Source organism: Physeter macrocephalus, chromosome 9, assembly GCF_002837175.3.
Source record: "Physeter macrocephalus isolate SW-GA chromosome 9, ASM283717v5, whole genome shotgun sequence".
NCBI lineage: Eukaryota > Metazoa > Chordata > Mammalia > Artiodactyla > Physeteridae > Physeter > Physeter macrocephalus.
The window spans coordinates 42,579,495-42,651,583 of NC_041222.1; the positions used below are offsets into that span (position 1 = coordinate 42,579,495).

Sequence of the window (72,089 nt, forward strand, 5' to 3'; positions counted from 1 at the left end):
TGTGTGCTTAAAAATGGTTTGAATGGTCAATTTTATGTTGTGTATTTTACTACCAAAAAAAAATCCTGGGAAGATCATACCCTCATTCATTCAAGACAGCTTTGCTTACGATTGCCAAGCCCCCCTTCCGTCTTCCCTTACACAAACGTTTGCCAGAAGTAATGGAGTAAGTAAAACTAAAGTTCATTTAGTTTAGACTTTGGGGGGGGTACATATCAACAAGTTATTCCAAGAAGTGAGTAGATTGAGCCTAGAGGACAGTACAGTTTTTAAAAAGATGAACAGTAGTTTGTCAGAAACATAGTGCTGGCGAGACAAAGGTGTAAATAGTGTCTTACTGTTTATCTAAGAAAGCAGGAACACATACATACATTTGCTTATGTATTTTTTAAATGGAAAGATAAATTATTAAATAAAGTGGTTACTTATTTGGGAGAGATGGAACAAGATGGAAGGTACAAGGATAGAGGCTAGACTTCTCTGACTATATCTTATTTTGTAGATTTGACTTTGGAATAATGTAAATGTTACATAATTATGAAAAATTAAATCAAAAATTTAAAAAGCAAAATGCATTTAATGAATGCAGGTATCAAGTTGGTGGCTTAGCCACATAAAGGGAAATTATGTGAGGTGACTTTAAAACACAATTATTTGACTCTGCATCCCTTAGGAATATACCCTAAGGATGAAGAGAATGCTAAAAAACAAAACAGAAACTGCTTTTCAGTAATCACAATGTTATTAGTAATTTATGTTGGTGTTCTTAAGAACCAATGTTTTTCAGAATGAAAGAGATAAATACAAAATCAAAGTTAAGCAATATTAAATTTGAATTGGAATTATCATTTAGAACTCATGATATACTTTACTTTAAAAATGTTTTTCCAAGGTCTTTTGGAAAGACCAAAATGTCCACCAAACAGTGACCAACCTAGTAGGAATAAGCTCTCTTAGATCCCGGATTGTAGTCTCTAAATAGCATTTTTCCCTAAAAGGAACTAGACCTACTTGGAGAAGTGATTTATTTTAGGTTAAAGGTAAGAAGTACCCAAAATAAGACTGGAGCATCTTGTCAATTCAGAAAGCAAGGAAGCTATCAAAAACTAATAGGTTCACATGAAATGGAAGTGGAAGCCAACCTGTAGAAGCACCCACTGGCTAAAGTGGGATAAATTTGAGCATCAGTAAGGAAAATAACTGCAATGAATTGAGACATAGCAAATATGTATGTCTCCATGATTCACAAGGATACTTAAAAATGGGGTAAAAAAACCTGATTGGTTACCTTTGCAGATGCAGTAGAACTAATTCATTATTTTGAAAGCTGGTAAATTGCAAGAGAGAATTACACATTTTACCTGCCTCTTCTGGACTGTATCTAACACTTCATACGTACCACTACAAATCTTTGCCTCACCTGTCTCTTATTGCAGCCACTGCTGCAGCAGTAAGTTCTATGTGGGCTCTTTCCACCTTCATACAGGAACAACCCAAATAACCTCATCTCCTACCTTCCACCCCAGCACTTCCCTGTTAATGCCAGTGTGGGGATCCATGGAAACTATCTAGGTGCCTATGCATACACCACCCTGAAGGGTGGGTGAGTTAATGTTTTTGGTCTAACCTAAGACCAGTGGGGGATAGAAGCCGATAAATAAATATTCCTTACTTTTCTCCCAGGACGAACTGTCCTGAAACTCAGTCTATATCACTTCTCAGAAATCAAGTCACAAAGAATCTACCAATCAGGTGCTTGAAGCCGCAGCCTACTGGGCTTGAATTGGCTCTCTCAGCTTCCCCCACCCCTCACTTCTTTCCCTAGGACCATGCTTCCAATAAAGCCCATGTCTCAAGAACTCTGCTTCCTGGGAAACCCAAGATAAGACCTGTACAAACTGTATCTCAGGGTAACTAAATAGTTGATGAGGAAATTATTCTAGCAAATAAATAAGAATATCAGCATTTTCCAAAACCCTATAAAATGATGGATCAAGGCAATGGTCATCAATGGCCACTAATCTCACAGAAAAGATCACCAGACATTATGTGCAATATGATAGAAATACGCAACACTGCAAATGACACATTGTTGCCAAAAAAGAGCAAACCTGAATCTGATCAAGCTTCTAGATCCAACTACCAGTTTAGAGGAACTACTGGAATAGAGGAAAGTGTTAACACTACTAGGGGGCATGATCAACAAAATCCAGAATGTGAGAACCTCAAAAAGACAAATGACCCAGTTTCCTCAAAAAGTAGCAAGGCATTAAAAATGATGGGGGAAGAAACATATAGATTAAAAGACTTAAGTCATACCAATAAAATACAACATGTATTTCTTGTTTGGGTCCTGATTCAAAATGGTGAGATATTTGGGGAAACTTGATAGTCCCTAAGTTAGTAAAATTTTAGGGAAAATTTTTAAATATTTTAATCACATGCCACTGATTTAATCTACTGTATGGAGTTGGTGTTGCTACTACATGTGTTTGGGTGCCATACACACACACACACACACACACACACACACACAAAATAAAACACCTGTTTAATTTCTTTCTGTATCTGAAATGAAATGAACATTTCAGAGAAGACTTGGATTCTGGATTTTCTTTGAATGTGTTCAGGTAGGAAGAAAGGGACTCTGGCTGGCACAGCTGGTAACTGACATTCTCTTTGTCTTTCCTACCCACTCTTTTCGTTCTGGTTATGGGCTGTATGTATGCCTTTGTCTGTGCTTTCCTGTAATCAGCAAAACAGCATTTTCAGCATATTCAGTAATAAATCTTTCTACTCTGAAGACTAAACATTGCAAAATCTGCTCTTAGAAATAAAAAGAGACACTTCCATGGACCACAGGGACAGTACTCTGAAAAATGGGACAAGAACTCTGGGTTCTGACTCAGAGCTCAGCAGAGGTTCCCTTCCCACCACTGACACCAAGTCAGTCCCATAGAAACCGTCTTGCCTTCCCGGGAGACAAAGCCCTATTCTGCTGCCTCTCGTGACAGGGAGCTCTTGTATTCTGTGTCCTGAGGTTCTGAAATCAATACTGTGCTTCACCTGCAGACTGGACAGACAGGATGGGGAAAGGGTCAAATCACAGTCTAAAGTGGGGCACTTGCCTTGGTGAGATAGGTGTTTTGTTTATGGGCAATAGGTGCATTATCGAGCCCCAGAAAGAGCCTTGTTTCTAGTTTTGACTTTGCTACTTGCTGCCTGTATGATACCGAGTTTTGCATTTTTTTCCAGTTTTATTGAGGAATAATCATCATACATGACTGTATAAGTTTAAGGCATACAGCATGACGGTTTCATTTACACATATTGGGAAATGATTACCATAATAGGTTCAGCTAAAATCCATCATCATGGATATTGATATCCATCATCATGGATATTGATATCCATCGTGAATATTGATACAATAAAAGGAAAAGGGGAAACAAGTGTTCTCCTTGTGATGAGAACTCTTAGGATTTACCCTTTTAACAACTTTTCTGTATATCATACAGCAGTGTTAGCTATAGTTAGCATGTTGTACATTACATCCCTAGTATTTATTTATGCTATAATATTTATCTTATAATATCTTATAATAATGTAACTGGAAGTTTACCTTTTGGCAATCTTCCTCCAATTCCCTCTGCAATGCCCCACCAACCAGGCCACAAATTTATATTTAATTTCCTTGCGTCTCAACTTCAGTCTTTCACTCTTTGACCTGGCAGCTCCATTTCTAGTTATGTAGGTATCTACCCGTCCCCCACAAATATTTACACACATATTGAAAGAAATATATTTAAGAATGCTTATTCCTCTGTGTTAGAATAGCAAAAAATTAAAATTAAATGCCACTAAAAGAATGGCTAGATAAACAATGGTACATCTGGATGATGTGCTAAATGTATTTTGGTGCCTTTCAGGGTAGTTTTTTGTATGAACTATTCAGAGGTTTGCTTTGGTTCCAAAATGAGTATTCAGTTAGTTAAAGTAAAAGATCCCAAACCCTAGTTCTTCTTTAGGCTTTAATTTTACACATTTTTATTATTCTATCTGTAAATCTAGCTTTTATTTTCACCTACAAAATTTTATTATGTTATATTTGATACATACAAAATAATATAAGTACCATCTATGTAAGCTTGGGAGCATATAATAAAATGAATACAGGAATCCACCACACTATTAATCAATAGAACATTACCTGGACTTACCTGGTGGCACAGTGGTTAAGAATCTGCCTGCCAATGCAGGGGACACGGGTTCAAGCCCTGGTCCGGGGAGATCCCACATGCCACGGAGCAACTAAGCCCATGAGCCACAACTACTGAGCCTGCGCTCTAGGGCCCATGAGCCACAACTACTGAACCCATGTGCCACAACTACTGAAACCCGTGCACCTAGAGCCCGTGCTCTTCCGTAAGAGAAGCCACCACAATGAGAAGCCCGCACACTGCAACAAAGAGTAGCTCCTGCTCTACACAACTAGAGAAAGCCCGTGCGCAGCAACAAAGACCCAACGCAGCCAAAAAATTTTTTTAAAAAAGATAGAACATTACCAGTGCTTTTGATTATGCCACATGCTTGCAAATCCTACTCACCCCCCCATCCATTTCAAGGTAATCAGTATCCTAATTTATGCATTCATGAAAAAATTTTTTTTTACCAAGACAGGTACATCTTCCTAAACAATACATTGTTTGGATTTGCTAGTTTTTGAGCTTTATAAGAATAGAATCACACTGTATGTAGTCTTCTGCAACCAGCTGTTTTTCACTGTAAATTATATTTCTAAGATTTATTCAGCTAATTGAGTATAGCTATATTTCATCCAATTTTATTCCTGTATAATATTCCATTTCTATATTTGATTTTAAGTTTTCCTTTGCATAAAAGGATGCCCACCCTCTAGGCAGATGATTACTTTCTTAGTGAACTTTAAGGAAAAGATTTCAGACCATTTCAGACCATCAGAATTTGCAGGCAAGAAGAGTGATTCTTCTTTTCACTCATCAAGGAAATACATATATCACCCCCTGTCTTTGGGGATAAATACATATATAATTGCCATACTTTGCCTAAGTATGTCAGAGATGCATAGCTACCAGAAAAATGCATCTGGGTGGAACTCACTAAACATCATTTATACTTATATGCCAGTCACTCCAGAATTTCAAGAAGGGGTAGCCTTCTAGCCCACATCCCTAGATTACTAATTCTTCCTTCTACCCATAGAAATGTGCACCTTCCACCCACCTGAGAAGGTTTTACATTTCTTTGGCTCTTACAATTTGTAAATGTCTTTTCTTCTTAATTCTTAAGACCTTGGGACTTAATGAATCCTGCTTCTTTCCATATACCTCTCAACTTAGAACCACACAACTCTAGCAGATATTAAAATGACAGCCAATGAAAGTGGTAACAGTTGTTGAATCTAGTGGAGCGTATGTGTGTGTTTCCTGTACTAGTCTTTCCACCATTTTGTATGTTTGATTTTTTTCCTGTATAAAAATGGAGGGAGGGGGATTGAATTGAATTCTGATGTCTTTCTTGGCTTTGTCTGATTTGGGGGTTACAACTTCTTAAGCTGTTTCTGCTGACCGACCCTGAGGAGTGCTCTCCATCAGTTAAAAGCAGTGAGCTAATCTATATGAACCAATATGCGAAGTTCTTCAAGACACGCTGCTAAAAAAAAAAAAAAAAAAAAGGGCAAGCCACAGAACAATACATATGGTATGAACCTGTTTATGCAATAAATACATGCACATCTATATGCAAATGAGTAGAAAAAGGGCTGGAAGAATGCTCTGCATCTTGGCAATGGTGGTTAACTGGAAAAGTGAGTGGGAGAAGCTGTGATTCAGGGGGAGAGGTGAATGGTGGTGAAGCCAGACCTGCATTTTTGGGGTACTGTTTTGAATTTAATTAAAAGCAAAAGTAAAATGAATGCATGGGGCGGACTAGAAGACCTGCCAGCCATCTTCCGACTGGCACTTGCAGTGATCCTAGGGGGATGGAGCACAGCTGTCTTGAGGGGGACTTGGTGGGAGGTCGTGGTCATGGGGCTCTAGTGCTCTCTGAAGATTGAATGAGGCCAGCTGCAGCTCCGAGAAACAGGCCATGATCGCATGGGTCAAAGGACTGCTAAGCGCTCTTTCGACAGTCCTTACCCTGGCCTTATCCCCAGACACACCTGAGAGCAGGGTTGCTCCTGGGCCAAGGCCCTCCTCCGTGGGGCCACAGCAGGCAGCAGCCCCACCTTCTCCCTGGGCAAAGGCAGGAATGGGGCAGGGAAACACCCCATGTGTGGCTGCCGGTCACAGTGTTGAGAAGCAAGTCAAGAGCCATGCTCGGCAATCACTGGGTTGAAGATTTACTTTGATCTCCTTTAACACCCTTTGTAGTCACTCTACTTTGGCATGACATCTTAAGTCATCCAATTTATGATTCTCTGTTTAGAGCCAGGAGGTACCTCTAGATTCATAGTTCCTATGGCCAAAGCTTTGGAAGTTTTTCTAAGAAAATATCAGTTCAAGTAAGTGGCACACTGCCTGCTTTATGACTTCAACAATGTTAATTATTTGGACTTTGACAAACAGCTCATAAAAATATAGTACTTTGTCTCGATTACTTGTTAGTCCAAAGATCACTGTAGTTTTAGTTAAGCTTCTGGTGAATATTAATTTTAAATATGCATGAAAAGCATACTTTCCCTGGTGCTGGAATTTCCAGGGAGATAGAAATATATAGAGATATGGATAAATTCATTGAACAACTAAGTAGAAAAACAAGGATGTGATTATTTATAGTGTCTCGTGTAAAAATCATTTTTCTCATGATGTGCAAAAAGCTCTAAACAATAAACTTATAGTTTTGTAATAATTACAACTGGTATTTACATGTATAGATCAATCATAGAAGTTAGAGGCTGAGATACAGTTGAATTGCACCTGTGCGTATTATGCATCGGGTAATAGCAGGGGTATTAGGGACATGACCAAAATTATGGGCTCACATTTTAATGAGTATTTATTTGGCATAGAATGCCTGTGACACTAAACTGATGTTATATGAGCATGTTAATTGATTGAGGGATTCTTCTGCTCAAGTCAATAGCCACAATTTAAAAACACAACAAAAACCCGGGGCAGGTGAGGGTGTGTTGACCCTGCTGCATTGCTATTACCTTTGTAATCCGCTCCAGCTGTTTTAAAAAGTATTTTCAGAAAATGCATAAAGATTTGTAAAAAAAAAAAAAAAAAAATCATTGACTCTGTGATTTTACACTGGGACCCCTATCTTAAGCCAATAGTACAAATGCAGAGAAAACTATATGCACAAAACTTTTCATCAACATATTATTCATAAGAGCAAAAAATGAAAAAACAGAAATATCCAATAATTATGGGAAAGTAGGGTAAATTAAGGGATATCCAGTAAAAGGAACACTGGGTATATGTATATTAAGTATGAAGAGTATGTAGCAATATTTATTCAACCAACAAATATTTATTGAGCCAGCTTTACTATACTGTGCTAAGCACAAGTGATACAATGATGAACAAAAAAATGGAGAAAGTGTCCTCATGGAGCTTGTGGATAACACTTAGAATAAGATATTCAGTGTAAATGACTGACTACAAAATTCACATACTAGGGGTACCCCAACGCAAAAATGAAATGCATAGGCAAAAGGACAGAAACGAAATAAACCAAAATACAAACTTTGTGGTGTTTTGGGAGATAGTAATGGCACAGATGATTTTCCCCCCTCTTCATCATTTTACAGACTGTATTGAGTATCCTTTTATTTCGAATATTGTGAGATATATAGAAACATCAAGAGCTACTTTTGTTAGCTGAAAAAAAACCCAGAATAATAAGTAGTATGGATAGAGTAGCTGCAGCTCTGCATGCAGATGAACAGGGATTGAAAACAATTGTGCAAAAAGGAAACGTATCAGGAAGAGCAGTGGGAACTGAGCTAACGCATTTTTCTTTTTAACAAGTGCATGTTAATCTGTTGCTTCAAGTCTTGTTACAATGTGTACTTTAAAAAGAGACTTGGGGCTTCCCTGGTGGCGCAGTGGTTGAGAGTCCGCCTGCCGATGCAGGGGACGCGGGTTCGTTCCCCGGTCCGGGAGGGTCCCACATGCCTCAGAGCAGCTGGGCCCGTGAGCCATGGCCGCTGAGCCTGCGCGTCCGGAGCCTGTGCTCCGCAACGGGAGGGGCCACAACAGTGAGAGGCCCGCGTACCGGAAATAAAAAATAAATAAATAAATAAAATGGAAAGAGACTTGGAGGGGTATCTTCCTCTGCCAGTCCAGGAACTCTAGAGAGAGGCACACGGTACAGGAGAAAGAACACTGGGTATTGGAGTCCCCCAGACCCGGGCATACATCCCAGTGTAGTGACTTTCCAGTTGAGTGACTGAGGTAAGCTCACTGGATTCACCTGAACCTGTTTTCCCTTTTAAAAATAAGGCTAATATTACCTGCTTCATAGATTGTTGTTAGTGTTAGAATTTATGTATCTACATACACAGAGGAAAAACTCTAGAAGAACATTGTATCAGGATTATAATTGGCTATAGATAACAGCATCTCAACCACAGTGGCCAAACAAGATAGGCCTTTATTTTGTTTCACATCATGAAATATCTGGAGGTAAACAGTTTGGGGTATTTTTGTTTGCTTGTTTTTGTATAGCAATTCTAAGATTAAAGCAGGGGACAAGAAAAACCCAACAACAACACAGGGGACAAGGTTTTTCCATTCTTTCTGCTCTGCCATCTTTGCCTGTGTTTTTTTTTTTTAAATAAATTTATTTATTTACTTATTTATTTTTGGCTGCATTGGGTCTTCGTTGCTGTGTGCGGTCTTTCTCTAGCTGCAGGGAGCGGGGGCTACTCTTCGTTGGGGTGCACAGGCTTCTCATTGCGGTGGCTTCTCTTGTTGTGGAGCACGGGCTCTAGGTGCGTGGGCTTCAGTAGTTGTGGCGCACGGGCTTAGTTGCTCCGCGGCATGTGGGATCTTCCTGGACCAGGGCTCGAACCCATGTCCGCTGCATTGGCAGGCGGATTCTCAACCACTGTGCCAGCAGGGAAGCCCTCTGCCTGTGGTTTTGATCTTCATGGGTCCAAGACGGTTCCTCCCCCTTCAGACATCTAGTGTATAGGGTAGGCAAAAGCCTGCAACAGCTGAGTCTGCCTATGAGCTTTCCTGTAAGCTTTTGTGCTTACATAAGCCAAACGTAGCTCCTAAGGCTATTCCTAGTTCCACAGTCACACATACCCATACACACTCTAGCCTCTCAACTCTTTGCAGATACCGCTTACACCTGGCACAGTGACACATAATATGTGCTCAATAATGTGTTGAGGGACTTTCCTGGTGGCGCAGTGGTTAAGAATCTGCCTGCCAATGCAGCAGACATGGGTTTGAGCCCTGGTCCAGGAAGATCCCACATGACGCGGATCCACTAAGCCTGTGTGCCATAACTACTGAGCTTGTGCTCTAGAGCCCACGCGCCACAACTACTGAGCCTGTGCTCTAGAGCCCGCGAGTCACAACTACTGAAGCCCGCGCACCTAGAGCCCGTGCTCCACAGCAAGAGAAGCCACTGCAATGAGAAGCCCACGCACCACAATGAAGAGGAGCCCCTGCTCGCCGCAACTAGGGAAAGCCCGCATGCAGCAACGAAGACCCAATGCAGCCAAAAATAAAAAATAATGTGTTGAGTTGAAAAATTAAAGTCTCCTCATCAAGGTATGATTTCCTTATTGAATAATAAGTCAAAAGTAAAATATTAATTTCTTGACTTGATATGAGTAAAGGCTCCTGTCAAGAAAGTTCTATATGTTCCTTCACTAGGAAATACCCACAGTGAGGAAAAAATGAAAAGCTACTCACCTGGCTCCCAAGCCATCCTACGACCCACATTGTCCAGGTTGCTTTGCGTTGGGCTAGCTAATCGGAAACCCAGGAGACAGAAACCAGAGGCTGTCCAGCGTGTGGCCTGTTTGGAGAGCATGGTCCACGAGCACGCCCAGGGATGGAGCAGCCACAGGCGCCACGTGAACCTTCCAGGAGAAGAAATATGTCCTGAGTGCAGGTCTGGCAACTGTTAGGCAGCCATGTCTGTGAGAAAGTGTATTGAGAACTGAAGAGTGACTAAAATGAGCTGACTTCATTATCCTTACCTATGGTTCCCAAGGCAACAAGGCAACAACCCCCTTAGGATCTTAGGTAATGAGATCCTTTCAAACACACTTGGGAGATATCAGTTGTCTGTTGCCTGCACCTGCCTAGCGGGATATGATTCATTGGGTTTCTGCCTTCTGGTGAGCCAGAAAAAAGTGCCCTGCAAAAGTCTATTAGTTCTTACTTGTGTGTTTTCAGGTCCCACTGATATATACCAAATACCCCCCAACAAAAGACCTCCTGTTACAGACACATCCGCAGTGTGTAGAAGGATGTGGTGTTGAGTAATTCCTTCCTGCCCAGACCCAGATTGTTGATTCATAGCATCCTAGCTACCCCTAAGATTGGTTCAAGCAATAGCTTGCTTTTCAGGATTACACAGAGAAAGGGTATATAAATCTACAATCCCTTAGCCACAATTCTGAAATTTCAGAGTTTTGTCTCTGAAACCAAAGGTTTGGTGCTCAAACTAATTTGGCAGCAGAATCTGACCTGAACTGTTGATGTAAGTCTGTTTACGATCCTTATTTATTCTACCTAGTACAAATAATCATACATTTCACTGGGAATATATTGATGGGTTTAAATAATTCCAGACTCTGCTGGAAGCATCACATAATGCTATGTAGTATATGCACCACATTTCTGAAAAAAAATTCTGAATTCCAAAACATATGGCCCAAGAGTTTCAGATAAAGGATTATGAACTTGTAAAATTAAACCCCAGGGAGATATGTAGTTAGTGATGGGTTATTCAACACATCACATTGTACTTGCAGCTTCTTTATAAACTGTAGTCTCTGCTTTCCATGCCCAAACACACAATATATGTAACCCTAACTATTGCACGCTGTGTCAGCCCTGTAGAAAATTTTGCAAACTCATTATACACACCCCCAAATTCTATTTTTTTTTTTGATGTGGACCATTTGTAAAGTCTTTATTGAATATGTTACAATGTTGCTTCTGTTTTGGTTTCTTGGCCCCAAGACAGGTGGGAATCTTAGCTCCCTGACCAGGGATCGAAACTGCACCCCTTCATTGGAAGGCGAAGTCTTAACCACTGGACCGCCAGGGAAGTCCCTACATATCCCCAAATTCTTACACTGTGAATTTTCACTGACTCGGCCTCTGTTTACAAGGATTGCTCCTCCTTACAGGCAAAACAACTCAATTTCCTCTTACTGCTTTTCATATCAATAAGAAAACAAGCACCCACCTTGGGCAAACATATTTAAGTTTCTATGCAAGTTTCCAAAGAAAGCAAATTTGAAGGGCAGCTCAAAGGAGGACAACATGTTCAATTTCTTTTGTGTATCCCTTAATTTTCTTTATGTGACTGTGGCACAAGGCTTGGTGTGACTCCTGTATGATATTAGCGCAGCAAGTTAATCTTTCAAATATCCAGCTAAGTCAGAAATCATGATTTGGATCTTTCATTGAACAGGAAGAATTGGATGCAGAATGCAGAACATATGAAGGTTTCAAGGGTGACAAATTATTAGGTTAGCTGAACAGATTAAGGTCTAAAGGTATTTCTGGTGACCAAGTAGAGGAGATATAGGCATGTTCCTGTTTTCCTCTGTACCTAGAAAAATGGAATGTGCTCAATAATGTATGATTAATTGCTCCTGCACAGGGGAAACTTGTACCAACAAGCTAAAGGACATTCCAAAGGAAACTCATGACTCAGTCATATCTGATGGAAGAAAGTTCTATAACTCAAAAAGGAAACTCAGTAAACTTCACAGCCTCATAAATTGTGTTCACGACCACCATATGCTCTTTGATGCAGGATCCCAGGAAAAATATGAAGATCCTCTTCATGATTGAAGAGCTTGTGCTTAGCACTGAATTGTCTGTCTCTTCATGGATCTGGGTTGACATCTCTGCTAAATGCATTACTTCCAGGAGAAAAGTGACTCCCAAGTCCCTTGTTCTTTGTGCTCTGGAGGTGCGGTTTTAGCTACACCAAACCTTATTATATCAACTCTCACCTGGGCTATTGATGTCATCTTAACTGTTTCCAGGGCGTGGAACACACTAACCTAAGCTGTGCACAAAGCTCGTTCTCACTTCGTTGAGGCTGCTACTCAGATGCTAGTGTATTCGAGAAGTCTTCAACTACTCTAGCAAAAAGAGCTCCACCCAAGACAGTTCTGGAGATGGATGGTGGTTATAGTTGTGAAACCTCACAACTCAGATTGGGACGTGAACCCACGGGCTGGGACTTGAACCCACTGTCATTCATTCATTCATTCTTTCTTTCTTTCATCTATGGCTGCATTGGGTCTTCGTTGCTGTGCGCGGGCTTTCTCTAGTTGCTGCGAGCAGGGGCTACTCTTCATTGCGGTGCACGGGCTTCTCGCTGCGGTAGCTTCTCTTGTTGCGGAGCACGGGCTCTAGGTGCACCGGCTTCAGTAGTTGTGGCTCAAAGGCTCTAGAGCGCAGGCTCAGTAGTTGTGGCGCACGGGCTTAGTTGCTCTGCGGCATGTGGGATCTTCCCCGACCAGGGCTCCAACGCGTGTCTCCTGCATTGGCAGGCAAATTGTTAACCACTGCGCCACCAGGGAAGCCCCCCACGGTCTTTTAATTAAAATCTTGCACACCTAGTCTCAGGACTTAATGAAGCTCAGGTTCTTTATGTCTCAATGCAGAAGGAATTCAGTGAGAGACAAAGTGATAGGTAAGAAGTGGATTTATTCACAGAGATACACATTCCATAGACAGAATGTGGTCTGTCTCAAAAGGCAAGAGTGGCCCCGAAATATGGGGTGGTTAGTTTCTATGGGCTGGGTAATTTCATAAGCTAACAAGTGGGAGGATTATTCCAACTATTTTGTGGAAGGGGTGGGGATTTCCCAGCAATTGGGCCACCGCCCACTTTTGGCCCTTTATGGTAAGCCTTGGAACTGTCATGGCGCTGGTGGGTGTGTCATTTAGCATGTTGATGTATTACAATGAGCATATAATGAGGCTCAAGGTCTACTGGAAGTTGAATCTTCTGCCATCTTGGACCTAGTTGGTTGCAACCAGTTTATATTGTATCCCCAACAGCTGTCATTCTTTTAAAGGTTGTGCCCTGCCCCCTTCCCTCCTGTTTCAGTTATACAACAATGTGAGTGTACTTAATGCCACTGAATTGTAACTTTAAAATGGTTAACATGGTAAATTTCATGTTATGGACATTTTTACCACAATGCGAAAACAAAAAAGACAAAAAGGAAGAAAAATAGCTCCACCCTGCACACTTCATCCTTCTCACCTGTTTCTTTTTCCTTCTTAGCACATCAGTACCCAACACTGTAGATTCATATGTGTATTATCTATACTCCCCCAGATGAGAGGAAGATCCAGGAGAGTTGATGCTTCATTTGTTTTCTTCACTCCTTTTTTTTGGCCGCACCATGTGAAGCATGAGGGATCTTAGTTCTCCGACCGCGGATTGAACCCATGCTCTCTGCACTGGGAGCGCGAAGTCTTAAACACTGGCCTGCCAGGGAAGTCCATTCACTCCTTTATTTGTGTTGCCCAGAACAGTGCCTGGCACATTGTAGATACTCCTAAAGATTTTCTGAGTGAGTGAATAAAAGCAAGCTAGTAAGCTAGGTCTGAAACTAGTATTCCCATCTCTAGCTTCTCTCTTTCTAATCCAATCCAGCTTAGACATTGACCCTAGAATTACCTGGGTTTTCTTTTTAAATCATAGATCTGATCTTACTATTCCTGTGCTCTCAAATTCTGCATGTTTAGAAGAAAAACAAATACTATTTCTAAAAGGAGAAGAATAAATAACAAGTGATAACCACAGAATGTTATCTAGATCATCTCTGAGAAATAAGATCCTAGTTTCTCTGCCTGTCAAAGTCTCATATAAGAGTTAACAAAGATACTAGGTCATAAGCAAACCAACACCATGAATAACAGCAACAAAAAATTCCCCAAACCAGCTGTGGCTTTTTACTAACTGTAGTAGAAGGTCCAAATTTAATAGATGGCATGACATTTCAATTTCTTGGAAGGTAACAGTCCCAGTACAATGATTAATACAGCCGTAAAATTTATAAGCATGTATCTCCTTCCCCCAAATCACTTCATGGAGTAGGGATACAGGAGCGTAATCCAACTCCTTATCGATAGATTCATGGCCTCTACAATCTAGACCCTACCTGTCTTTTTCCATCTCCTCTCCACCCCATTGTAGGGGAGCAAAATTTGCTACCCCAAATACCTCTTTGGCACGGGGATTAATTTAGGCTGGAAAACCCAGGAAGTTCTTCTTCTTACCTTCCCCTTAACTGCCTAAATGAATTCTCATAAAAAGCCTGTTCCTGCTAGAAAAATGGTACAGATGAACCGGTTTGCAGGGCAGTAATAGAGACACAGATGTAGAGAACAAACGTATGGACACCAAGGGGGGAAAGTGGTGGGGTCCACTTTGGTGGTATGAATTGGGAGATTGGGATTGACATATATACACAAATATGTATAAAATGGATAGCTAATAAGAACCTGCTGTATAAAAAAATAAAATCAAAAATTAAAAAAAAAAAAGCCTGTTCCTGGAATACAGCTATCACCAGAGACATCTGCAAAGATGATGGGCTAGGTGTGGTGGAGAGGCAGGGCCTAGCAATTAAAGTCCACTCTGTGTCCCATCGTCTCTGCACGGCCGGCAAACATCCATTTACCAAACATTTGCTTTTCCATCTTCATGTGCATTACGTCCCAAACCACTACCCCCAATATCCTCTTTTGTCTTTAGCTGAAGATGATATTTAAGGTGAGGGTTTTGGCTATTTTGGCGAGTTAGTTTTCCTGGCTTTACGCCATGTATAGACGTTATTAGACTTTTGTTTGGTTTTTCTTTTGTTAATCTGCCTCATGTTAATTGAATTCTCAGACCAGCCAGAAAAACTTAGAAGGAATTTGTTCCTCTCCCACACTGTGCTCCCCACACCCCAGCAAGAGAATACTTTTCTACTCACTTTATCACACCCGTGTTCTTCCCCGCTTCCTTCTGTTCAAGCCTCCCCTGCATCCAGAACGCCCCCACTTCCCCCTCCAGCCGACCCTTTTGTACCCCTTTCCCCTCTCCACCTGACACAGTTGTGCTCAGCCTTCAAGACCCTCTCCTCCCAATCAAAAGTGTGGTGCTCCAAGGACAATGATGCTTCAAGGACAAAGGACGACCCTGCCTGAAAAGGTTTCAGCGTTACACCCCCTACCCCCCTACCGGACTCCCTACCAAGTTGCGATGGTTACGAAATTCCTGAGCCCACCTGGGCGACGCCCACCTGGGCCATGGGACCTGTCCCACTCCCACCCTACAGAAGGAAGGTATATGTGCCTCCACCAATCAGAAAACAAAATTTTCAGCTCGGACCATTCTTTTGTTTTCTGGCTATAAAAACTGATCAATAGCACATTATTTGGGCTCAACTCTGCCAGACTACTTGGAAGTCAGCCCGCTGTTCTGGCAGTGACCCTTCCCTCTAATAAGTTCTGTCTTCTTTACATTTTGGCTTGTGTCTGGAAATTCTTTTCCAACCCACGTTCGGACCATGACAAGAAGCAGTTGCCGACTTCCTTGAGTTCATCTGGTATGTTAAGCCTGTCATCAAGCACTATTTTGGGTTTCGATCAATGTCCTGTATGTCTCTGCCTCTCTTCATGACCAGACTGTAAACTTTTGAGAGGAGGGTGGCAGTGTACACAATAGGTGCTCAAAGCGCGCCTGTCAGAATTGGCTTCTAGTCACGTGTGCCTCCAGGACATTACAATTCTCCCCAGCTAGACCCTCTATGAAGCTGTTGTCCGTCAGCTTTAGACATGGATGCTGGTGGCTGTGTCCTGCCAGGGCACGGTGATGCCAGAACACAGAGACTTCACTAGCAGAGAGAAGAGACAGTCCTGTCTGCGTCCACCTGACTGAGCCCTTAGACCTGGTGGAGTTTCCAAGGGAGTCACGGGGCAGATGTTTACTGTATCTCATCAGAGGAACAAAAGGGCTTCTGATAAGCGGATCCTGAAACCTTGGAAAGCAGAGCTTTGTCAGCCTTTACCTTTGAGGTGGCGTGGAGGGAGAAATCCGTGTTGACCTACAGGAAACCCCATGGTCCGGTCATGTCACCACAGACATCTCTCTCATGGGAGAGTCCACCCAGGGGCCAGTGGAAGATTAGATGGAGTTAAGTTGGAGAACCAATGTGCAAGCTGCAAAACTTATGCACAAAACTTGACTGATTTCTGGAGTATGAACTAAGAGAAACATTTTTTAAAATTTTAAGTTACTTGAGAATTATGATAGGTAGCAGAACAAACAAAAACAAACTCAACAACCGTTCCAAACAAATACACTTCTATTTCTCTAGCTACAGCTTGACTCCTCCTTTCCTAAATCCCACAAAGATGTCCTACTTATCTTTCTCTTCTCCAGTATTCCTGACAACTTCACCAACCCTGAGCAGGAAGAAATTCAGGAAACAGCGGGTATGGGGACAAATCCTGGATTTTTGTCCCAGCTCTGCCTCTGACTAGTTGTGTGACCTCGATTCACCACTCTGGGCCTCAATTTTCTAATGTATAAAATGGGAGAGGTGGACTAGAGCAGAGGAAAACGCCAGTTCTAATAGATTTAATAGGTTTTCCCCAGAAGGGTTTTGAATCCAGATGTCTGGGAAATTCTGGGCTGGACAGGTTTCTGCACTGCGGGACTTCTCAGATGTATGCATTGTAACTTTTCAAGAGGGAGAGAAGTGCTGGGTGTCCCAGATTTCCTTGGCCACAGAATTCTTTTATTCCCATAACCCCCTGGGACTCACTTGGGTAGATGCTGGAATGGAGAATATCTAAGTTTCCTTTCCAAGCTTACTTGCCCCTCCCATGCCTGGCCTCACTGACTTCCCTGGTCGTGTTCTACCTTATTTTGCACGAGTCCCATTTTGTTCCATCGGCTCATCTCCCAGCCATTATCCTTTCAGTGCAAACAGAGTAACATGGGTTTCTTCATTTCTCTGAAAATCTAGATGCATCGTTAATTGTCAAAATGTAAAAATGGGGGGCTTCCCTGGTGGCGCAGTGGTTGAGAGTCCGCCTGCCGATGCAGGGGACACGTGTTCGTGCCCCGGTCCGGGAAGATCCCACATGCCGCGGAGCGGCAAGGCCCGTGAGCCATGGCCGCTGAGCCTGCGCGTCCGGAGCCTGTGCTCCGCAAAGGGAGAGGCCAGAGCAGTGAGAGGCCCGCATACCGCAAAAAAAAAAAAAAAAATGTAAAAATGATATGACTATTTGAAAACAATACAATACAGGAAAGTACAAGTAAAGAAAATTAAAATTTACCCCCAATTCTCACCACCCAGAAATAATTCTAACAAAGCATTTTTAAACTGAGCCAGAGGATTCTACAATTGGCAAATTTTTATTTATTTAATGCTTCAATTACAAATGTATATGGTAAAATCTTTAAAACAGATTGAAGTTTTAGAACTCCTATATGTCTGAAACATTGAGTGAAGATTTATTAATTAGGGTTGTTTAGATATTGGGGGAGGGGTTGTGATAGGTTGAAGTGTGTCTCCCCCCACCCCAAATATATTGAAGCCCTAACCCCTAGTACCTCAGAATGTAAACTTATTTGAAAGTAGGGTCATTGCAGAGGTAGTTACATTAAGATGAGACCAGGACTTCCCTGACGGTCCAGTGGTTAAGACTCCACGTTTCCACTGCAGGGGACATGGGTTTGATCCCTGGTGGGGAATTAAGATCCCATATGCCACGTGGAGTGCTGCCCCCCCAAAAAAAAATTACATATGCTTAACATCCTCCTATGGACTTACCTAGATCTTAAGCCTTACAGTAAATTGTATTTACCACAATAATTATTGAACACCAGCACAGCACTTAGCCCACCATATCTGCAGCATAAATAGAATAGCTTTTCAGTTTTACCCTAGCAGTTACACCACTTTCCTCTTCCACTAGAGAAACCGTAAAGTGATGCAAGAGGGTGAGTGAAGTGCCCGTTAGATGGAGCATCAGCCCGGATGCCTTCCACTCCCAACCAGGCATCAAACCATGAAAATGCAACAGCCCCACCGTGGCTAACTCTCCTCCCTGGTTCAGTATCCACTGTCCCATTTCCTCCTACCCACCATTCACCTAGGGCCAGAGGATCTGTTCATAATGCACAGCTACTCGGTAGCATCCTCTTGAAAAAAACACACTACATAAGAGCTGTAAGAATTTTTCAGTGTCTTACTGAGGAATATAGCCTGGGGAAACTGTTCTGAAGCTGGAAGGGAAGACCCAGGATATATACGAACTTTTTTGCTGAGAGAAACATGTAGTCAAGCAGAAAAATATTGTTGAACAGACATCTCAAGTTCTTTCTTTCTTTCTTTCTGTTGAAGTATAGTTGATTTACAATGTTGTGTTAATTTCTGCTACACAGCAAATTGATTCAGTTATACACATATATACATTCTGGTTTTTTTAAAATATCCTTTTCCATTATGGTTTATCACAGGATATTGATTATAGTTCTCTGTGCTATACCGTAGGACCTGTTGTTTATTCATTCTATGTGTAATAGCGTATATGTGCTCACCCCAACCTCTCACTCCATCCCTTCCCAAATCCCCTCCTCCTTGGCAACCACAAGTCTGTTCTCTATGTCCATGAGTCTGTTTCTGTTTTGTAGATAGGTTAATTTGTGTCGTATTTTAGATACCACATATAAGTGATATGGTATTTGTCTTTCTGTTTCTGGCTTACTTCACTTAGTATGATAATCTCTAGTTGCATCCATGTTACTGCAGATAGCATTATTTCATTCTTTTTTAGTGCTTTTCTATGTATGGAAACATGAAAGAATCTGGGGTCATTGAAAAATTTCCTTAGTTATGTATCTTAACTATCTAGGGGCTGGTATATCCAAAGCACAGAATGCTTCCTGTTTTTCTCTATTCTGAATTCCCACAAGGTGCACTGCAGTGGATAATGGCTTGATCCCGATAAAACTGTAATGGCAGGCAACATTTTTTTCTTTACAGTAGAACGATCTCCAGGGAATATTGTACAGTGAAAAACAAAGCGCGCGCGCACACACACACACACACACACACACCCAAAATCAACTACTTGAATTAAAAGAATCAAAGAAAAAAAAACAAGGTGTGGACTGTTGGTACAATGTAGTATCTTTTATAATTTTATTTTTAATATTTTTTCCTTTTATAATTTTAAAAAGCAGTCTTACATATCCTTGGATAAATATAAGGTGGTCTCTCTGTATGCCTATAGTACGCAGTCTTTTCACAATGCATTTTATTCGTTTACTTTTCTATTTCTTCCAGGAGACCATGACTTCCTTGAGAGGAGGGAATGCCTTCATTGACCTTTGTATCCTAGCACGTGGCTTGGATCAAATAAGCAATCAATAAAAGTCAGTTGAATAAAGGAATTATTAAATAAAGGCAGAAAAACTGCCTTTAACAGTTTCCTCTTCTCCGTTAAATTTACTAAGCCAATATTTTAACATAAACACAGATCCATCAAGGGTGTATGTCACTTCCTACCATTTTAAAGTTGTTGTTGTTGTTGTTTTTAATTAATTGATTAATTTATCTTTGGCTGTGTTGGGTCTTCGTTGCTGTGCGAGGGCTTTCTCCAGCTGCGGTGAGCGGGGGCCACTCTTCATCGCGCACACGGGCCTCTCACTGTCGCAGCCTCTCCCGTTGTGAAGCACAGGCTCCAGATGCGCAGCCTCAGTAGTTGTGGCGCACGGGCTTAGTTGCTCCGCGGCATGTGGGATCCTCCCAGACCACTGCGCCACCAGGGAAGACCTGTTTCTTGTTTGTTTTTTTTAATCAGGAAGAGTCAGAGGCAAAAAAAAAAAGTGAAATTAAACACACACACACCACAGACATCTAATTAGACCAAAACAAAACCAACTTACAAGCCTTGGCTCATCATTTATGTGCACTGATAGCTACGTGCACTGATCCTATAATTTATGTCTACTAAACACTGTTATTTTCCTTCTCTGGGCATTAGGCAACTCAGGAAAGGGTTCTAGAAAATTTCAACACTACTGGCACTCATGATTATTAATATTATTAATACTGTTTATCTTTTTAATGGCCAGTCTTCCATAGTCGTGTGTCCGATCTGAGAGAAGAATGTATTTATAGGATTGCAGCCAAACGCAGCTCTGAATGCTTTCTTTTTTAAAATATATACATTTATTTTATTTATTTATTTTTGTCTGCGTTGGGTCTTCGCTGCTGTGCGCGGGCTTTCTCTAGTTGCGGAGAACGGGGGCTACTCTTCGTTGCGGTGCGCAGGCTTCTCACTGCGGTGGCTTCTCACTGCGGTGGCTTCTCTTTTGTTGCAGAGCATGGGCTCTAGGCGTGCGGGCTTCAGTAGTTGTGGCTCGCGGGCTCTAGAGCGCTGGCTCAGTAGTTGTGGCGCACGGGCTTAGTAGCTCCACGGCATGTGGGATCTTCCCGGACCAGGGCTCAAACCCGTGTCCCCTGCGTTGGCAGGCGGATTCTTAACCACTGTGCCACGAGGGAAGCCATGAGGGGTGAGACAGGGGACGTTAATAATCCCTGCTTCCAACTTCCTCCCTCCCTTCCCAGCCCAGGCTACTTCCTTCCACCTGAGTTGGCTACTTCTCCAGGAAATAATTGCCCTTTTCAGGCTTCTCTGAGCAGAAACAAAGGTCTGTCCTCCTTTTCAGAATCCACCCTGTTCTATGGTTTTCCAAATAACCGTTCTTAGCATCTCTAAAGCCCTTAATTTCTCACCTGCTCTCAGATTGCAGTTTACATAAGAATCCCCCTGGGGAGTTGGTCAGAGATGCAGATCTCTGCTCTGCCCCTGGAGTTCGTCCAGGAGTTTGCTTAGTGAACAGAACTCTCCCTGGGAGTCAGATGATTTTACCTTTTGGTATGGCTTGCACTTTTTATCTTGAGCTTGGGGTAGTTTGAGCAAAAGTTTTGTAAACATTGGTGAAAAATCCTGAGGGAGGAAAAGAACAGCCAGACCAGAGCTGGAGTTCTTCTACAGAATCACATAGTGTCGTGAACCACAAAGATGAGACTAGGTCAGTTGTGGTGGGATGGAGGCTGAGCCCCATTTACATTCCAGTGAGTGTCTGGAAAGGTGTCTACTGTGATGTTTTTATGGCATACTGCAGTCTTTCAACTTTCCCCTTACTAAATCGTTCTAAAACTCTGCAAGACGCCACCTACCAGAGTTGCTCTGGCTTTTCCCACCATGAGCCTACAGAGGCAGGAAGTCCGCACTGGAAGCAATGTCAGGGCATGTAGCAGGGTAGAGCCCCCTACCCATCCAGAGAGCTCCAACCCAGAGCAGGAGGCAGGGTTCATGTTTCTGATTCCTGCTTCCTCCCCACAGGGTTGGGCACATCTCAGTTAGGAGAAAGGAGTCAGGTCCCATTATCTTGTGGATAGCACACCCTGACGGCAGATGAATGAAAAGGCTCTTCACTTTCTCCCCTCCTCCATCCCCCTGTGCCCTGTAAATGTGTCCTTTGGGGTTTCAAAGGACTGGCTGTCAGATCTGGAAAAAGCAGGACCCTGCAGGTGACATACCACGAAATTGAAAGAAAGGACAAAAGGCCTTTAAAAGGGGGAAAAAAAAATTAGGAAGCCCAAATGGGGAGAGGGTTCTTGGACAACAGCTGGGAGACGTTGTGAGAGGCCTTTGAGGGTCTAAAATTGGAGTCTCACAGCAATTCCAGAAATTCAGGAAACCTGGGTGGGACTGCGGATCTCTAGTGGGATAGGATGGTGAAGTGATTCCCAAACTTAAAAAATCTCAGGATCTCTTATACTCTTAAAAGTTCTAGAGACAGAGCACAGAGAACTTTTAGGACACTACTCTGTATGGTACAGTTACGGGGTGGGGGGAAGACTTTCCTTCTATCATCCTATGTTCAAGAGCTGGGTCTTTGAAATAAACTGACAACAGGCAGATTAACAGGAGAAAAGGTATACAAATGTATTAATTTTTTTTTTATGGGTTCAATTTCTGGTTCTATATTTTTTGTTTTCTCTGGAAAATTTTCAGACTAAGAGAAAAGTGGCAAAGATAATGAAGAGCAAATGTATTAATTTTTAATATCATATGCACGGGGACATCACAGGAAGAAAAGAGAATACCCCAAAAAGCAGTGCTATTTGAGAGTTTTTATAACATCTTTATTGGGGGAATGTAGGCTGTTTAGAGAAAAGTAAATAATTTTTAGAAAAGATGAATGGGCCCTTAGAAGAATAGATGGGAGATATGAAAATATAGGGGAGCAAAATTTGCCACCCCAAATATGTCTCTTTGGCATGGGAATTATTTCAAGCTGAAAACAAACATGGCCCCCAAACCTCAGGAAGAACCTTTGACATTTCCCCCTAACTGCCTAAAATAATTTATACAGAGAGCCTGTTCCAGGAAAGGAACTATCACCGCAGATAACTATAGTATTATATGAATCAGGCGTGGTAGACAAAGAGGAACTTAGCAGTTGGTGCTGAAAATCCCCTCTGTCTCATTGTCTCTGCTTGGCCCCCAGCAAACACTTGTTTACCAAACAATGGCTTTTCCATCTCTATGTGAATTGTCTTCCTCCCCTTTGAAGTCCCAAAACACTACCACCAACATCCTTTGTGTCTTTAGCTGAAGATGGTATTTTAAGGGGAGGGTTTTGGCCATTTTGGCAAGTTACACAGTTTTCCTGGGTGTCTCCCATGTGCAGACGTTATTAAACTTTTGTTTGATTTTTCCCGTTAGCCTGTCTCCTGTCAATTTAATTCTTAGAGCAGCCAGAAGAAACTAGAAGGAAAAAATTTCCTTCCTAGCAATAGTTTGTGACAAAATTTGTCTGAGTGTGATAAAATCCAATCTTCCTTGGCTGTGAAACTACCTGGGAGGGGATTTATGACAAGTGAATTCCTTTTGCCTCCAAAGGAGGTGACAGATAAGGGGAGTTCAGAAAAAGCCTCTCTCTGCATTTGTTGTTTTTCCAAGTGCCTTCAGCTCAAAATAGTCAGTATGCCAAAGCAGCATATTTTAGGTTGTCATGTCTTCAGTTTCTTCAGTATATAATAATTGATACATGTCGTTATACATTTTGTCCAAAAAACTAGAATGTAAACCACCAAGACAGTGAACTAATGTAAACTATGCACTTTGGGTGATTCTGATGTGTCAATGTAGGTTCATCAATTACAGCAAATGTACCAGGGGATATTGATAATAGGGGAGGCTGTGCATGTGTGAGGTCAGGGGGCCTATGGGAAATCTCTACTTTCTGGTCAATTTGGCTGTAAAACTAAAACTGCTCTAGGGACTTCCCTGGTGGCACAGTGATAAGACTCTGTGCTCCCAATGCAGGGGGCCCGGGTTAGTCTATTAACAAAAAAAGTTATCGAGGATTCCAAAGAGCTTTTGTTTGTGTGTACTGTATCTATTCATTTTTACCATATTTAAATTTTTTTAAAAAAATTTATATATATATTTATTTATTTTTGGCTGCGTTGGGTCTTCGTTGCTGTGCCGCAGGCTTTCTTTAGTTGCCGTGAGTGGGGGCTACTCTTCGTTGCGGTGCGCGGGCTTCTCATTGCGGTGGCCTCTCCCGTTGCGAAGCACGGGCTCCAGGTGCACAGGCTTGAGTAGTTGTGGCTCTCGGGCTCTAGAGCGCAGGCTCAGCAGTTGTAGCATACGGCCTCAGTTGCTCTGCGGCATGTGGGATCTTCCTGGACCAGGGCTCGAACCTGTGTTCCCTGCATTGGCAGGCAGATTCTTAACCACTGTGCCACCAGGGAAGCCCTATATTTAAAATTAAAACTGAGAAATTTTTATGTACTTATTAATTTAATATTCAAAATATTTATTCATTAATTTAGAAATAACAATAATAAGCTCATGACCTATTAATGTTAATGACACAGTTTATGATAAATAACTATATATTCAGCTGTTTGCATCCACGGGTCCAGCATCCATGTGTTCAGCCAACTGTGAATAGAAAATATTCTTCTCTGGGGAATTCCCTGGCGGTCTAGTGGTTAGGATTCTGTGCTTCCACTGCACGGCGCATGGGTTCAATCCCTGGTTGGAGAACTAAGATGCCTCATACTGCATGGCTTGGCAAGAAAAGAAAAAATCCCTCCCCCCGCAAATTCCAGAAATTTCTAAGAAACAAAACTTGAATTTACTGGGAGCTGGCAACTATTTACATAGCATTTACATTGTATTAGGTATTATAAGTAATCTAGAGATGATTTATAGTATATAGGAGAATGTGCTTAGGTTTTATGCAAACACTCCTGCCCACCTTTTTTTTTTTTTTTTTTTTTTTTTTTGGCAGCATGCAGCTTGCAGGATCTTAGTTCCCCCACCAGGGATTGACTGTTTTTTCTCCATTGTATATTCTTGCCTCCATTGTCATAGATTAATTGACCATAGGAGCATGGGCTTATTTCTGGACTCTCTATTCTGTTTCATTGATCTATGAGTCTGTTTTTGTGCCAGTACCGTACTATTTTGATTACTATAGTTTTATAGTATAGTCTGAAGTCAGGGAGTGTGATACCTCCAACCTTTGTTCTTTTTTCTCAAGATTGCTTTAGCTATTTGGGGTCTTTTGTGGTTGCATATAAATTCTAAGATTTTTTGTTCTAGTTCTGTGAAAAATGTCTTGGGTATTTTGATAGGGAGTGCATTAAATCTGTAGATTGCTTTGGGTAGTATGTACATTAAAAAAATATTCTTCCAATTCATGAACATGGAACATCTTGCCATTTCTTTGTATCATCTTCAATTTCCCTCATCAGTGTTTTACAGTTTTCAGAGTATAGATCTTTCACCTCCTTGTTTAAATTTATTCCTAGGTATTTTATTCCTTTCAAAACAATTGTAAATGGGATTGTTTTCTTGAATTCTCCTTCTGACAGTTCATTATCAGTGTATAGAAAAGCTACAGATTTCTGTATGTTAATCTTGTATCCTATGACTTTACTGAAGTTGTTTATTAGTTCTAATAGTTTTTTTGGTGGCAACTTTAGGGTTTTATATATAGTATCATGTCATTTGCATAGTGACAGTTTTACTTCTTCTCTTGCAATTTGGATGCCTTTTACTTTTTCTTATCTGATTACTGTGGCTAGGACTTCCAATACTATGTTAAATAGAAGTGGTGAGAGTGGGCATCCTTGTCTTATTCCTGATTTTAGAGGAAATGCTTTCAGCTTTTCACTGAGTATGATGTTAGCTGTGGGTTTGTCATTAATGGCCTTTATCATGTTGAGATACGTTCCCAATACCAACTTTGATGAGAGTTTTTATCATGAATGGATGTTGAATTTTGTCAGATGCTTTTTCTGCATTTATTGAGATGATAATGTGATTTTTATCCTTCCTTTTGTTAAAGTGGTGTATCACATTGATTGATTTGTGGATATTGAACCACCCTGCATCCCTGGAAATCTCACTTGATCATGGTGTATGATCCTTTTTATGTATTGTTTGCTAATATTGTGTTGAGTATTTTTGCATCTATATTTATCAGAGATATTGGCTTGTACTTTTTTTTTTTTTTTTTTTTTTTGCGGTACACAGGCCTCTCACTGTTGTGGCCTCTCCCATTGAGGAGCACAGGCTCCGGACGCGCAGGCTCAGCGGCCATGGCTCATGGGCCTAGCCACTCCGTGGCATGTGAGATCTTCCTGGACCGGGGCACAAACCCATGTCCCCTGCATCAGCAGGCAGACTCTCAACCACTGCGCTACCAGGGAAACCCTACTTTTTTTTTTTTTTTTAGCGTCTTTTTCTGGTTTTGGTATCAGGGTAATGGTGACCTTGTAGGATGAATTTGGGAGTGTCCCCTCCTCTTCAATTTTTGGAATGGTTTGAGAAGGATAGTCATTAGCTCTTCTTTATATGTTTGGTAAATTCCTTGTGAAGCCATCAAGTCCTGAACTTTTGTATGATGGGATTTTTTTTTTTTTTTTTTTTTTTTTACAAATTCAATTTCACTACTAGTGATCATTTTGTTCAGCTTGTCTATTACTTCATGATTCAGTCTTAAAGGCTGTATTTTTTTTTTTTTTTTTTTTTTTTTTTTGTGGTATGCGGGGCTCCCTCTGCTGCGGCCTCTCCCGTTGCAGAGCACAGGCTCCGGAGCGCAGGCTCAGCGGCCATGGCTCACGGGCCCAGCAGCTCCGTGGCATGTGGGATCCTCCAAGACCGGGGCGCGAACCCGGTTCCCCTGCATCGGCAGGCGGACGCGCAACCACTGCGCCACCAGGGAAGCCCTGTATTTTTTTTTTTTTAAGAAGATGTTGAGGGTAGGAGTTCATTAGTTTATTTATTTATTTTTGCTGTGTTGGGTCTTCGTTTCTGTGCGAGGGCTTTCTCTAGTTGTGGCAAGCGAGGGCCACTCTTCATTGCGGTGCGCAGGCCTCTCACTATCGCGGCCTCTCACTATCGCAGCCTCTCTTGTTGTGGAGCACAGGCTCCAGACTCGCAGGCTCAGTAGTTGTGGCTCACGGGCCCAGTTGCTCTGCGGCATGTGGGATCTTCCGAGACCAGGGCTCGAACCCGTGTCCCCTGCATTAGCAGGCAGATTCTCAACCACTGCGCCACCAGGGAAGCCCAAGGCTGTATTTTTTAAAATTTATTTTTTCTTATCTTTGGCTGCGTCGGGTGTTAGTTGCGGCATGTGGGATCTTTCATTGCAGTGTGTGGGCTCTGTTGTGGTGCATGGGCTTCTCTCTAGCTGTGGCGTGCGGATTTTCTCTCTCTAGTTGTGGCGCGCAGGCTCCAGGGCGCGTGGGCTCTGTAGTTTGCAGCACGTGGGCTCTAGTTGAGGCACGTGAGCTCAGTAGTTGTGGCATGCAGGCTTATTTGCCCCATGACATGTGGGATCTTAGTTCCCTGACCAGGGATGGAACCCACATCCCCTGCATTGTAAGGCATATTCTTTACCACTGGACCACCAGGGAAGTCCCAAAGGCTGTATTTTTCTAAATATTTGTACATTTCTTCTAGATTGTCCAATTTATTGGCATACAACTATTTGTAGTATTCTCTTATGATTTTTTATATATCTGTGATATCTTGTCTTTTTAAAAATTTCTCCTCTTTAATTTCTTATTTTATTTGGGTCTTCTGTCTTTTTCTTGATAAGCATAGCTAAAGGCTTATCAATTTTGTTTATCTTTTCAAAAACCCAGCTCTTGGTTTCATTGACTTTTTTAAAAAATAAATTTATTTATTTATTCATTTATTTTTGGTTGCGTTGGGTCTTCATTGCTGCACACGGGCTTTCTCTAGTTGTGGTGAGCAGGGGCTGCTCTTCGTTGTGGTGCGCGGGCTTCTTATTGTGGTGGCTTCTCATTGCAGAGCATGGGCTCTAGGTGCACGGGCTTTAGTAGGTGTGGCACGCGGGCTCAGTAGTTGTGGCTCGCGGGCTCTAGAGTGCAGGCTTAGTAGTTGTGGGTCATGGGCCATGCTCCACAGCATGTGGGATCTTTCTGGACCAGGGCTTGAACCCGTGTTCCCTGCATTGGCCAGCGGATTCTTAACCACTGCACCACCAGGGAGGCCCCATTGATCTTTTCTAATGTTTTTTGACCTCTATTTTATTGATTTTCTCTCTGATCTTTATTATTTCCTTCTTTCTGCTGACTTTCAGATTTATTCTTCTCTTTCTAATTCCGTTAGATAGTAGGTTAGGCTGCTTTTTGATATTTTTCTTGTTTCTTGATGTAGGCCTATATAGCTATAAATGTCCCTCTTAGAACTGCTTTTGCTGCGTCCCATAGATTTTAGAAAGTTGTGTTTTTATTTTCATTTGTCTCAAGGTATTTTCAGATTTCCTCTTTAATTTCTTCATTGACTCATTGATTTTTTTAGGATCATGTTGTTTAGTCTCCATGTGTTTGTGTTTTTCCCACTTTTCTTCCTGTAATTGGTTTCTAGTTTCATACTATTGTGGTCAGAAAAATTTCTTGATATAATTTCTATCCTCTTAAATTTGTTCAGACTTGTTTTGTGACGTAGCATATGATCTATCCTGGAGAATGTTCCTTGTGCATTTGAAAAGAATGTATTCTGCTGTTTTTTGGAAGATATCTATTAAGTTCAGCTGGTCTAATGAGGCATTTAAGATTACTGTTTCTTTATTGGTTTTCTGTCTGGGTTATTTGTCCATTGATGTAAATGGGGTATTAAAATCCCCTACTATTATTGTATTATTGTCAATCTCTTTTATTATGTTTGTTAATACTTGTTTTATATATTTAGGTGCTCCTATATTAGGTACACATATCTTAACAAGCATTATATCCTCTTCTTGTATGGATCCCTTTATCATTATATAATGCCTTTCTTTGTTACTTGTTATAGACTTTATTTTAAAGTCTATTTTGTCTGATACGAGTATTGCTACCCATGCTTTCTTGTCGTTTTCATTTGCATGAAATATCTTTTTCCATCCTCTTACTTTCGGTCTCTTGGTGTCTTTAGCTCTGAAGTGAATCTCTTGTAAGCAGCAAATAGATAAGTCATGTTTTTTTATCCAATCAGCCACTCTATGTCTTTTGATTGGAGCATTTAGTCCATTAACATTTAAAGAGATTATTGATAGGTATTTACTTATTGCCATTTTGTTACTTGTTTTCTGGTTCTTTTTATAGTTCTTTTCTGTCCTTCATTTAGTTTCTTCCCTTGTGGCTTGATTATTTGCTGCAGTGGTATGCTCTCTAGTTTTTGTATATCTATTGTAGGTTTTTGATTATTGGTTACCATATGCTTTGTATATGTTGACCTATAACTTTGTCTACTTGTTTTAAACTGGTAGTCATTTAAGTTCAAACACATCCCAAAAGATCTACCTTTTTTTACTCCCCTCTGCCACATTTTGTGTTTTTGCTGTCATATTTTATTTTTTCATATTATCCTTTCACTGTTTATTGTAGTTAGAGTTGATTTTACTATTTTTTTTTTGTCTTTTAGTCTTTGTAATAGCTTATTTAAGTGGTTGATCTAAAGACTTTACTGTATATGTGCCTTTACTAGTGAGATTTTTCCTTTCCTATTGACTCTCACTCTTGTTACAGCCTTTTCTTTTCCACTTACAGAAGACCTTTTAACATTTCTTTAGGATAGGTTTAGTATTGATGAAATCTTTTCATTTTTGCTTGTCTGAGAAGTTCTTTATTTCTCCTTTAATTCTAAATAATTATCTTGCTGCCATACAGCACTTTAAATAAATCATGCCACTCCCTTCTGGCCTGCAAAGTTTCTGCAGACAAATCAGTTAATAGCCCTGTGGGAGTTTCCTTGTATATGAGTCTTTAGTTTTTCTCTTGTTGCCTTTAGAATTTTTCTCTTTATCCTCAACTTTTACGATTTTAATTATATGTTTTTGTGTGGGTCTCTTTGGGTTCACCTTGTTTGGGACCCGCTGTGCTTCCTGTACATGGATATCTTCTTCAGGTTCAGGAAGTTTTCAGCCATAATTTCATCAAATACATTTTCGATCCTTTTCTCTGGGTCGTCTTCTTCTGTGATTCCTATAATGTGAATGTTGGTATGCTTCATGTTGTCCCAGAGGTCCCTTAAACTATTCTCATTTTTTAAAATTTGTGTGTTTTGTTTTTGTTCTGATTGGATTATTTCCATTATTCTATATTCCAGATCACTTATACATTCTTCTGTATCACCTAGCTGCCTATCAATTTCTTCTAGTGTGTTTTTCATTTCAGTTATTGTATTCTTCAGTTTTGACTGGTTCTTTTTTTTTTCATTTTCTAGTTCCTTGTTAGCATTCTCACTGTGTTCATCTATTCTTTTCCCTAATACAGTTAGCATTCTTATTACTAATGCTTTGAATTCTTATTTGGTAAATTATTTATTTCTGTTTCATTAGTTGTTCTTTCAGAGATTTTCTCTTGTTCTTTCATTTGAAAAAAATTCCTCTGTCTTCTCATTTTGCCTAATTTCTCTATGAAATCAGGTGAAATAGTTACCTATTTAGGTCTTGAAGGGATGTTCTTGTGTGGTAGTGTCCCTGTACAGTCTGTGAGTGCCCAGTGGCTTTGGTGGTAGATCTTGATCTGATGTGAGAATGAGACATGTCTTCCCCACAGAGTGTGCTGGCAACTCTCATCTTGGTAGGAAGTGAGGCTGGAGATGGAGGGGCTGGAGCCGGAGCCAGGTGTGTGGGGCTTCTACTCTGCTCAGTGGTCAGCACCACCCTATTGGGGGCAGGGGTGTGTCACAAGTTACTGGAGCAAAAGCTCTGAGGGCTGGGTCTGAGCTGGTTCCATTCCCTCTTAATGTGCACTACCCAGTACTGGCACCCTCACTCCAGAAGGGAGCAGTGCTGGAGCAAGTGGGGCTTGAGCGGGCACTTGGCATGGGTAGGGGGGCAGGCTGTGGTGGTCCTAGCCCCAGTCAGTGCCCTGGACCTCTCCTGATTTGCTACCTCTGTAATGCCAGCAATGTCTCCCCTTGGCTGCTGCCCTCAGGCTAGTGTTGAGCTGTGCTATGGAGCAATAGGGGCTGGAGTGGGTGCTCAGCTCAGGCTGGTGCACATGCTGGGGTGGTCATGGGAAAACGGCCAGAGTCCCTGGTAGTTTCAATCTGCTTCCTCTGCCTTGTGTTGGGAGTGAGCAAATGTGTGTGTGCTCTTCACGAGCAGAGTCCAGGTTTCTTACAGCCCTCCTGTTATTCCCATTGGTTTTCAAACCAGCTACGGGGATTTGTCTTCCCTGTGTTGGACCCCAGGCCTGGGGCACTCAATATGTGGCTCGAGCTACTTGTTTCCTAGGGAGGATGTCCAAGACTGTGTAATCACCCTCCTCCTCTGTGTCCCCTCCCAGGGGTGCATGTCCTGACCTTATCACTTCTCTTCCCTTCCTACCCAATTCTGTGTGAATCTTTCTTATAGCCCTGGTTGTACAAGAGTCTTTCTGACCATCTTCAGTTTGTTTTCAGTGAGAATGCTCTGTATGTAGATGTATTTTTGATGTGTAGGAGGTGAGCTCCATGTCCTCCGACTGCCGTCCTCAGAAATTTACATTTATAAAGGAAATTTCCATTTGTAGAGCTATCTCCCTCCTCTTTGCCAGGAAGAGGAGGACTCTTAACAGTTCTTACCAATGGAGAGGACAGCAACTTAAATCTGCATAACAAACATTACTAAACAACCCTTGTTTATCATACTTCTCCTGGTCACTTTCCCATTACTTCCCTGACATGTTCAAAAGCCACCCAAAACCCTTTTGCCTTTGTTTAACCTAAGTTGGTATATTAAGCCCAAATTCCAACCACCCATTTGAGTTACTCAATACTGAGTACTCAATACCTGTGAATCCATGTGCAATGCACATGTTAATAAACTTCTGTTTGTTTTTCTCCGCTTAATTTGTCTCTTGCCAGTCTAATTTATAGCCCCCCAGCTGAGCAATCTAAAATGGGTAGGGACTTCCCTGGTGGCGCAGTGGTTAAGAATCCGCCTGCCAATGCAGGGGACATGGGTTCGAGCCCTGGTCCGGGAGGATCCCACATGCCGCGGAGCAACTAAGCCCGTGCGCCACAACTACTGAGCCCACATGCCACAACTACTGAAGCCCGTGTGCCTAGAGCCCATGCTCCGCGACAAAGAGAGGCCACCACAATGAGAAGCCTGCGCACCGCAACGAAGAGTAGCCCCCGCTCGCTGCAACTAGGGAAAGCCCGCGTGCAGCAATGAAGACCCAATGCAGCCAAAAGAAATAAATTAAATAAATTAAAAAAAAAAATAAAATAAAATGGGTAGAGGAAAAGGATTTTCCCCCTCCTCTACACCCTCAATTGACACCCCCCCCGACCATTTTTCTGTAAAATTTATATTTCTTGTTAACACTTCAGGAGCTGTGTTTTTTTGAACTTTACTTGGGCTGTACTGGTAAACAGATAATTACAACACATTTGTTTGACATTTATGGAGCTCTTATTGTATGCAAGGAACTGTGCTAGATGCTGGAGCTACAGCAGTAAATGGGGGAGATGAAGCTCTGTCCTCTTGGAGTGTATAGTCCAGGAAAAGTGAAAAATTCTAGAGCAGTGAATTCCCATTGCCATCAGTCCTGGGAAGGAGAAACATGAGGTGCTGTGAGATTATGAAACAATCAAGGGTGTCCAGATCAAGAGGCTGAGTGCAGGAGGGGTCAGCAAGGTTGTGCTGAGAACATTTTTCAGGTAAAATGAATGCCCCAGGCAGAAAAGTGGGTAATAAGGACAAAAATGGATTCAATGCTGGCCAAGTCTCAGAACCATGTGAAACAGCGTAGCGTCTTTAGGGAGCTGGGGATTTGGACTTGTAGCCAAATGTTGAGAGCGAAGGGTGAGAAAAGCTTAATTATACTGTGGTGTCAGTGCAGGGTTAGGTCAGAGAAGTTCACTTTTTATGCTATGATACTTGGTCTTGTCTGACCTGGTCCTGCTAAGGTTTTATAGAGGTAAAGATCATATTTATACTTTTGGAAGCTCACTCTGGAGGCAGCATGGGTGATGAGCTAAAAGAAAGGGAGGGAGGTGGAAGCAAGAAAGCTTCTGCAATAATACAGGTAAGAAGTGATGTAGACCTGAATTGGGGGTGGGTAGGAGGGCAGATTTTAGGAATGTTTGGTGAAGCATTTGAGGAGAATTGCTGATAAACTGGCAAAATGAATTCCAGCAGGATCAGTTGGATATGCTGTGAACAGTTTGCACGGCTCTAGGTGGCGCCATTCGCATCACATTGTGGTTGTTGTAATCTTCATAAATAGTAATGCTGAGAGTTGTGCAGTGCACAGCCTGGGCAGCCTTACACAGCAACCCTGACCCTAAATTCACTTACTTCTATTACTTTTGAACCTTGGAGATTTTAAACTTTTATTTCTCTTCTGGTTTTATTTCATTCACTTTCTTTTGGAAAAATCTCAGCATTGAAGGAAGGGATAGGAAGTTAATGTAACTGGGCAGTGGCACTCTTTTATCTTTCTATATAATTTAACTACTTTTCCACTTAACATGGCAGAAATTGGAGCTAAAAACTTCGGGGTCAAGATATGGCATTACCAATGCTCCCACATATCACAGAAACACAGGTGGAAATAGAGGCTTGTCTTGCACTAATATTTCTAACTGGATAGAGCCTCAGTGGGCTTGACTTTTCTTTTTAAAGCAGCAGAAAGTCTTTGTGAGCCAATTTTCCTGTTGGGTACAGGTGTTTTCCTCAACAGTTTAAATAAGTCTTCAGTAGACAGCTCAAAAAATCTGTTCTGGTTTATTGGCTTGAACTCTCTGGTTCTGGATTATTATCTCTCTTATATAGGAATAGAAACATTCTATTTTTTTTTAATTGCTGAAAGTTTGTACCCTTTTACCAATATCACGCCATTTCTCCTACCCCACAGTCCCTGGCAACCACTTTTCTACTGTTTCTATGAGTTTGACTTTTAAAAAAAAACTTATTTATTCATTTATTTATTTTTAGATTTCACATATAAGTGATACCATGCAGTATTTGTCTTTCTCTGTATGGCTTATTTTACTTAGTGTAATGCTCTCCAGGTTTATCCATATTGTTGAAAATGACAAGGTTTTCTTCTTTTCTTAAGGCTGATAAATATTTCATTATATCTATATCTAAGTAAAGATATAGGTTTAGATATGTCTCACATTTTCTTTATCCATTCATCCATCAACAGACCCTGAGGTTGTTTCTGTATCTTGGCTATCGTAAATAATGCTGCAATGAGTATAAAGGGAATATATTTCTTTGAGATAATAGTTTTGTTTCCTTTGGATATATCCCCAAAAGTAGGATTGCTAGATCATGTGGTAATTCTATTTTTAATTTCTTAAGGCACCTCCATACTGTTTTACATGGTGACTGTACCAATTTACAGTCTCACCAGTAGTGTACAAGGAATTCCTTTTCTTGACATACTCAGCATTTGTTATCTCTTGTCTTTCTGATGAGAGCCCTTCTACCAGGTGTGATGTGATATCTCATTGTGGTTTTAATATTCATTTTTATGATGATTAGTATGTTGAGCACCTTTTCATGGATCTTGTTGTCATTTTCATACCTTCTTTGGAAAAATGTCTACTTAAGTCCTTTGCCAATTTTTAATTGCATTATTTACTTTTTGCTATTGAGTTGTATGAGTTCCTTATATATTTTGGATATGAACCTCTTATCAGATAAGTGGTTTGCAAATATTTTCTTCTCCTTTGCTGTGTAGAAGCTTTTTAGTTTGATGTGGTTCCATTTGTTTTTTACTTTTGTTACCTTTTCTTTTAGTGTCAAATCCAAAAATATCATCACCAAGACTAATGTCAAGGAGCTTACTGCCTATGTTTTCTTCTAGGAGTCTTATAGTTTGAGGTCTTAGGTTCAGTTATTTTATCCATTTTGAGTTGTTTTTGTGTGGTGTAAGACTTTCATTCTTTTTTTGGTGTATGGTGTACACTTTCATTCTTCTGCATGTGGCTGTCCAGGTTTTGCAATACCATTTATTTAAGAGACTACCCTTTTCCTATTGTATATTCTTGGCTCCTTTGTTGTAAATTAATTGGCCAAATATGTGGTGGTTTATTTCTGGGCTCTCAATTCTGTTCCATTGATCTATGTGTCTCTGTTACGTCAATACCATACTGTTTTGATTGCTTTGTAGTACAGTTTGAAACTAGGAAGTGTTATGCCTCTTGCTTTGTTCTTCTTTCTCAAGATTGCTTTGGCTCTTCAGGGTCTTTTGTAGTTCCATACAAATTTTGGGATTGTTTATTCTATTTCTGTGAAAAACGCCATTGGACTTTTTATAGGAATTGCATTGAACCTGTAGGTCACTTTGAGTACTGTAGACATTTTAACAATATTAATTCATCCAATCCATGAACATAAAATACCTTTTCATGTATGTGTATTTTCTTCAATTTCTTTCATCAATGTCTAAAAGTTTTCAGTATACAGATCATTCACCTTCTTGATTCAGTTTATTCCTAAGCATTTTATTTCTTTTTGATGCAATTGTAAATGGGATTGCTTTCTTAATTTCTCTGATAGTTCATTGTTGGTGTTTAGAAACACAACTGATTTTTTCATATTGATTTTGTATCCTGCAGCTTTACTGAAATGGTTTATTAGTTCTGACAGTTTTTTGGTGGAGTCTTTAGGGTTTTGTATCTATAATATCATGCCATCTGCAAATAGTGACAGCTTTACTTGTTCCTTTCTGATTCCGATGCCTTTTCTTTTTTTCTTGCCTAATTGCTCTGGCTAGGACTTCTAATATTATGTTGAATAAAAGTGGAGAGAGTGGGCATCCTTGTCTTGCTCCTGATCTTAGAGAAAAAGCTCTTAGCGTTTCACTCTTGAATATGTTAGCTATGGGCTTGTCCTATATGGCCTTTGTTATGTTGAGGTATATTCCCTCTATACCCAGTTTGTTGAGAGCTGAAACATTTTATCATAAATAATACATCCAGAGAAAATGGACCAGGTGAGCTCAGATTGTTTCTGTAGCAAACATCAGGATATAAGTGAGCTCAGTTTTATAAATTCCCAGGGGCCACTAATTGGGATCTTTAAAATGTCATGGTTAATTAAGTCAAGCCAAGGATCTGAAGCCATTTCTTACTCTAATAGTAGTATACACAGAAAGACAGTCATGAAGTCATAGTTTTGAACAACAGGGTAAATTTATATGAAATTTCATACCTGTGCCCCTCCTTCTTTTTCTGGTATGTAGCTGTTTTCATTTGCAAAAGATAAATCCATGCCAAGAATTCAACTGGACATGACCTAAAATTACTTTAATCTTAGTGTGTACCTTGGAGGTATGAAGTCCGCTTTCCTTGGCAACTGTGTATAGCCAATCCACACAGACTTCACATGTATGAACAGGGGTCTTTCTTCAGAAGTAGCAGTGAGGTTTATTAGAATATCGAGTCAGGTATAGCTTGAGAAACCTATTATAAACCTATTATTTAATACAAACTGTCAAACATAAGGTTGGCTTATTAGTTTTAGAAGCTATGCAGAAGATGGAGAAAAATACAAGTACTGTAAGGGGCAAGAAAAATTGTTCCAGGGAATCAGAATCCATCACCAATATAACCAAAATAAGTGTTTTGACTAAGTTTGAGGTTGAGTAGAGGATGTCATAAATCATACTTTGGGGGAAAATCCTAAATCTGAATTCGAAATTATGCTGCATATGTGATAGTATTTGTCATGTGTTTGCTTTGCACATGGCCCAGGTGCCACAGGTTAGGTTCTCCATTTTACAGACAAGAAAACTGAGGCTAGTGTCAACAAACAAGTTAAGCGGCAGAGTTTGGATCAAATTTTTAAAACTCTGATGAAAAAAACCCCAAAAAACTCAGGCTCTCTTTTACATACCCCAGTGCTTTTCTGTATCTTCACAAAGAGGTAAATAAATCATTCTGGATAGTTTTATTTTCTAGTGGCGAAGGGTCTATCCACTCAGGAGGCGAAACATAATAGAAAGCTTTCTAAAATTATGTAATATATTTTCTTGCCCCCTTAACATTATTATGCTAAATAATACTGAACAATTTACAATGTTTTCCTGAGAATTCATCCTTAATACGGGTGATACCAGAGATGAGATGATGCTCCCAGGGTCCGAGGTATGGGGTGCACTGGCCGCACACCGTGGTGCTTTTCCAGTTTGTCAGAGCATGATTTTTATCCCTCCCCCAGCTGCTGTTGTGTTTGCAGTCTTTTTTCTGCCTTAAATGGAATCTCCCAGGGTCTTAGAATCTAAATAATTAAACCAGTTAGAATTGTACATAAATAGAAGTAAACAGGCCTGAAAGGCTGCACAAGGAAAAGATTAAGAGCATAGTCCCTAATTTCCATTTTCATGTTACCACAGCCCAATTAAATACTTCTTTAAATTTTACGTTGTGTCCCAGATAGGAGAGCACACCACTTAACTGAGTTCTAGGTAAATGAGGGACAACGAAACTTTCATTAGAAGCAAGAGATACATATACACACACGATTTATTTTTTCACTGGTACTGACCTACCCCACTTAAAAATTTCCACTGGACTAAAAAGTAATTTATTTTTGAAAAAGGACTATATTTAAAATACTCATTTAGCATTTGTTTCTATTGTTCTATTGTTAAGAGTTTCTTTCCACAGTGGAATGCGTTTTTGGTTTTCCTACTGCAAAAGCTTTTGTTACAGATTTGCATAGACTACTCACTAATAAATCTTGCTTTAGTAAGGAAGTAGCAGAACAGGAGCCTAACTTTGGGTGAGTTTTAATGTTCCTGAGCCCTGGTTTCTTCATGTGTAAAATGCAGGTCAGTAATAATTCAAACGAGGTCCTATGGTATATGCAGGCTGCCTTAGTCCATCAGGGCTGCTCTAACAGAATACCAGAGACTGGATGGCTTATAAACAGAAATTTATTTCTCATAGCTCTGGAGGCTGGGAAGTCCAAGATCAAGGCCCCAGCAGACTGGGCGTCTGGTGAAGGCCTGCTTCCTGGTTCATAGACAGCTGTCTTCTCGCTGTGTCCTCACATGGTGAAAGGGATGAGGGAGCTCTCTGGGGTCTCTCTTATAAGGGCACTAATCTCATTTATGAGGGCTGTGATTGGGGGTTAGGATCAACACCTTAACATTCAGCCTACAGCCCAGGCTTAGCACAGTAATGGCACAATAAAAGATGATTATTTGAACATGAATTCAACTGAAATTCAAGTAGAACAAAACTCAAAACCATATACTTACTCTATAACTTAAAAAAACTGTTCAGTGTCATCTCCTCTACTGGAGGGAATTAAAGCTGGCCTGTTAAGTTGCCTGACAGGACCACTAAACGTTTAAATTGGGAATCGACTATATTCTATCCAGTTTAACCCTTTCTGTTAACACGGGGAAACAGAGGTCCAGGGAGTTCGAGAAACTTGCCCACAGACAGACAGCTACTTTTGGGCTGGGCCAAGTGTAAGACCGGGGTTCCTTTCATTAACACCAACATCTTTTCATTTACGTGGCCTTTCACAATTTACCAAGCACCTCGTCAGCTCCATGGCCTCATTTATTATACTATATCCATGAACGTACAGAGGTGGCTTTTGGGAGATTTTTTGCATCCTCAGACCAGTGTTGCAACAGCTTATTCTATACTGACCCTTAAATTAAAAAAATATGTATGTACACACACATGTAAATGTGTGTGTACATATATATGCACATATGGAGGACACGGCACCACATCTCCCTGTGTTAACCCCATGCGGGCCACACCCTGGCAGTCACAAAGCACAAACAGAAAATGGTCTTCAGTTTCAGAATTCCTGAGTTGCCACTGATGCTTCAATCCTAAAGGGCTTAGAAGTGTTTACACTGTCAAGAGGAGTAGGAATGTTTTAGGCTTCCCTTTAATGAGTCTCATTTTGAGATAGGATGGCAAGGTTGGCCAGCCACTCTTCATGCAGTTTTTGTAGTAAGTCTTTCAGAGAATGAATGGTGAAGCCAATTCATTTCTCCTCCTGGAATCTGTCTTTCTTCTTTTTCTTTGTTGTGAGGTTATATATTAAAGGTATGGGCATACAGACATTACGAAAGATAAGGGCTATCACGTGAGGGAGGAAATCAGACAATAAATCCAAAGAAACCTATGGAAATTAAAAATCTGAACTCAGGGGAAGGGCAGGAGGCGACACGGTCTTTTCACAGAGCCGTTACACATAATGCAACTGTCCTCAAAAGCAGGAATGGAAAAGACTAGCCATTCAGCTGCAGAACGAAGCTGGGGTCTTGGCTTTAGAGCTTTCAATGTCTTTAGCATTAGGCTGGGCAGCAAGTGCCTTTTCCAGAGTAGGCCAGAGAAGATAAGTCCAGTTTGGTTTTTAAGGCTTGAGTCAGCTCTGTGGCCAGTAGCTCGTGGAGGGACACACCGTCGTGGGAGTACACCCAGTTTCTCCCAGTCCAGTCGTAACGCTTGGGGCCACTGCAGGACAAAACACAGTCAGAGTAAGTCCACGGGAACAGCCCTTCAGAAGAAACTCTCACCAAGAAATTGACTGACTGCAGTGCAGATCTAGAAAGTAATACTTAACGAGCCATGTATTTGACTTCTCCTCTTAGAGTCTATTTAATATAACTGAATCGGGCTTCCCTGGTGGCGCAGTGGTTGAGAATCCGCCTGCCGATGCAGGGCACACGGGTTCGTGCCCCGGTCCGGGAAGATCCCACATGCCACAGAGCAGCTGGGCCCGTGTGCCATGGCCGCTGAGCCTGCGCGTCCGGAGCCTGTGCCCCGCAAAGGGAGAGGCCACAACAGTGAGAGGCCCGCGTACCGCGAAAAAAAAAAAAAAAATAATATAACTGAATCACTTTGCTGTACACCTGAAACTAACAAAACATTGTAAATCAACTATACTCCAATTAAGAAAAAAGCAGCTACACAATTATCCTCTGGTGCAATTCACAGAACACCTCTCAAGACCTGAAAATATTTCAACCCTATTGATGAGTCTCCGTGTATCACATTCTGATCTTTTGCTTTTCCTAACACATATGATACCTGAAATATCACAACAGTGTCTTTTAGATGATGGCCATTCATGTACCACTGACATGATTTGTCCCTTACCTACATTATTATTATCATTTTAGTACATTCATAACACTGGGCAACCACTACCTCTATCTAGTTTCAAAACATTTTCATCACCCAAAGGAAATTCCATATCCATTAAGCAGTTACTCCCTATTCACTCCTCTCCCCAGCCCCTGGCAACCATCTGTATTATTATTTTAAAAAATAGTTTTCTTAATTCAATTTTAAGTCCATGAAGGTGAGAGTTTGATGGGCTAGTTCATCCATCTCAAGCTCATCTAGTGAACACAAGCCATACGTACACTTCATGCTGGGAACGCTGTGTTTGTGTGGACCCGGGTGTGGCTAGGTTTCGCCGTGTCTTATTATTCCAGACGGACACAGAGCGTGCCCATTAATTCCACCTCCTCTGGGCCTAGTGGAGCGGGGTGGGGTGGGGGGAACGTGCTGAGGCAGGAGATAGATAGGCCTCAGGGTAAGCACCTGGAGTTCGTTCCCTGTGGACAGAAACTCCAAAATATCAATAGCGGGACAGTCGGGAGAAGAGCTGAGCCCTGCCCAGATAAGAGACAAAAGGCCGCATATCCCTCATTCTCAAAGTCAAGGAGACCTTCCCAACTACACATGCACAGAAAGGCTCCTTGCAAGTCAAAAGGGAGGGGGTGCCACCCCATAGTAAGTGATGTCAACTACCCATAGGCCTCTTCGCTAGAATCCATCTTGGCTAAGAGATGCACACGTACACAGGGGAGGACCCTGAGATATACCAAATGTGGACTCAGAACCAGGCAAAGCAAGATGATCGGTTAAAGGAAACCTGGAAGAAATGCTCCATAAAAGTGATTCAAACTACCACGAGGGCGCGACTCTCTCTCTGAGCCCGCAAGCGTGTCTATCCACACGTACGGTACTCTTTTTCCTCCTAATAAACACTTTACTTGCTTCACTACTTTCCGTCTCTATGTGGAAATTCATTTCTACACAGCTGATGGGCCAGGGCCTTGTCATTAGCCACTGGTCCCTGGTGGTCTAGTGCCTAGGATTCAGCACTTTCACTGCCACTGCTTGACCTCAATCTCTGGCCGGGAACCGAAATCCTGCTTCATGCCGCTGCAGGCCGAGGCCACCCGAGATCAGTGCCAGCAGCTAATGGTGCTACATGACGACGCCTTGATGGACAAAGGAGCAGAGGATGCTGAGAGCCCACGGGAAGGAAGGGGCCCCTGAGTCCACCTGCACACTCAGGAGAGCTTTTCCGAAGTCCAAGACTGGGACGGGTTTGCCAGGGACAAGGAAAGCTTAGAAGGGAAGCATCTTTACGGGGTTAGGAAAACATCAAGGATTTCTGTATTATCAACCAAAGGCTGGGGTTTGAACACTTACTTAACGATGGGGATAATGATAATAGGGACAAACCAAAAGCACTGGACTTTTGTTTAATATGCACAAATAGCTGAAGACATAATAACCTGGACCAAATCCAGAGAACGTTCCCTTGGCTCTGGACTCCGATTTGCTGCCGGGATGCCAGGCAAGTGTGAGAACCTCCAGGCCCCTCCACGCTGCCTCGCATGTCCAGCTGTCCACCCAGACCTCTCCTTGATTCCACCCTACCATCTCCTCAAGCAAGGTGATGGGGTAAGGCCACTGTTTCCTCTGACCTGAAACACTTTCAATTAAAAAGCCCCCCAAATATCAGAAATGCAGCCCTAGGAAGGATTATTTTGGACCAACATGAAAAATTGAGAGGAAAATAAAATTTTTTTTTTTTTTTTTGAGGAACATAGTATCCATGACAGTAAATGGCTGCTCAGCAGATTTTCTTTCCAGATTCCCATCATGAATTACAGATTTTAAAAAAACAACAAAACTTGGAATTTCTCGGAATTTCTTATTATCCAGAAGTAGACTTTTCTAAACATGCCTGTGGTAGGATCCTATTGCTGGTAGGTGTGTCCAAATGCTATAAGGACTTTTTCTGTCTCAAGATACAACACGAGGGAATTCTGTTAGTGGAGCCATCACAGCTGGTTCTGGTGCCCTGCCTGCTATTTACAAAGCCACTGATTCCCAAAGCTGATGGCTGGATTTGAGCTGATCCAGCCAGTTTCTCTCGTACTGGTTCCTCTGAAGATGGAAGGACAAGACTGCAGCCCTTGTGCATGGCCACAGTTAGGGTCAGGGCAACTGTTTGAGGCCAAAGAGAACAGGCTAATTGGCCCTCCCAGGGTAACCCCCCAACCCCTGCCAAACTTCAAGTAAACTACCTGGATCTACAGGCAAGACCATCTGTGAATAAGGGCCTCGCTAGAAATGACAGTGATTCCTTGGAGTTGTTTTTCTTGAATTATAACATACTTCCTAGACGAGGCTGGGGTGAAGGAGGCCTAATGCTTTATTTATTTTGAACGAAGAATGACACATTACAGCACCATAAACAGTAAAATATTAACTGCCTAAAAGTGATGTCAACACTGGGGCAGGAGAAGACTTAAATACTTTTTTTTAAAATGCAAAAACCGTGAGGCTTTCAAAGACTTCCACGCTGGTTATATCTGGGCCTTTCCCAATTCACGGCGCGTTCTCTTTGGAAGTGCTAATGAGTGACCCGGAAGGCTGGTCTGAGAGCTTTTTGTGGGCGTCTCTTTTACTGTCTTACAGCCACTTCAACAGCAGCCAGAGGGATGAGGGACCCTTCTCTCCCTGCATGTTCTCAGGCCTTGAGATGCAGTACAGACTGTCTCCAATACAATCTTTTATTCTGCTAGATTGAAAGCACATCAATGGAAAAGGCAGGAGGGATGAAAAGCCCTAGAAGGGCTGTTTAAAACACCTTCCCACCTCCACGGAGTACACAGCCCTATTCTGCAAATGGAATTAAACTGACCTTTAACTGAGATGCTCAAAATGAACCAGAGGCCAAACTTTGAAGACAAGGTGCAACTTGTTCAGATGCTGTAAAAGCAAAAGTGGCTTTTTCAAAGGCACGGCAATCATTTAGTGGAGAAAAACTGTCAAGGTGGGCTCCGAAAATTTTTCACTTTGCATCTTGTTAACGTCCCAATATCTGCTTTTAGAGCCACATGATCACCAGACAGAAGTGATAGAACCACAGTAAGCTTTCCTACTGAGCATGAGACATGCTGTAAAACATCAGAAAAGGTTCACTTACACAGCTGCTAACACATGAGGGTGACACTTCTTAAATGGTCCACAAAGTCTTGTTTCGAACAAGCTAAACAATGAGAGATTTTGACTTCTGAACGTACCTGGATGGTGAAGACAACCAGATTTGCTTGTTTGGCGTCTGCTTGTTGATCACGTACGTTCCTAGATCTCCACCCAGTTTAATTGTTAAAACACCACTCTGGTGCATCAGACGGAAAAAGCATGAAGAAAGTAAAACAAGACAAAGTTATCACTGTGTCATAAGTGCCTCCTATTTTGTTATATCTCAACACTTGGCATTTATACAGGTACACAACATACACCATAAGGAACTGTCTTTAATTTAGTGTTTGGAATTAGGAGGTAACTCAGAAAGAGCACTGCTCTCAGAATCAGACTGTGATTAATCACAATGACACTTAAAAATCTCACAGTGTGCTTTTCCTCATTTCCTATGAGGTGGGCAAGGTGAGAATATCCTTAGTTAAGTGACTAGTCAGAGGTATTGCAGCTGGCATACGAAAGGATCCGCATCCTTATTGCTGCCTTGGTTCCTCAAATACTGGCCAGAACATACTAGAGACATTAAAAAATGGAGACACCAACTCTACTGACGTCCCAGTCAGCACAAACATCGGGCAGGCCAAGCTCATGACGGAAGAAAGGAAAAAAGGCAAGAGAGAAGGAAATAATCAAACCACCTGCTTTGCTGGTCTCAGAAGAGCAGTAGCCTGAGCTCTGCCGGCAGAAGGCTGACACTCCAGACTAGGGTTTTTATTCCCAGACCCTTCCCAAGCTCACAAGCTTCTCAGATACTCCTCTCCAGCTTTATTTTCCTCTATGGGAACCTTGAATTCGTCAAAAGACCGGCTGGTCCACCTCTGCCCAATAAATGCTCATTTAAATTTGAAAACCCTCTTTCAACAAAGGAGCTCTTTACTCCCAAGGCCTGAGGTCTCTCTAGAATGTGCAGGATATTAAAGAAACAGCTACACGGCTGAGCTGGTGGGCGGGCCCATCCCCTGCACGGCCGGCAGACAGGCAGCCTTTCTCTGTGCCTTTCAGAGCCCCTGTCCACCAAGGGGGCCCCCCAGTGGTTCTTAGAAAAAGTTTTGTGTTTGGTTTGCAAACACAAAGAGCTGTTGAAAAGGTGGAGGGAATTCCCTGGTGGTCCAGTGGTTAGGACTCCGTGCTTCCACTGCAGGTCGCCCGGATTCGATCGCTCGCCGGTCGGGAAACCAGGATCCCACAAGCGGTATGGAAAAAAATAAACAACAAACAAACAAAACATGGTGGAGAAAGTGCCAATAATAATATAACTGATAGGCATGGGATGGGGAGGACACTATTGGGTTATTTTTAAAATAATTTTTTTTCTGATTAAAAAAGAAACGTAGCAAAATTATAGAGGCATTGGGAATACAGGTGGTATAAATAAAATGCAAACATCAATAAAAATAGCATCTACTATTTTTCAGTACCTACTCTGTGCCAGGCACTGTGCTTTGCACTTTGTGTAAAACTGCTTCCTCCGTGACTATAACCATAGGAGGTAGGAATCATTATCCCAATTTGTAGATGAGGCCAACAGAAGGACAGGGTAATAAAGAAAACTTAGTAACGGGCAGGGCTGGTCTTATATTCAGGTCTGCTCAGGTCCATAAGATGCTGTTCTTTCCATAACACGAAGCGCTCTCTCAATCCCATTAATCAGCGACATGAGCTGTTCACTCTCAGGTATCGGCTGCCAGTTTTTAAATTCAGGGCTAGGATCACAGTATACATAAGTTTGCTTTTTAAAACACTTTTTCTTGAAACCCACGTGTACTATTTTGTTAGGACTACCTTTCATTTATTTAAAAATTTCTTACAACTGTATAATTTAGTAGTTTTTAGCATTCCACAAAGTATTTTCATAAAGTGTGCAAACGTCCCCACTGTCTAATTCCCGACTATTTCTGTCACCCCCAAAAGAAACCCTGTACCTATCAGCGGTCACTCCTTCCCCCCTCCATATATAGTTTATGGCTTATTTTTCCATATGATATGAGGCCCAGAGAATCAAGACATAATTTCTGCTAATCTGACCTATTTGTGGCCCTTCAATGCTCCAATGTGCATTGACCCTACACCTGGGAGGTGCGTGATGCAGCGGAAAAGGCAGGGGGCCAGGTCTAGGGATGTGCGTTAAGCCCCAACAGCTGTGTCGTCTCCTTGGGACAATATCTGCTCTGCCTCCTTTAGAGACAGTGCGAGGGTGAGGGGCTGATGGGTGAGCTGAGGTGCTTCTGGGAAGGTTACCCTGACGCCCCTCAGCTGGGACCAAGACCCGTGCATGTCCCCACAGCTTCTGTGCTTTCCTCACTGCGTCTGAGCTGCTTAGCTTGTTTGCTGGTCACCTGCCCCTTTGCTCCACTACTATAAGCACCTTGAGAGCAGATCTGTCTTTTCATCCTAGCATTTTCGGTATTTGTACAAAATATCACTGAATTAAAAAAAAATCGTGGATGAGTGAACAGAGTGGCTGATAACCAGGCACTGTGATAACACGCACATACCACATGAAGGGCAAGGTTATGCAAGGCAACACTCAACCACGCCCCCTCTTGTTCGTGGTGTGTGATTAGACATTTTCCCCCACAGAGCCAGAAGCTGTTTCCAAAGGAAAGTGGCAAGAGAAGGGAAACTAGCTGTCTTACTGGTTCCCCAGGAGTTCTTAAAGCTTTTGCAACTGTCTTCAAGTAGACCAAATAAAGAGAGTTTTTTGTCCATTAGTGTTATTCCTCAAGGGGCAATCTGAGTGTCTACTCTGAGAGAGTGGGTAGACTTTAATGCAGGGCAGTGCGGGAGAGAGAGGCAATACTTAGCAGCCGCTGAGACCCAGGCACTGACCAGTTGGAATAGACCCTGGCCACAGCTGGTGAGGCTTGATACCCGACAGGCAATATCAGTGGAAGCAAAAATAGCAAGGCTCAGGCTCTGTTGTCACCAGCTCATTTGCAGAAACAGACACATATGGGAATGGCATGTTGAGTCAGGGGATTTCACATATGTGCATGTGGCTTCCCACACTCCTAAAACAGATGCTGACTTCCCCGTAAGGAATAAGAATAATGAATATAAAGCACTTTTACCTACATTTCACTGAATCCTAAGATACACCCGGGGAAGTAGAGGTTACTGTCGCCTCTCCTTTACAGCCGAAGGACCTGCCCTCACAGAGAATTCACTGAAACGCTCTCGGAAAGAAAATACAAATGCAGGATGCTAGGCCAGGCCCTCTGTCACCATATCCAATAAAGTGCTAACTCTGAGCAGGGGTGTGTGACCTAGGACCCAGAGGTGGTCTTCAGGGGTCTGCATATAGCTCTGGAAGCTGATATGTACTCATAGGTATGCAGGGATGTTTTTCTTGGGAGAGCAGTCAGATTCTCACAGGGTGTCCTGATCGCCAAATGGTTAAGAAACCTCTGCTCTATGGCGATAATATGCAGACAACTCAGTGAACGAAGGATATCGCAGCAAGCAAATTCTCATTAAAGTATTGAAGAGGCCAGGGTTCCACCTGGAAAAAAAACGAAGGCAGTTCGGAGGTAACTCTCTAAATAGTGTGATGCTTCCCATGGTCTCCAGCGTCAAGTGTAGCAGACTCCGTGGTTGCCTAGTGACGGGAGGGGCTTTGGCTCTGGTAGGCAGTTCCCTCTGATAACCATTACCAGAGAGGAGTGAGGCCTGGACCCAGACACTGACATCCACCATGACCCGCCCCACTTGATGGACAACACAGTAGCCAAGAAACTGCTCACGTCTCCCAGTCCACAGGAGGAAACTGAAGAAACGTGTCCTGGGTGTATCTAGAGTATTCCTTTCATTTGCCTATTTGGCCAGTAGCAAGTGGATAAAACAGCACTAAGTGCTGAGTGGCATCAATGAAAGCATCTTCTGGAAAAGCAGGTGGGCCTCATTTCATTTACACAGTGAATCGACATTCGTTAAGTCCCCACTAAGTACTTAGCAATGTTCCAGGCATTGGGAGACCAGGAATGGGCAGTGTCCCAGCTGTCAAGCTCAGTGTAGCCATGGGAACTGATGTGTCAAGAGACAGTTACAACACAGGGTGATCAGTGCTCTGTGCAGTCATCCTCAGAGTGCTGGGCAAGGAGGGTAGGGTGGTGTCTGCCTGGATCTAGGAGTGCTGCAGAGAGGAGGTGACATCCAACTGGACCCTGAGGGCACGGAAAAACTGCACTCCAACCAAGCTCAAGTAATGGTGTTACAGGTGTTCTACTGTCTATAATGTAATTTCAGCTGATTTATCTTATATGTGAAATACATAAGCTTGCTAGCACCTGAAGGACGCTAATCAGGAATTCACACCCGAGGGTAGACAGCATTTCAAAGTACTTAGAAGTCCAAACTACAGAGGGAGCTACTATATGCCATTAGCCTTCTACACCTACACTAGAGATTTTCCTACTTGGCAAATGATTTGCTAGAAATACTTCTTCCCTAGGGAGTAGAAGGGTACTCAATGTACAGTGTATGGATTGGCTAGAAAAACTCAGGTGCCTCTTCCCTTGCAAGAATGGGTTTTAGACTCTGGAAAGTGCAGCAGCTGAATCACTCTTCAGAGAGACACTCTGAAGGTAGGTTAAGACCCTGACCCACCATTGAGCAGAAGCTTTTGTTGCCTGCCTTAGTGAGGTAAGCAGAATCCAGCCGCTAGAATACTGGCACCTTTGCTTCTAATGAAACATTCATGCAAAGTGTCTGAGTCAAGCAGGGGCTTCATTAATCCTGTAAGAACAGGTGGTGTGACTATTTCTGTGGCATGTTCCTAAAGGTTTGCATGTGTGGCAGAGTTTAGCCTGAGCCTTGGTTTCCCCATAGTTACAGAGCCTGGTGAGGAGGCTGGGGTAGAGGAGACCTGTAACTTCCCCAGCTCTAATCATCCCACAGATGGTCAAGTTCCAGAGGCCAGTTTGTAATGGTTCCCAAGTAGCTCTGCCTTCTGAGGCTGCCTGCATAAGCACGTCTACAGCCCCGCCGGGACATTTCTGCTGCTGACAGCGACCAACGAATCCACCTGGAAGGCATTCAAGCATTTCTTGCCTCGTTACCACCAAGTCCCTTACTGTCCTTACAACTAGGCTTGACACCTGCCCATCTGATGGAGTCCTTTTCTATCCAGTGCCCCCAACAGCAATATCCAATACCATTTCTATCACTTTAGCCTGACAGCTGGCTGTCCTAAATAATTCCATGATTTAATCGCGAATGCACTCTTCATGACATTTTCTGGTGTTAATTAATTGCTGTCAAGAGGGTTAACCTCTGCAGGGGATGCGGTCCCACTGGCAAAAAAGAGCTGCTCCCTAAGGCCTAAGCAATAGTTCTAAACCCAAAGGCAGACCCTTGCTCAAGTCTGCCACCTGGTGGCCAGTTGGTACACACCAGCACTGCCCTGGCTTCTAGGATTTGGGGCTTAAGTTTCATCCAGCCCTGGGCTTCTCGCCCAGCTGCATTAGAATCCTCTGAGGAGTTACTCTAAAAACTTTAAAAACCCCAAAGCCTGGCCTGGGCCACACCCTAGACCGATTTTTATTTGATTAATAAAAATCCCTAGGGATGGGACCCAGGAATGCTCATTAGAATCTCAGGTGAGCTTTTCAAAAACATGCTTCCTAGGACTGTACCCTGACCAATGTATGAGAATTTCCAGGAGTGGGGCCCATGTCTAGTCTGAATACATCTTGGGCAATCTCTCACCCCGCTTAGGAAGTAGCCTGCCTGCATGATGAGAGGCGTCTTGCTACACAAACACATGCCTTGGGTCCCTCCCTGATTTATCTTCACAGGTATTGAGTGAAGCTTGAGAATCTGTATTTTTAGGCAAACATGAGGCTCAGAGAGGCTGAGTGACTTGCCCAAGATCACAAGCCAGGTGATGCAGGGCTGACACCAGAACCCCAGTCTTTTGGTCCCATCCATAACCGCATACTGCTGGAGAGGAATTCTTTATCTTAGTGAGCTAAAATTCTTAGGGAGGATACAGAAGAATGAAAAGAAGCAAATAGGTACCCCAAAGGAGACATCATAGTCTTCAAATGTGTAAGGTTTGTCTGCAAGGTCTTCAAAAAACTCTGCTAAGGAGTCCAGCGTCTCCTCGGCCAGTCTTTCATAGGTGGTATCGTCCAGAGGGCTGTGAGGGGAACAGAAACAACCCCGATCATGCAATCACCAAACCGCTCCGTTTTATTAACATCAATGGACACATTTATTTTTTACTTAAATTTTTTAAATTGATGGAAAATATCTAACATATACCGAGTAAAAATTGAAACAGCATCAAAGGGTTTACAGAGAAGTAAGCCTTTCTTCCCAAATAGGCAGCCCCCATCCCAGAGTCAGCTATGATGAGCAATCTCTTTTAAATATATAAATGAAGAACCTTGCAGTTTTCCTTTCATATGTCTTGGAAATTGTTCCATATTAGCACATACAGTTTTCATAGAATTTTATGTTATTCATTCAGTTTGTCCCCTTCAGCAGGACACTGAGGTTGCTTCCATTGCTTTTGTTATTCAAATTTGTTGGGCAAACCACAAAGTGGGAGAAAATATCTTTATTCTATATATCTGAAAAAGGACATATCTAGAACATGTAAAGAACTCTTAGAAATCAATAAGAAAAGAAAATCCAATAGAAAAATGGGCAAAATACTTGAACAGATTTCATTAAAAAAAAGATATCCAAATGGCCAATGAACATATGAAAAGTGGCTCAACTTTGTTAATCTTCAGGAAAATGCAAATTAAAAAATCACATTGAGATACCACCAGAATGGTTAAAATGAAAGAGACAGATAATATGAAGAGTTGGCCAGGAAGTGCAGTAACCAGAGCTTTCAGATACTGCTGATGGGCAAGTAAATTGGACAATCACTTTGGAAAACTGTTGATACTTCTACTAAAATTGAATATATTCATATCCTATGACCCATCAATTCCACTCTTGGGCATTTATGCAACAGAAATGCATACCCAAATATAAATTTCCTTAGCAGTGAAAAGACCAAAACCAATTTCGATTTGAAAAAAATAATTCAGATGACAGAAATATAGAATTGTATAATACAATTTGATACTTAATAAATATTGTAATTGCTCGAAAAAAAAAAAATAGAAATGCACACCCAAGTTCACCAAGAGACATACACCATGCTAGAACGTTCACAGCAGAACTATCCAACAGCCCAAACTGGAGACTGCCAAAGTATCCATAGGAAATACCATAGATAAATAAATTGTGATATATTCATAAAATGGAATACTACAGTGCAAAACAGAATTGTCTATAAATATAACAATATGGACGAAACACTTCTTTTGATGGTGATTGAAAGAAGCCACATACAGACATATTTATATTGGATGATATCATTTATATAAAGTTAAAAAACAGGCAAAACTAATCCATGCTATTGGAAATCAGAATGGTGCTACTCTGGGGCAGGGAGGGGTTAATAACCAGAAGCGAGCAGAGGCTTGCTTTCAAGGGGCTGGTAACATTCTATTTCTCGAAGCATTTCTTGAGTTACATGGTATCTTCAGTTTTTGAAAATTTATCAAGCTGTATACTTATAACTTGGAGACATTCATGTATAGATACTATTTTTTAATTTTTAAAAATTGCTATAAATCCATAGAGACAGAAAGTAGATTAGTGGTTGCCAGGGGCTGGGGGAGGGAGGAATGGGGAGTGATTACTAATGGTTATGGGGTCTCTTTTTGGCGTGATGAAAATGTTCTGGAATTAGACAGTGGTGAAAGTTGCACAACCTTCTGAGGACACTAACAACCACTGAATGGTGCATTTTAAAATGGTGAAATTTATGGTATGTAAATTATGACAAAGAAAATTGCTATAAACCTCCCTGTATGAGCTTCTGCACCCGGGTGAGGACATGTCTGTAGGTTACAGGAGGCGTCTTGGACAGCTCCATCATCTGAGAGTTTCTAAGTGGCCCCAGGAAGACACCAGTGGCTGCCAGTCTGTCAGTGCAAGACAGAGGTTTGCAGTATGGCCCCTCCCCCACCCAGCCCATCACCCACCTCAAGGGCACAATGTGGGGAAGGCTATAGGGCTGATCAGGACATGGCGAGTGGGGGGCCTGCGGTGGGGCGGTGCTGGACGTCTCCGTCTCCCTCTCCTCGGCTACAGCCGATGGAGGGGGATCTGGAGAGAACCAGGAGAGGTTGACATGTGCCTGAAGGAGGTCGGGGAACATAAAGGCACCCCTGACTCAGGCATAAAGTCCAAAGTCAAGAGCTTGACAGGTGCTACCTGTCAATGACAGGGGGGCCATGGCAGAAGTGGGCTGTCCTTAGCACGGAAGGACAAAGGTGTGCTTCCCAGAGGCCAGAAGTAGACCCTGAAGAAGGAAGCTGGACTTGGGGCTTCCTGCAAAGGTCCCACCCAACCTCAGAGGACTGCCTGGAGGGACTGGGAGACAGTAGCAGAGAGTCTGCCCAAGGAGGTCACAGGTCCCACCGCCTGCCTCACCTGCGGCCATGCGGAGTGACGGACAAGGAAGAGCCTCCAACCAGGGTTTCATAGAGGGAAGTCCCCCAGAGCCAGGGCAGAGGCTGTCCCAGTGCTGCTGGACACCTCGGCCTTCGAGGTGGATGAGTGACTGCATGGTCCTGTGGTTGCAGCCTGGGGGTGTGTGTGGAAGGAGAGTCCCTGCAGATACAGGTGCAGGGCAGTGGGCTGCAGCGGTGCCTGGCAGCTTTTCCCCAGAACCCATTGCGTCCTCCCTTCAGGAACCCGCTAGGCTACATTTCCTGGCCTCCCCAGCTGTTAGCTGGGGCCCCCGGATTAAGTCCTTCCTGCTAAAATGTGAGTGAGGGACAGATGTCACCTCCAGACCTTCCATGCTCTTGTCCCTTTCTGTGGAGTGGAAGCTGGACAGGGTGACCTGGCCTCGACCTGCAGTGGACAGTAAGTTGCTGATAGGCGATAGGAAGGTGGAAGGAGCCCGGCTCCCTGAATCATTTCAAAGAGGCCTGGCCACCCCCCACCAACAGAGAGGGGGGAAACGAACCACTCCTCGTTGGAGCCATTGCAGTTTTGGGTCTACCTGTTACAGAAGCTTGGCCTGCCCTAACTACTAAGATGTCAAAGAGAATCATAACAAAACTCTGGAAACAACCTAAATGTCCAGCAATAGTGGATGGGTTAAATGAATTATGGTACATCCATAAAACTTAATACTGTTTCATTAAAAATAACGCAGTGGGTAAGTAGTGATGTGGAAAGACGCTTATGAATGCTGCTGCTTAGGGAGAAAACAGATGGGATGGGTTTCTGTGGGATGGGTTTTGGTTTTCTTTGATTTTTTTTGTTGTTGTTGTCGTTGTTAAAAACTAAGAGAAAAGGAAAAAAAAGAAGTACGTGTATGTGTGCATACATTGTATATTGAGGGAGAGGGAGGAAGAGATCTCTGATGTGGAAGGTGTTTTATCTCACCCAGCGTCACCCAAAGTTCCCGTCGTCCTCAAATGCATCCAACAGACCCAGCGCTTTTTGACATTCAGGATCTGGTTGAGGCAGCAGAGGCTCAGACTCTAAAAGACAAAGTGAAGAAGAACGTTATCATTTTTCAACATACAGTCCATTAACGCACAGTCTGAATATCACTACTTCTACATTCGGGAGTAACGAGGTTAAAGTTTTTCAGACTATATCTTTCTCAGGAAGTTTTTTTGCCTTCTTTTAGTGCATCAAACTGCCCTCTCCTGAGCTCTCTAAGCCTGTGCTGTCCAACTCAGTAGCCACAAGCCACAGGCAGCTATTTAAATGTAAATTTATTGAATAATATAAAAATGTAAAAGTCAGTTCCTCGGTCCCATCGGCCATGTTTCGGGTGTCCTGCAGCATCATGTGGCTCGTGGCACAGATAGGACACACCCACCAGCACGGGAGGCCATCTTGGCAGCACTGCTCCGGACTGGGATGGGGCAGTTAGCATGGAGGGGGGCTGGGGGGGGCGGTGGGAAGTGTCAGCAAAGTTCTTAGAATGTGACTAAAGTGAGCAACAACACATAGCAGGTGTCCAGAAGACAGGCTGTGCCTCCAGTGCTATGTGACAGAGCTTACTAACACGATCTGCAGGGGACACCGTGACCCACTGATTTCTTTCAATACGTAACTGCTGAGCGTCCTGGAGCCCAGCTCTGAGGACTGGGGTCTGAGCTGATGACTGCCAGGGAGGCGGGCCAGCCAGAGAGATGGTGGAGGGGACGGAGGTCTGGACGGAGAGAGAAGCGATACAGCCGAGCGGAGGCGGCAGGGGGGTGATGGAGAGGCAGGCTGCTGGACTTCATCCCAGGAAGGCACCGAGGGGCTTCCTGAGGTAGGTGGCAAGGTTCACCTTCTCCAAAGGGCACTGTGGTTGCCACTAAGAGAAGGGGGCAGAGGCTGTGGTTACTCTCTTGAGCCATCAGGACCCTGGGCAAGCTGAGAAAGGAGAAGGCTGAGAAGTGAGTGGAGGAAATGGGGGTGCAGAACGCAGATGGCCGTTTAAAAACGTTGGCTCAGGGGCTTCCCTGGTGGCGCAGTGGTTGGGAGTCCGCCTGCCGATGCAGGGGACACGGGTTCGTGCCCCGGTCCGGGAAGATCCCGCATGCCGCGGAGCGGCTGGGACCGTGAGCCATGGCCGCTGGGCCTGCGCTTCCGGAGCCTGTGCTCCGCGACGGGAGAGGCCACGACAGTGAGAGGCCCACGTACCGCAAAAAAAAAAATAAAAATAAAATAAATAAAAATAAAAACGTTGGCTCAGAAGGGAGAAGTGAGAGAGCGGCCGTGATAAGCACAGTATCGCCACAGCACATTTTAGAGTGTTCACCATCAGCGGGGCAGTGTCCTCAGACTTTAGACAGAGGGACTCAGTTAGTCCTCATTACATTCCAATGAGGGAAGTACTATTCAGAGTCATTATTCACGAGAGTGATGTCCTATAAAGTTGCCACAAACACTGGATTAGCAAGTTACTAAGGGAAATATGGAGAGGTTCCTGTGAGCCTCTGGTCACATGTTCACCAAATGATCAATGCATAACCATGTTTTACATGTGTTTCTGTTCAAAGGTGCCTTGTTTAATATATATTGTTGATTCCTTGACACTGAACTCACAGCCAACAGCGCTTGGACTCACGCTCTGGACGGAGCTTATCCAACCCACGTATTTTCTCCCTAAGGCCCATCACAGCCTTCTTGCACAGAGGAACATTAGACAGCACTTCAGCACGATGCTTGCGGGCCACTTTAAACAGTGAAATTATAAACGAAAGTCACTAAAATGTGAAAAACGTGCCCCCAGATAGACTGTGAACAGGACCCTTGTTTCCAGTGTGGGAGCTGAGACGTGGACAGAGTGGCACTTTGTCTGACCTCAGCCAGGGACACGTGAGCGGAGGTGATTCACATTTTTTGCTGCTCTGTGCATGTCCGAGAATGACCACAAAAGTGCCCTGAGTATCGATTTTGGGGATAGAAATACATTTTAGTGAGTAGGTGAATTCACAAGTAGAGGATGCAGGAATAAGGAGGATCGACTGTATCTGTATTTTACAGATGAGGAAACTGAGGCACGGAAGGGTAACTTGCCCAGAGTCACACAAACACACAAGGTGGGGGAGCTGGGATTGGAACCCATGCTGTCTGGACCCAAGGTCTGGGCCCCAAAGGAAAGAATCACATCCTGGGAATGATACAGGACTCCAGACACGGAGGGGAGGTGCTTGAGAATGCAGGGCTCACCTCAGTCAATTTCCCTTCTCTCCGGGATCCTGGCCCCTCAGGTCCTAGCTGTCTCAGTCTCTCTGCTGCCTTCACACAGCTGTTTTTGTTTTGTTTTTGTCTTTTAATTTTATATCTTTGATGGTCTGGTGGGAGGGCTGGTCTAAAAGCAAGGTACTCATTCACAGCCAGAGTAGAAGACTTCATTCAGCTGTGTTGAATCACAAGAGGAACAGTTGCCAAAGACTCCCTGCCTTGGCTCTCACCTGCTTTCCCCATCTAACGTTCCCTGGGTAACTGCTTAACCCTCCCAAGCTCTGCTTCCTCCTCTGAAGGTAGGGATCATGGTACCGGCCTTGTAGACTGGTTATGAGGCTCCAACAAGAGGACATCAATATCCCAAACACGGGGCCTGAGGGTTCCGTCAATTTCCATTTTGAAGCATGTCAATGGAAGTGTGAAGACGGTCAGAGAGGCAAAATCCGGCCTTTGCCCAAGGGAGACAGAGGGATTTCACGGTGGGGAGCCACCCAGGGCCACCACTCCTGCGGCCACATCACCTGGAGCTATCGGACTATGTGTCTTGTGCGGGTCTGCTTACTCGAGTCTCCAGGGTTCAGTGACTCCGTGAGCGCAGCACAGGGCTGGCTCCTGGGAGACATCGGAGGAAATACTAGATAGTTCTTGGGCCCACAGGCTCAAGTTCAGGCCCTGGAACCACATGACTCAACTAAGCCCTGGCCTGGTGGTCGGCAGGGAGGCCAGCCTTCACCCCAGGGTCCCCTCGGTCTCCTGGGCCCTGTCAAACCACAAACCTGAAGAGAGAATCAGCTCTCATCCGCTGCTGGGGAGGACAAACTGGCACGACCACTCTTCGCATCTAGTGAGTGGGATATCTGCTGGCCCCTCGCTCAGCAATGCCAGTCTGAGGACTTCACCCAAGAGGAGGTTCTGTCCACGCACGGGCACGCCCAGTGCAGCGCCATTGTAAGAGCAGCTCACTGGACTCAACCGGATGTCACGGGAGGAGCCTGGACAAGGTGTGACGTACTCACCCAACGGCTGCTATCCAGCAGACAAAGCAAATAAATGACAACTGTGTGCATCAGTGTCGCTGACTCTCAAACACTGATCACAACAACATTGATCACAAGGAGTAACGCACAACAGAATAAATACAGCAAAATGGTTTTTCGAAATGAATGGTGTGTGCTTTAGGGAGACATACACAGGACGTGAAACTCTGAGAAGGGGACGCCTGACAGAATTCAGGATAGCAGATTCCTCTCGGGGAGGACCGGGCTGTAACGGAAAGAGCACCAGGCCTTCATGAAACTCTCAATATTGTATTTTTTAAAAAAATATTTATTTATTTATTTGGCTGCGTCGGGTCTCGCGGGATCTTCATTGCGGCATGTGGGATCTTTCATTGCAGCACTCGGGCTCTTCGTGGCAGCGCAGAGGCTTCTCTCTAGTTGTGTGCGGGCTCCAGAATGTGCAGATTCAGTAGTTGCGGCACGCCGGCTCAGTAGTTGCAGCATGCAGGCTTAGTTGCCCCGAGGCATGTGGGATCTTAGTTCCCCGACCAGGGATCGAACCCACATCCCCTGCATTGGAAGGTGGATTCTTAACCACTGGACCACCAGGGAAGTCCCTGGAACACTCCATATTCAATTTCTTAACCTAGTGGTGGGAACATGGGAGTTTGTTATTAATCTTTAAACAATATGGATATGTAAAAAAAATATTTATTTTATTTATTATTATTTATTTTTGGCTGCATTGGGTCTTCGTTGCTGCGCGCAGGCTTCTCTAGTTGCGGCGAGCAGGGGCTACTCTTTGTTGTGGTGCGTGGGCTTCTCATTGCAGTGGCTTCTCTTGCTGTGGAGCACGAGCTCTAGGTGTGCAGGCTTCAGTAGTTGTGGCATGAGGGCTCAGTAGTTGTGGCTCACGGGCTCTAGAGCTCAGGCTCAGTAGTTGTGGCGCACAGGCTTGGTTGCTCCGCGGCATGTGGGATCTTCCCGGACCAGGGCTCGAACCCGTGTCCCCTGCATTGGCAGGCGGATTCTTAACCACTGCACCACCAGGGAAGCCCATGGATATTTTAAATACACTTTGTGTATAGACTCTACATATAGAGTCATGTATACTGACTGGAAGACAATAACAATGAATTTAGAGTGAAGTAGGGCATAACCCACCCAGGCAAAGCCCATGGGGTCATAAGTGACGATCGTGTCCCTCTAGAAAAATTAATAGATGCCTAAATGCCTTCCGAGGTATGCAGAAGTGGCTGCAGCAGGAGTTTCTGAAGTTGTTTAAGAGCAGTGGCACCTAGGTATCTCCTCCTTGGAGCTGCCTCCAGTGTTAAAGGGGAAAGGTTAGAGACCTTGTCACTGTCACACTCTCTTATTAGTAGGGTCGGAGGCTGCCTGCTGGAAGCAGGGTCTTCTCCAAGCCTCGGGGTGAATAAGGCAGGCAGTGGAGGGCTGTGAGCTGCAGGCTTACAAGGCATTTCTGTGGATTCTGGGTTCTGCTGGAGCAGCTGGAACTGAGAACTGACAATCAGAAGCTAAATCTGCTCACCTCCAAAGCTGTGCACACAGTAGCCGCCAGACACACGTGGCCACTGAGCACTTGAAACATGGCTGGTGTGACCGAGGAACTGGCTTTTAAACTTCACTTAATTTTAGTTAAAAAATGATAATAAGGTTACTGGAAAATTTAAAATATGGTTGGGACAACTCAAGTGTGTGAATTTACTTTTTCAGTTGTGAATTTTATAAAATCTAAATATACATCAAGTATTTCCACAGTAAACTCAGTTTAACATCTGATGGACAAGGGATGGAAGTGTGAAATCCATACTGGATTTAGAAGAATAAGTACAAAGAGGGAATGTGAAATATCTCAGTAATGATCTTTCAGTATTGATGACCTGTTGACATGGTAACATTTTGGCTATACCAGGTTATGTAAATGTATTGTTGAAATTAATTTCACCTGTTTCTTTTTACGTTCCCAATGTAACTACTAGAAAACGTATTGCACAGGTGGCTTCCATTCTGCTGTGGAAGTAGAAGCAGTGGGTAGAGAAAATAAAGCCGGAGGAAAGGGTCCCCAAATGAACTCCCCAAACGATCTTGGGTCAGAAGTCATCAGGACCCACATGGAGTCCAGGGGACTTTAGGGATCAACCTGAGGGCAGTTAAGGCCTTAAAAGAATTAAACAGGATCGTGATCCCAGGTGCCACTGTCATCCAACTCCACAGTACTGAAGATGTGCAAGGGAACTGCGGAATAGACAGGTTAAACCAACCTGATTAACTATGGAAAAAGGGGCCCAATGGGTAGCTTAGGTGGTTAACCACCTAGCAACCTTCCAGTGGCCCAAATCCCAGTATGTGCCAAGTGCCCACCTCCCGGGTGCGCCTCTGAATCAAGTGCCCTTAACGGCCACTAGGTACCGTCCAAAAGACCACGCCATATCTTGTCGCTCTCCTGAATTAAAAACTGCTAAGGACACAGGCAGGAGTGTCAGGGCAGCTCCAGGTGAGCGCAGCACAGAAGGAGCAGAGTAATAAACGTGGGCGTTCTGCAGAAGGGGATCATGGGACCAGGCATGGCCGTAACTACCCAGCTTTCCTGAGAAGAGGGGGAAATCCGTGATTCCAGCGTTGAGTGTTGACAACCAATCCCAGTGTTTCTTCAAACAGGGTCAGGTAACACACGTCAGCGGGAGGTGTGGGCCTAAAGGCCAAATTCCGGAGCTCCGTGAACAATTTGGGTTGGATTTCACCTGCCTCCTTCACCATCCACAGTCCATCCAGCGGACCAGCCACTCAGAGCTGATCGTCGCCCACTTTCCTGGCCTTTATCCACGCCGTTCTCTCCTCTGAGAGCCCCTCACCGCCCCCTGCCGTCTTCAGACCCTGATTAAAAATCACCTCCATCCTCCCGTGTAACCTTCTCAACCCCACAGCCTTTCTTTGGGCTTCCTCCTTTCAAGTCTTGGAGTAACCGGGTCAGGTATTTCTTTGTATCCCCGCGAGGGAAGATAAGTGCAATTAAGTGCTGAAGACTTTACATATGTTAATTAAACTGCATGCCAGCTCGGCAAAATGGGTACTCACCCCTTCACAGAAAAAGAAGGCAGGCCTCAGAGAGGTTCTGGGATCCCCCGACGTCCCCGAGCTCTGCCGAGTCCAGGGGCCAGACTTTGGAACCCGGGTCCGATCCAAAAGCCCTGCTGCTCTAGCTACTGTGCTCCACAACTTCGACATCTTTACCTCGCTCGCTGAAAGCGTTTCGTTCATAAAAGCCCATGCTTGAAAACATCGCTCTGACAGTATTGCTACTCATATTTATATACTGTCAATATTACATTGATATATATATACTATTTTACTGAAGTAGTTCTATATTTACAGCATGCTAATATTATAGATAATATACATACATGTATATTATAGTACCTAGCATATATTATTAAAGTTCTCGCAAAGAGAAGTGACAAGCTTAGAGCCACTACAGGTCCCTAAGAGCCGATGCCCACCCGCCTTCCCTGCCTTTGCCCGCGCGGTTCCCGCAGTTGCACTGCAGGATACAATCTGTCTTCTCACCAGAAAGCGGAAGCCAGAGCAACTGTAAGCGGGAGAAACGGAGACTGGGGAATGCAAGGCGGCCACCGCCGCCCTTCCCCCGCCTGAGCGCGGCCCCGCGGGAGCTGGAGCGGGTGCGCGTGCCCAGCGCGTCCCCGGCGTGCGCGGTCTCGCCACGCCGGCGTGCGGCCCGGGCGACTTCCCGTGCGGATACTCACGGGTTGGCTGGGTGTGCTGGCCGCGGCGGTCCCGGTGCGCAGGCCCCGGCAGCCGTAGAGCCGGGGGTCCTTCGTTGGCCGCTGGGCCCCGGCGCGGGCCTGGGCAGAGCCCGGGGGCGCCGAGCGGGGCAAGAGGCTGGCAGCCGCTCGGCGCCCAAGCGTCCACATGCTGCTCGCGATCTGCGGCCGCTCCGCCTCCTGCTCCGGGGACGCCGGGCGCCACCTGGTGGTCACGGGTTGTAGCTGCAGTCGCAAGCTTCCCTTTTCTGCAGGCTTGGGAAACGAGCAGAAGTTAGACTTGAAGAGCTTCCCTGCGTTGCTCTATTTCTGCATTTAACAAAAATAGATACAGAACCTGTTTCGTGCAAAACAAGGGGCTTACCCCTTGGGCAGCATAGTAATGCGTAACCAAGGTCCCTGACCTCGGAGACTTCAGCTTAGTGACCCGCTGCTGATGAATTCTATACAAAAGGCTTTGGGAGCTGCAGTTTTGCTGTGAACTGGGGTGGGGTCCTGAAGCTGCTTGGCCGCCAGTATAGGTTACAGCAGTTAGGAGATTGCGGACAGGAGACTGACTGCCTGATTTAAATATGTCCTCTGCCCACTTCCTACCTGTGTGGCCAGTGGGCACCTCTCTGTGCCTCATCTGTAAAATGGGGTACACAAGTTTCTACTTCACAGGGTTGTTATAAGGATAAAATGAGTTAATCTATGTGAAGTTTTCTTGGACAGGACCTGGATCCTGTTAAGTCCACAATAAATACTAAGTTGTTAATACATTTTAAAATAAAATTTTACTTAGGTAGTGTAGTGCAAAGGAATACGAACTGTGAAAGTTCTTTCGTATTTTATATATGCTTTAGAAAATGTCAAATATGTGTACTACAGAATATCACCTTTATGGGTAAGATAGTGAGAAGAGGAGATAGAAAGTGTTAAAATTCTACCAAAGCCACCTTGGTACTTTGTGAATAGAGTAGATAAGACACACGTATAAATACTTAGGACAGTGACAAGTGTTAAATGGGTGTCAGTGTTGCATGGGAGAGTATATACAGCTAGGGGTGGGGGCAGTCAGAGAAGTCTTCATGGAGGAAGGGGCATTTGTACAGGGCCTTGAAAAATAGAGTAAAGGAGGTGGGATCTGACTGGCTCTCTGACAGGGCATTCTTTTTCTTGGGAGACATTTTCCTGCATTCAGGTAATTCTAAGCAGCCGTTTATTGAGCACCTGCTATGCAGATGTTAGGCATGGAGAAACCATTTCCTCCTTGTAAAGTGTCTGGAGATACTGTTTTTTTTCATGTAAATTTTATTTATTTTTGACTGTGTTGCGTCTTCGTTGCTGGGCATGGGCTTTCTCTAGTTGCGGTGAGCGGGGGCTGCTCTTCGTTGCGGTGCACGGGCTTCTCATTGCAGTGGCTTCTCTTGTTGCGGAGCACGGGCTCTAGGCATGCGGGCCTCAGCAGTTGTGGCTCGCGGGCTCCAGAGGGCAGGCTCAGTAGTTGTGGCACACGGGCTTAGTTGCTCCACGGCATGTGGGATCTTCCTGGACCAGGGCTCGATCCTGTGTCCCCTGCATTGGCAGGCGGATTCTTAACCACTGAGCCACCAGGGAAGCCCTGGAGATACTTTTGATTGTCACAATTGGACCGGGGTAGGGTGTGTGTGCACTACTGGCATCTAGTAGGTAAGAGCCCAGGGATGCTGTTAGACATCCTGCTATGAACAGGAAGGACACCCACAGCACAGAATTATCTAGTCCAAAACGTCAGTGGTGCCAAGTCTGAGAAGCACTCCCTAAAGCCACACTGGTAGAATCCGCTGGAGGCAGAGAAGTGTGTTGGTTGTTGGCCTCGGCCCCAGACCTGCGGCACTAACAGTGAGGCCCTTCCTCACACACTCAGAACATCATTATATACTTAGAGAGTTGAATTATTATTAACCAGCATGCTTAGCACGTTCTGGCATAGAAAGGGCCCCAGTACCTGCTCCAACTGCCTGCGAAGTTGGTATCACTGCCCTGTCTTTTCAGCCAAGGAAACAGGCTTGGAGTAGCAGAGCAGAGAATATTAAGGTCTCCCAAGAATCTGTCCTTCTCCAGATTCTGGGAGGTGATCAAAGGCAATCGGGCACACCTGGTAAGAGGCTGGGACCCACCCCTCCATGGATGTGCAAAGATGTGGAGGTACCCTGTAGGTACCAGTGCCTTTCCCCTGCTCTCTAGGTTGCCTCCCACTAAAGGCAGGTGCTAGGAGGTGGTGTGTGGCAACCCCAATGCCTGTCTGGTTGAGGGCGGGGGAGAATTTCCCTGGAACTCCCATTGTCGGCCCTTAGGGTACTTTGATGAGATGTATTCTAGGACAGTGATTTTCAAAATGTGTGGACCGGCAGCTTCGGCAGCACCTGAGAACTTGTTAGAAAGGCAAATTCTCAAGTCCTGTTCAGACCTACCGATCAGAAACGCTACGAGTAGGGCCCAGCAATCTGTGATTTAATAAGCCGTCCAGGGAAATCTGAAGCACCTTGAGGTTTGAGAACCACTGCAGTAGGGTACATGTTGGGCAAATTTGTGAATTAAGCTGGTGTCATGAGGTTATCTTTCTAAATCTAAAAGTCTAAATCTAAAATGTTGATCTAACCGTAGCACTCCTGTTAGTTCCCTTTCACCACCATCAAGATAAGTGCTCTTTCTACTCCCTTTTGTGTACCCTACTCTCTGGGTAATCTGAGTATACCGATTAGGATTAGATTTTGCTGAGTATATCAGAGAACAAGAAAGTAGTGTTTTAAACAATTTAGAAGTTCATTTCTCTTTCACATCCAAGGATGTTGAGAAACTGGCATCCACGTTTCTTGGGCAGCTCAACAAAGTTATTAGGAATCCTTCTAGCTCTCCAATCTATCCTCTGGGGTGTGGCCCTTGTCCTCACAGTCCAGAATAGTTGCCAGTATATCCGCCATCACACGTGTATTCTAGGCAGCAGGGTGGAGGGAAAGGCATCCTCTTCCTTCAAAAGACACATTCTGGAATTTGCACCTAATACTTTCACTTGCATCTCATAGGCTAGAAATTAATCATGTGACCTTACTTAGCTGCAAGGGAGGCCAGGAAATGGAGTCATTTAGCTGAGCAGCCAATGTGTCCAACTAAAATTTGGAAATCCTGTTATTAAAAAAAGGGGAGAATGGGGGAGGGATGGATTGGGAGTTTGGGGTTATCAGATGCAAACTATTACATATAGAACGGATGGACAACAAGGTCCCACTGTATAGCACAGGGAACTATATTCAATATCCTGGGGTAAACCATAATGGAAAGGAATATAAAAAAGAATGTGTATATGTGTATAACTTAGTCACTTTGCTGTACAGCAGAAATTAACACAGCATTGTAAACCATCTATACTTCAATTAAAAAATAAATTTAAAAAAAAGGGGATGGAACTTCCCTGATGGTCCAGTGGTTAAGACTCTGTGCTTCCAATGAAGGGAGAGTGGGCTTGATTCCTGGTCAGGGAACTACCAAAAAAAATTCGGGGGATGGGGTGAATGGATATTAGGAGGCAGCTAGACATCTTTGCCTTTGCAACCTACTCACAATTCCCAGAACCAGCGATGCTTTCTTTCCCTTCTGGATCATCTCTCATGTTGTTCCTTAGTTTTCCATCTCTTTGCCTGGTGTGGAAGATTGGATTTCTCAAAGAGGGCCACACAAATACTTATTTCATCTCCCATGGACTCCAAAGTCTTTGACACTCCTCAGAAGTGATGCTGTGTGACTTCCAAGATTAGGTCATAAAAAAGATGTAGGCTTCTCCTAACTCCCTCATTTTGGAATTCCTGCTCAGGGGACCAGCCATCATATTTTGAGGAAATCCAAACTAGCCCAAGTAAAGACCACATAGAGAGGAACTGAGGCCCCCAGTCAACAGCCAGCATCAACCACTAGACAAGTGAGTGAACCAGCCTTCAGATGATGCCAGCCCCAGACTTAGAGCCTTCCAGCCGAGGCCCCAGACACCATGGAACAGAAACAAGGTATCCCCATTGTGCCTTGTCTGAATTCCAGACCCACAGCATCTGTGAGCATAAAAGATATGGGCATGGGTTTAAGCCAGTATGTTTGGGGATAATTTGTTCAACAGTCATGATAACTAGAACATGTGGCTATCTCCTTCTCTTCCTCTAGGATTCAACTTACATGTCAGATATGACCCTTTCTACAGTCTTTTCTGAAACCAACCTCTCTGCTCTCACAAGTGTGTCTTAGGCACCCTCCTCTGTGTTTCCACAGGCTGTGATGTCATTGTGACTTTCCTTATTTAGCTAGTGTTTCCTTATTTAGCTAAATAAGATACTCTGTTGGTGAGTGAATGAATGAAAGAAAAAGTGAATGATGTTCTTCTTTGTTGGCCTTTTATTCCTCTGGGAATGCCTTTCTTGTCTTGGGTCTCACTGCCAAAGAATAGTATGGAATTAACTGATACTGGCCAGTAGAGATTTACAGAGTAATGTCATCCTCGAGATGTTTATTTGTTTTTTACTTGGAGTCTCAAAACTTTTAAGACCCAGTGAATGGGTTTTTAAAATCTTACCCCTGAAAATAAATAAATAAATAAATAAATAAATAGTCTTACCCCGAATCTGAAAGTTCTCCAGTCTATACCGTCTCAATAAATATTATCTTCAGACATTGAATGGTTCTTGGCCGTAACCTGGGTTGTCACCCTCCCACCTCCACCTTCCTTTCCCTCACTCCTCACACTCAACCCCTCAATGAGTTCTGTCAATTCTACCTCCAAAATGTATACCAAATCTGCCCAGTTTTTGTTTGTATTTTTTTGGTCCCTGTTTAAAACCATTCTCTTGCTTGGATAACTGCAATGGCCTCATACCTGGTCTTTCACCTCCCACCCCAGCCAGCTGTTTCTTCACACGGAAGGCAGTGTAAGAATGCCTTTCTTAAGGCATTCTTTTTTTTCCCAAAGCAATGATTTAGTGTTTTGCACAAATGATCTATGTTTTATAAAAAATTAGGAGATTTGAAAAAACATACTCAAAGAGAGCAAGAAATCACCCCTTGGAATACAGTAAATACAGTAATAAAGTATTACTGTTTACAGTAATACTATTTACAGTAAGACAGTAAACGTGTAGTGAACATTCTTCCACAATGCAGTAGGTGTATATATTTGGTCTGTTGAACAAGGATGCAAGGCAAAACCAATCTCATTCTTTTTAATTTTTAAATATTTTTTACTTATTTATTGGCTGCATTAGGTCTTCGTTGCTGTGCACAGGCTTTCTCTAGTTGCGGTGAGCGGAGGGTTACTCTTCGTTGTGGTGTGCGGGCTTCTCATTGCAGTGGCTTCTCTTGTTGTGGAGTACAGGCTCTGGGTGCATAGGCTTCAGTAGTTGCAGCACGCAGGCTCAGTAGTTGCAGCATGCGGGCCCTAGAGCGCATAGGCTTCAGTAGTTGCAGTGCATGGGCTCAGTAGTTGCAGCGCATGGGTTCAGTAGTTGCGGGATGCGGGCTCTAGAGCACAGGCTCAGTCGTTGTGGTGCACAGGCTAGTTGCTGCATGGCATGTGGGATCTTCCCGGACCAGAGATTGAACCCATGTCCCCTGCATTAGCTGGCAGATTCTTAACCACTGTGCCACCAGGGAAGTCCTACATTCTTTTTTTTTTTTTTTTTTTTTTTTGGTAGTACGCGGGCCTCTCACTGCCGTGGCCTCTCCTGTTGCGGAGCACAGGCTCCAGACGCGCAGGCTCAGCGGCCATGGCTCGCAGGCCCAGCCACTCTGCGGCAAGTGGGATCCTCCCAGACCGGGGCACGAACCCATGTCCCCTGCATCGGCAGGCGGACTCTCAACCACTGCACCACCAGGGAAGACCCCTCATTCTTTTTTAAATACATGAGTCTACCCAACGAGAATACAAGTTACATGAGAGGAAGCAGCTTGTCTGTTTTTGTTCCCTGATATGTCCCTAGAGCCAGATAAGGGCCTGGCATATAGGAGGTCCTCAATAAATATTCAATATTTGTTGAATAAATAAATTATTACTATGCAAATATTATCCATGGCACAACCAATATTTATATTTGATACATTTCCTTTCATGGACAGTTAAGTGTTTTTCATGGAGTTTTAATTGCCTTCCCCCCACTTGTGTGCCTTGACTGTATTCTTACATTCCTCAGCTTCCCCAGGATTGTGTGAAATCCCTGGAATGTCCTGTCCTGCAGAAACCCCTCTCTTGGGAGGCTCCTCCCTCCTGCTCCAACCTGGAATGACATTCTTTAGGCTCAGAGCACAGTTCCATCCTGGAACTCCCCATCTGAATTCCATGCCTTCCCTTTTCTGGGGTTACTTCCTTGTTTGGATGGAGAGCAAGCGCCAGAAACATTCTCAGAAAGTGTATGGAGAAGGACAGCATCTCTCCGTTTTCCTGGGGAAAGAGATCTGACCTCTGCTTACCCCTGGAACTTATCCTGGACCCCCTCCTCACCATTCCATATGCTCCCCTTTCTAGTGCTTCCACTTGCCACGCCCTTCTGTCCCTCAGGCCTTTGCACTTGCTCTTCTTGCTGGAAGCTCTTTCTCCAGCTCATCCCAGGGGGACCCTTCTCATCTTTCAGGCCTCAGTCTGCATGTTCCCTCCTTAAGGAGCCCTGCTCTGAACAGTGTACCTAACGGAGACCTTTCCCTCTCTACTCCAGTCTCTCTCCGTCACCTCCCTCCACTGATTTCCTTTGTAGCGTGTATCCTAACTGGCAAGTATATTGTCTGTGTCTTGCTTGCTCACTGGATGTCTCCCACACTAGAATATCAGCTCCATGTCTGTCCTGTTCACTGTTGTATTCTCCTGCTGGTTGTGGTGCCAGGTAAACAGCAGGTGCTCAGTAACTATTTGCCAAATGAACGAATGGATGAACAGTGCTGCTCTGTGACCTGCTGGCTAAGCTTTATCTGTAGAATGAGGATGATAGTGGTATCCACCACACAGAGTAGTAAGAATTTAAATGAAATAAGGAATACATTTTAAAAAAATGATTATCTGCATATAGTTAGACCTTGACAGTTATTATTCTCTTTTATTTCTCTGTCCCTGAATTCTAGGCTCAACTCTGACCCTGCTTGGGAAAACCTGAGCTAATCACAGAACCTCTTGGGCTGTCAGAATTTATTCAGTCAGGTATTTATTGAGTGCCTACACACTGTTCTAGTGCTGGAGATACGGTGATAAACAAACAAAAATTCTTGCTCTCATGGAACTTATATTCCAAGATGTCTGATAGCCTAGATACTTTCTCTGATATTCTGCGTCACTTAGGAATTGGAATCATCTGACTGAGTTTTGATGGGAGGAGGGGATGAGGACTGGCCTTGTCTGACGATTTGGCAGGTCTCCTCTGACTGTGTGTGTTTGAAAATGAGTTTGCTTGATATGGCACAATGTCTGATGATCTGAGAGGACATCAGAATTCGAGGAGTTGGCTGACTGCCAGCAAAGCCTTCTACCCAGAGAGTCTTGAGATGGGTTGCGGGGAAGAGAGCAGCCCAGGTGGTGAAAACATCCAAGGGGCCCCACCTGCCTTGGGATAACATTTCTTCTGATTTCCCACAGCAAACCTTTCTGTATCCTTCTTGCTGGAAAAGAAAACCAGATTTCTTATAAAAATGCACTCTTCTTGGGCCAAAGGAAAGTGCTGTGTTCATAGGTGTGTGTGTGGTAGGTGCTAATATGGTCCTCTCTGACTTGCCCCTAATTTTCAGATGAAGAAATGGAGGCCCAGAGAATTTAAGTGATGTGCCCATGATTGAAATGGGACTAGAACCCAGGCCTCTGGATTTCTGGCTCAGTGCTCTGACCCTACAATCTTAGACAACAATAGTTTCACTAGTTTCCATATACAGGCAGACCTCATTTTATTGCCCTTTGCTTTATTGTACAATACTTCACAAATATTGCATTTTTTACAAAGAGAAGGTTTGTGGCAGCCCTGTGTGTCGAGCAAGTTTCCCGGAGCCATTTTCCCAACAGCATTTGCACACTTTGTGTCCCAGTGTCACATTTTGGTAATTCTTGAAATATTTCAAACTTTTATTATTATTATTATATTTGTTATGTTGACTGTGATCAGTGATCTTTTGCGTTTTACTACCACAAGAAGATTACAACTCGATGAGGGCTCAGATGATAGTTAGCATTTTTTAGCAATAAAGTATTTTTAATTAAGGTATGTACATTGTTTTCTTTTTTAACACTTAATGCAATTACACACTTAATAGACTATAGTATAGTGCAAACACAACTTTTATATGCACTGGGAAACCAAAAAAATTGTGTGACTCTCTTTATTAGGGTATTCACTTTATTAAGGTGGTCTGGAACTGAACCTGTAATATCCCAAGGTTTGCCTGTATCAGTCCCAGGGAAGGGCTCTGATTGGTTCTGCCGGGGTCATGTACCTACCCCTTGGAGCAATCACTGTTGCTAAGGGGATGGGGTGACATGATTGGTCAGGCCAGGGGGTGTAGGCATATTGCCAGATGAAGGCGGATGGGAAAGCTTTCCACGGTGCCAAAAAATGAGTGCTCTCCCAGTCCACCACAGATGATAAAAACTTTCGTCTCCAAATTCTCGCTCATTCTTGCTAGGCTTTCAGCTTCAGCTCAGTGCCCTGACTCAGAGCCTAACACTTAACTTCCTGCCAGGAGGTGACTTCAGCTCTGGGGAGAAGCAAGCCCATTGTGTTTGCTTGGATGGATTGATAAGAGAAATTACCAAGGATGTTCTTTTCTGACATTTGCCAGCGGCAAATTTTTCTATAAGGAGGAATGAGAACTAGCAGTATGTCCCAGGAGACTGATTATGGGGCCAGAATCTGAATCCCAGCTCTGGAATGCTTGATACATGACCTTGAATTTAATGTGGATTGAGTTCATAAGCTATTCAACAAATTAATCGATCAATAATTCTAAAATGTTTTTGACAATAAACAGAAACATGTGAATTATTTAAATAATATGCTAAATATGGAAACTTTCAGTGGACAGAAAAAAGGAGGTTTGGATTTATTTGCTGAGAAAGAGTCCCTGCAGGATCCCCTGGGGACATGTGTCATAGTGTTTGATCCTTGATCTGACAGATTAGGAAAGCTTCAGGCAGAGGACTTTCACTGTACAAAAAACTCTTAATGGAGTTTCTTGAGAGGACAAGAAGAGAGAAGCATATGATGTATCTGAAATATCAGTTTGGGAGAGTCAGTCTTGTTGAATTTATGTTAATGTAACAATAGCCCTCAAACTGGTATAGCAGAAACATGTAGACTTTGTGGACTTAGATATATTTGCAAAGAATAATTTTTTAAAAAGTTAAAAACATAATTCTCGTACAAATATATAGTGAGCATGTGTCAAAGATTAAGTAGAGAGGTGTTATGGACTAAATTGCATTCCCTCCAAATTCATACGATGAAATCCTAACCTCCAGTCCTTTAGAATGTAACTATATTTGGAGATAGAACTTTTAAAGAGATAATTAAAGTTAAATGGGGTCACAAAGGTGGGGCCCTAATCCAATATAACTGTTGTCTTTATAAGAAGAGGAAGGAACACCTGGGTTGCACATGCACAGAAAAAAGACCATGTGAGGCAGCAAGAGAGCAGCCATCTACCAGCAAGGGAGGGGGGCCTCAGAGGAAACCACCCCTCTGGCACCTTGATCTTGGACTTCTAGGCTCCAGAACTGTGAGAAAATAAATTTCTGTCATTCAAGCCACCCAGTCTGTGGTATTCTGTTATGGCAGCCCTAAAGAAGTACAAGAGAGAACCAGCAGGAAGGCAAAGGTGGTTTCAAGGAGGATGGAAGAGACTGAGCTATATGGACAATGATAATGAGAGTGCTGGAGTGAGATTGCTAAGTTAGATCCACGACTGGTGAGTGTCCTTCAGGTCTGTAAAACTAGAACCTCAAGGTTACCTTCCTAGACAAGAATCGTTTGCATCTTTTTTTTTTTTTTTTAATATTTATTTATTTGGCTGTGCCGGGTCTTAGTTTAGTGGCAGCGTGCAGGACCTTTGTTGTGGCATCTGGGATCTTCTTTTTTTTTTTACTTGCGGCATGCGAACTCTTAGTTGCGGCATGTGGGATCTAGTTCCCTGACCAGGGATCGAACCCAGGCCCCCTGCATTGGGAGCACGGAGTCTTAGCCACTGGACCACCAGGGAAGTCCCAAGAACCATTTGCATCTTATCAGTCTTCTACAAGTTGACATTCTTGAGACCTAATAAATACCAAGTAACAAGTCAGACTTGTCACATTGTCCTAGAGCAGAGTTTGTCATCAGTGGAACTATCGCCATTTTGGACTGGATGATTCTATGTTGTGTGGGCCGTCCTGTGCCTTCTGAGATGTTTAGCAGCATCCCTGACCTCTACCCGGTAGATGGTAGTAGTATCTGCTCCCCCATCCACTTGTGACGATCAAAGTGCTTCTAGACAAAATGCTTCTTGCCAAATGTTCCTTGGTGGTAGGTGGGCAAAAAATTGTCCCTAGTTGAGAACCACTGTCCTAGTATAACTTTGAATAAAAGGCCCAAAGCCATCTTTTTGCCTGACTTCCAAGTTTTAGATAAATGTCATTAACAGTATTCATATTTCTGCCCCTCCCTATCGGTATGACTTTGGTCTGTTTTTTTTAACCTCTCTGAGTTTCTGTTTCTTTAGCTGTAAAACCAAGCAAACACACCTTCACCTCAGAGTTCTGTGTGATTAAGTGAAACTGTATGTGCAAAACAAAGACATCATCTAACCCTTGTCATGCACTAGGCCCATGATTGGCCATGTCCACACGCCTGTGGCCCCAGAGGGCCGAGAGCTCCCCTGGGACCACTTTGGCTGGTGGAGCACAGACATCCAGTCCCCACTTCAGGAGACGGCAGGCCCGTACGGATCCCTGAGAAGCCAGGGCCCGGCAGCTCATCTGGGCACCTCTCCTCACCGCTGCAGGCAGGGCAGAGGAGTGGGTCGTCTTGACAAGACTTAGGTGAGGAACGGGAGTGGCTGGCTACCCACCCTTCTTTACCCTTGGCCATCATGGTGTTGCCCTCTCTCCTCCCCCTAACCTGATGCTGTTGTCAGCCCCTCCACTGCTTTCTGCGAGGACTCTGGCCCTGCCTGTTCCTCCCTCTCCTCTGGCTTAGGCAATCAAGGGTACCACAGTAGGGGGCGGGAACTCCATATGGAAATGTAACTGGCATTTTAGTTGCTATCCTTGCACTTCTGGTTTTCAGAGGTGAGCTTGTTGATCAACTGAATTGAATTTATATATATGTGTGTGTGTGTGTGTGTGTGTGTGTGTGTTTAATTTTTATTGGAGTGTAGTTGATTTACAATGTTGTGTTAGTTTCAGGTGTACAGCAAAGTGAATCAGTTATACATATACATATATCCACTCTTTTTTAGATTCTTTTCCCATTTAGACCATTACAGAGTATTGAAAAGAGTTCCCTGTACTATAGAGTAGGTCCTTATTAGTTATCTATTTTATATATAGTAGTGTGTATACGTCAATCCCAATCTTCCAGTTTATCCCTCCCCACCATATGTGTGTATTGTTAACATATTTTAATACTTTGGTAGGATTTGAGGGGAAAGGGGCTTTTGTGGTCCCAGGCCCCCTCCCTGAAGGAGGAGACGAGGGATTACCTAGGAAGCCACTCTCAGACTAGCCCAGCTCCCTCCATGGGACACCCCGGGACTCCATTGTCCAGCAAAGGGGCCCGTGTGCATGGGGCCCTGGGACTGGGGAAGGGGTTATGTTGGGGTTTCTGTCTTCTTTTTCTTTTCTTTTTTTTAAGCTGCTAAATGTGTGGTAATTTTTTTTTTGGCAGGGGGTAGTGGTTCAGGACTGGTTCATCCTGAGGTGATAGAACCCTCTCCCATCTGTGGGGACAACTGCTCCCCATTCCCTGAGTATAGAACACCGACGGGTGCAGCCTGGGCTTAAGGCTCTCTCTGGAGTGAAATGACACTACCTCCAGGGAAAAGGAGAACTGAGTCAGAGCATCTGGGGAGCGCCTTCTCTCCAAGCTCTTCAGCTCCGCTTCTCATTCCCGCAGTACCCCGCTACCTGAGCGGAAGCCATACGAACTAATATAAACAAGCTATTAATTATAGGAAGCACTCTGAATTATCATATTAGTGAACCAACCTGTGTGAATAATGACTTGTCAGTAAGGTCATATGCTGCACCGGGCTGTAGGTAGGCCTTGGGAGACGGGGAGTGCACAGGTCAAGGGCAAGGCAACTGGTCCTAGATCCACGGCACCATTTGCTGACCCTGGGCAAGAAGACCCTTAATCTCCCTGGATTTCAATTGCCTCACGAATAAAATTGTGAGAATCACGTAC

At 43.5% G+C, this 72,089-nt stretch overlaps 1 protein-coding gene across 2 annotated transcripts; it reads right to left on the reverse strand.

Moving 5' to 3' along the window:
* Positions 1–38,801: 38,801 nt before the first annotated feature.
* On the reverse strand, positions 38,802–59,853 carry FXN (frataxin). 2 transcript variants are annotated; one of them, XM_024126829.3, is made up of 5 exons: positions 59,668–59,853; positions 52,578–52,675; positions 49,128–49,248; positions 43,148–43,245; positions 38,802–39,266 (listed from the first exon to the last, which is right to left on the reverse strand). In XM_024126829.3, the coding sequence occupies exons 1-5, from the start codon at positions 59,833–59,835 to the stop codon at positions 39,104–39,106; spliced, it is 648 nt and encodes a 215-aa protein (XP_023982597.1). In that variant the 5' UTR covers positions 59,836–59,853; the 3' UTR covers positions 38,802–39,103. The 2 variants fall into 2 exon arrangements, with proteins under 2 accessions (XP_023982597.1, XP_007113621.1); XM_007113559.4 differs by lacking the exon at positions 59,668–59,853 and adding an exon at positions 58,982–59,412.
* Positions 59,854–72,089: the final 12,236 nt, after the last annotated feature.

Coding starts and splice junctions, on each gene's coding strand:
- FXN (XM_007113559.4), bottom strand. CDS start 59,164: ATGAACGAAACGCTTTCAGCGAGCGAGGTAAAGATGTCGAAGTTGTGG. Junction 49,249..52,577: donor GGAACTTTGGGTGACGCTGG/GTGAGATAAAAC, acceptor TTCCCCTCACAG/CCCTCTGGACGATACCACCT. Junction 39,267..43,147: donor TGGTTGTCTTCACCATCCAG/GTACGTTCAGAA, acceptor TTTGTCCTGCAG/TGGCCCCAAGCGTTACGACT.